At 43.0% G+C, this 71,530-nt stretch overlaps 6 protein-coding genes across 18 annotated transcripts in view; 2 read left to right on the top strand and 4 right to left on the bottom strand.

Annotated features, from left to right (window-relative positions):
• Positions 1 to 19,759: 19,759 nt before the first annotated feature.
• LOC133912067 (ubiquitin-fold modifier-conjugating enzyme 1) lies at positions 19,760 to 20,678 on the top strand. Its single transcript, XM_062354616.1, has 2 exons — positions 19,760 to 20,189; positions 20,283 to 20,678. Exons 1-2 carry the CDS (start codon positions 19,857 to 19,859, stop codon positions 20,499 to 20,501), a joined length of 552 nt encoding a protein of 183 aa, XP_062210600.1. The 5' UTR covers positions 19,760 to 19,856; the 3' UTR covers positions 20,502 to 20,678.
• A 3,735-nt stretch (positions 20,679 to 24,413) lies between these two features.
• On the bottom strand, positions 24,414 to 28,731 carry LOC133912068 (protein MOS2-like). 7 transcript variants are annotated; one of them, XM_062354623.1, is made up of 3 exons: positions 27,309 to 28,731; positions 25,700 to 25,871; positions 24,414 to 24,844 (listed from the first exon to the last, which is right to left on the bottom strand). In XM_062354623.1, the coding sequence occupies exon 1, from the start codon at positions 28,638 to 28,640 to the stop codon at positions 27,366 to 27,368; it is 1,275 nt and encodes a 424-aa protein (XP_062210607.1). In that variant the 5' UTR covers positions 28,641 to 28,731; the 3' UTR covers positions 24,414 to 24,844; positions 25,700 to 25,871; positions 27,309 to 27,365. The 7 variants fall into 7 exon arrangements, with proteins under 7 accessions (XP_062210607.1, XP_062210606.1, XP_062210605.1 ...); XM_062354622.1 differs by having other exon boundaries at positions 24,414 to 25,156; XM_062354621.1 differs by having other exon boundaries at positions 24,933 to 25,871.
• A 6,124-nt stretch (positions 28,732 to 34,855) lies between these two features.
• Positions 34,856 to 36,330, bottom strand: LOC133912069 (uncharacterized). Its single transcript, XM_062354625.1, has one exon. The coding sequence runs from the start codon at positions 35,989 to 35,991 to the stop codon at positions 34,993 to 34,995; it is 999 nt and encodes a 332-aa protein (XP_062210609.1). The 5' UTR covers positions 35,992 to 36,330; the 3' UTR covers positions 34,856 to 34,992.
• A 4,476-nt stretch (positions 36,331 to 40,806) lies between these two features.
• Positions 40,807 to 47,302, bottom strand: LOC133912070 (probable mitochondrial import inner membrane translocase subunit TIM21). 5 transcript variants are annotated; one of them, XM_062354630.1, is made up of 8 exons: positions 47,049 to 47,302; positions 46,537 to 46,555; positions 44,875 to 45,026; positions 43,815 to 43,990; positions 42,865 to 42,913; positions 42,659 to 42,778; positions 41,990 to 42,188; positions 40,807 to 41,332 (listed from the first exon to the last, which is right to left on the bottom strand). In XM_062354630.1, exons 1-7 carry the CDS (start codon positions 47,160 to 47,162, stop codon positions 42,030 to 42,032), a joined length of 789 nt encoding a protein of 262 aa, XP_062210614.1. In that variant the 5' UTR covers positions 47,163 to 47,302; the 3' UTR covers positions 40,807 to 41,332; positions 41,990 to 42,029. The 5 variants fall into 5 exon arrangements, with proteins under 5 accessions (XP_062210614.1, XP_062210613.1, XP_062210611.1 ...); XM_062354629.1 differs by having other exon boundaries at positions 40,807 to 41,355; positions 41,985 to 42,188; XM_062354627.1 differs by having other exon boundaries at positions 40,807 to 41,337; positions 47,049 to 47,301.
• A 1,490-nt stretch (positions 47,303 to 48,792) lies between these two features.
• LOC133912072 (disease resistance protein RPS2-like) lies at positions 48,793 to 53,435 on the bottom strand. Its single transcript, XM_062354631.1, has 2 exons — positions 52,338 to 53,435; positions 48,793 to 50,907 (listed from the first exon to the last, which is right to left on the bottom strand). The coding sequence occupies exons 1-2, from the start codon at positions 53,358 to 53,360 to the stop codon at positions 49,186 to 49,188; spliced, it is 2,745 nt and encodes a 914-aa protein (XP_062210615.1). The 5' UTR covers positions 53,361 to 53,435; the 3' UTR covers positions 48,793 to 49,185.
• A 15,951-nt stretch (positions 53,436 to 69,386) lies between these two features.
• LOC133912073 (uncharacterized) overlaps positions 69,387 to 71,530 on the top strand; it is a 15,126-nt gene continuing 12,982 nt past the window's right edge. The window contains exon 1 of one of the 3 annotated variants that reach the window (XM_062354634.1): positions 69,387 to 69,889. In XM_062354634.1, coding sequence (XP_062210618.1) covers positions 69,542 to 69,889 — 348 coding nt within the window. In that variant the 5' untranslated portion in view covers positions 69,387 to 69,541. The remainder of the gene's footprint in view (positions 69,890 to 71,530) is intronic. The other 2 variants (XM_062354635.1, XM_062354633.1) reach the window with 2 other exon arrangements.

Here is a 71,530-nt window from a genome sequence, read left to right on the forward strand (position 1 = left end):
TTGTGCAAGTGAACCCGAGATTTTTTTTCCCCAAATAGCAAGCAAGCTTCTAGGAGCCTCTTGAGCTCAAATAAGTCGAAATCCCCAAGTTCAATCCTATATTTAGTATTTTAACTCAAAATGTTACCTTAAAAAACAAGATTGATCATATCCCTTTGATTTTTAATGAATTAGAAAATTTTGCTATGATATTTAGGTATGTAGCAAGATCCAATTGTATTTTTGATATTTTATTTAATTAGCAAGCTCCAATATATGAACTTTATGAATGAGTGTGTTTATTTTTTGTGTTTTCTTAATTAGTCATATATAAGAGGTTGAATAATAAAGAAAAATTTTAGGGATGACACCAACAAATACTCATCAAAAGCGGACGCGAAAACATGCAAAAGGTGACTCCTCCAACACGAGCTAATTGCCGGTAGGAGATGAAGAGATAATTTATTTGTTGGTGATCGTAAAATATTCTAGATGTTATGAATTTGGATTTATAATAATGATATAATTGTAGATGGACAGAAGATGGATGTACGATGCGAGCTGTGTAAGTGAGTACAAAAACGACATAGATTATTTCCTGATACAAGCTGGTATAAGCCGCGATGCACAAGTCAAATACACAATCTCAATACATGTGATGTCCATATGTCGATTGCGAGAACAAAATACAGTTTTCCACCACCCAGTAGATACATCCCCACTTGAAATCAAGGAGCTTTATGTCTGACTATACTCGTTTGATCGAGCACGGTGAAACTGAGATCATACAAGAAGGGCAATACATTGATAGAGAAGATGAAGACTTATGCACGGATATGTCGGCTGACGAATACACCGATATGACGTCTGACGGAGATACGTTGGTCGATGATGATATAGAGGTGATGTTTGTCGACGCCGACGCCGATGATCTGGAGCATATGTTGCACAATGGGGGGGGGAGGGGGACTTCACTGATGAAATAGAGTTTTAAAAGTTTCAACGTATGGTAGAGGACTCTAAAACACCGTTGTTCCTGAGCTACGAGATCAGGAGCACACAAAGTTGCGTACCCTAGTTTCACTGTAACAATTGAAGGCAAGCAACGGGTGATCTGATACAAACTGCACAGGGTTGTTACTATTACAAGGATATGACATAAACGGCTATACATTTGATACGAGATCTCAGGATAATAAGAGCGTCAACCAAAATAGCAGTGTCCGTATAAATGCCTACGACTGCAATGGAAATAGGGAGACCTACTACATATTTATAGAGGAGATCAGAAAGCTCAACTATGGAGTGTTAAAGGTTCCTCTTTTTTAGTGTTAATGGGTCAGAATTCTAAGGGGTGTGACGATCGACAAGTACGATATGATTACAGTGGACCAAAAACTCGTTGGATACAGAGAAGAACTATTCGTACTTGAGAATGATGTTATGCAAGTCTTCTATATAAAAGACCCAGACCCAGCTAACAATGAGGAGTGCCACGTGTTTCTTCAAGAAATTTTTTTTATCAGAGTGGAAAATGTTGTTGACGAGAAAGACTATAATCAATTCGACGTGCTACTTCCTTTCGAAGAGGACGTAGACCTAGGTCATATGGAAGATACCGATGAATCTCCTTATATACGCCGTGATCATAATGAAAGATGAATCGTTTAGACAAAGTCGCTAAATTATATTAATTACTATGTATGAATTTATTTAGATGCAATTATACTCACTTTTGTTATGTAAGCTTCAATTTGTAGTTTATGGTGGAATATTTCTTTATTATTGAGCATATTTATTTTTGTTTTTTTAATAACGAATTAGCAATAGCACAAGTTAGCACTATTGCTATGTGTTACTATTTTTTATTTTTAATGAATTACCTATAGTTATGAGCATATTTATTTTCAATTTCTAATGATTTAAAATATTTATCAATAAAATTGAGATGTATAGGAAGCTCCAATTATATTTTTAATTAATTAACAAGCCCTAATATAGAAACTTAGGTATGAACATATTTATTTTATTTTTTAATTAGAAAATTGAACCAGGAAATTTAGGTATATACAAAACTAAATTTTGGTATATAGCAAGTTCAAATTTAAATAAATATGTATTAGGATTTTAGGTCGACAGAATGTTAACAAATATAGATAGTACAAACTCAATCGAAATCACTTGAGTAACGCAGCGGTTTGTTCGGTCTAACTTGGTGCGGGTCGTGGGTTCGAGTCTCTGCGCGCGCGTGAAGTTAAATCAAATTTGTTGCACCCTGTGACAACAGCAGTGAAAGGGGTTTCACTGCCAGTAGACATATTAGATCGGCAGTGAAACTACTTTTACTGTTGGTGGACTTATTAGGTCGACAATGAAAGTAGTTTCACTACCAATAGTCCTCTTGAGCCTGTAGTGAAGGTTTCATTTCGCTGCTAGTGGTCATATTGAGCCGGCAGTGAAAGTCCTCCTCTTTAAAATAGCTCAACGGCTTGCGCCCTTTGACATATAGAAATTTTTTACCCTTCCCTATGCCCTTCGCTGAAACGTTTGTCGATGCCGAAGAGCCCACACCGCCGGAGGACCACAAGTTTGTGCCCACTGTCCCTGTCCTCCTCGACGCCATCATCCTCCTCCCCGGCGCCGTCATCATCCTGCTCCATGGCACCATTCTCCTCCTCCTCGACGCCTAGCCCGCGCACCCTGCCGCCTAGACCCTTGCCGTCTTGCAGGTACCGACCGTTCTGAACTTTAATTGTGTGCTACATTTGACTGATTTGAGCTCCAAGGGGATTCCAGTGGTGATTGTTGGGGTAACTGAATCATTTTTCTTATTTTTAATTTTGTTGATATGCTATGAAATAGTACAGCATCGGTACATCATTGACATATTCGAAAAAAGAAATAATGTGTGGATATTGCCAGTTGGACAGAAAGATTAGTTTATTTAGTAAAGAAAATTCATGTGTTTAATAGAATCAATCATATAGCAATGTAAATCGATATTACAATATAATTATACATGCATATCACCAATGCAATATGTTGGTTGATTTAGTCCAAAAGAGACTTCAGCATGTATGAATATAACCAACTTAAAAGAATGTGTTTTTAATATAGACTACTTGTTGTTTGTATTGTTTCAAGGTTGTTTTAGAATTAGAATTCCTGGCCCATGAATTTTGTATGCATGATTTTTGTTTCATAGTGGTAATACTGTATGCTGCCACAATACATATATTTTGATGATTTATTTTCTAGTAGATTGATCTTTTCTGTAGTTTTTTTTTAATATAATAGCACTTTGATGCCAATTCAAGCTGAGATTTATTATGATTATTGTCTAGTCATTTTAAAACCATTAGGCCGCTCTAAGATTGACATCAATATCGATCGTCACATGAGATGCCTAGGTAAACATCAAAGTTTTGGACTAAAGTTTTTCTCTGACGTTGATTGGTTTTGCTAATTCCCGAAAATTTTGATGCTGATGCGCATCTGTCGAGCATAAACATTCCATATGAACTTTGTATAGCAAAGTTACAACGGATTAAATGTTTCATTTCTCTTCCCTCCCATAATTCCATGGACCTTACGAGTTCTACCACAAGCCTCCTTTCTATGTGTTAAGATATGGATATTCATGTATAGATAACAACAGTCGATTGCATTCTATGTTTATAGCATCGTTTGATTTCCTTGTACTTTAAGATATAATCTTCTGTTATATATGAAGAGAAGGCCGGCCCATGTATAAGGGCGATTATGATCCTACTGTTGTTTGTTGTTAGATGAGCAAATGATGAAAGGAGATAATTATCTTCATAATTTGATGCAAATGCTGCTAGTTTTTTAGATTTTACATTAATATTGAGTTGTTATACATCTTTTTTAGGTAAAAGCTCTCTACGAGAAACAAACATTTCTTTTAAAATACAATAAAATAGTGGCGATGATGTTATGACTCGAGGCAGTATTTTTTTATTACGTCTAGGACTTTAGTACTGATTACCTGTTTAGAAAGGAAGCATTCTTCTCAAGTTAGCATTTATATGTCAGTCCTACTAGTTCAGAGAGCAGTTTCTCTCAAGACAAGCTAGACGCCCTATCTAAGGTTGACCTTAACAACTTTTTTAGGTTGGAACTAACTGCACCACAGAGAGTTCTGGGGTCATACAAGTCAGTCTATGGGATTGCTGTTAACGATCACGTGACCATCATCTACAGATTGTGGACTGGCAAACGAGGTGATCTGCACGTGGATCCTGATTAGATCAAGAACGACATCTTGTGGCCCAAGATATTAGAGAAGTTCGACTTCGCTGAAGAGATAGATATGGAAGTAGTTAAGCATAAGACGCTAATGATCATGGACCTTTCATTTAAGAACTGGAAGGGGATATTGAACAGAACGTATGTGCAGAAAGGTACAACGCCAGATTTCCACAAATGACCGCAACTGAAAGATAATTGGTAAGTCTTTATGAAGTACAAGTTATCGAAAGAAGCACAGAGGTTGAGTGAGATGAACAAAACAAAATTCGAAGAAGATCTTGTACCCCCACAAAGTCGGCAGTCGTGGGTACATGAGGAAAGAAAGGCAGTGGCAACAATAGCTAGATGAACTGCGAGAGAGAGGTGTCATGCCTGAGATAGAGGGTTGGAGCGAATGATCGACACACTTCTTTCTTGTGAGGGGTGCTTTTTACTCGTTTGATAGAAGTTTATCCATTACGACCTCCAAATACCTGGAAGTGACACAAGATATTGCCAAAAAAAGCTTGCAGAAACCCACAAGCAGTCTGCACAAGGCTCTTCCAAGCCAGACAGGGATAGTGACGATCTCACCCTGGCCTTGGGAAACAAGGAGCACAATGGTCACACATGAGGCGTTGGGGTGATGGGTTAGAAATATGGATTCCCAAGCGACGTCGATAGTTACAAAAGTTGAAAGAGATCCCAAACAAAGCGAGATGCAGAATGAGAGACAGAACAAGCTAGGATGATAGAAGTGTTTGAACAATCGCTAAAAAAGGAGAGGGAACATACAGAACAAAAAATAGCACAAGTAGTATGACAAGCCCTCATGCGTGAATAGGGTGTCATTATAAGTGAACAGGAACGACCGACAACATCTCCTAATGTTGCGCACTCCAGCCTCGGTGGTCATTGGAGTAGCTGTGTGTCCACAAGAGTTTCAAGAGCTGACTCCATCACTTATGCTATCGACCTCATCACAACATGAACACCATGTGAACTACACATTGGAGCTAGGAACATTACCATCAAGATGACTTCCGTCGTGGCTTATCCCCGCGGCTCCTATGAATATTAGCACGGATGTTTGATACCAGAGGGCTACGGTGTGGTCGAAGTAGACGAAACAGTTGACCAGTACCGCCATGTTGAGGTGGACTACCTCGCAGAGGAGGGGCCCAATGCTATAGGAGAGGACGAGCACACATTTGACGCGTGGAAGAAGGTCTACATAGTGTTTTCACCAGGGACAACTCTCGAAAATCTCAACTCTCCACTATACCCCGGGTCGTCGTCGCCACGTAGAAGTCCATCTCCTCAGCCATCTCCCAAAAGAAGAAGTCCACCTCCTCAACCATCTCCCAAAAGAAGTCCACCTCCTCAGCCATCATCTCGAAGAAGTCTATTGCTCAAGAACAGCACCATCAAGAAGCTAGCCATCAGCTCGGAAAATAAGATCAGGTTCTGCAACATCCAAGCAAACGACATAATCTAAGAAGTTGGCAGAACCCAATGATGTCTATTCACTCATTGCTGAGAAAACCAAAAAGATTGTGGACGCCAATGTCACATATCATTTCCATCCTCCACCACCTCCATCGAAGCCTATTGTGCCTGAAGATGCCTTGATTTTTTTTTATGAAAATGGCTAAAGCTAAACAGATGGAGGCGGCTTCAAGTAAGCCGCTGACTGACTATGAACGCATCAGTAAGAAGCAGGCCAAGAGCAAACCAGTCTAATCATTAAAGATGCTCCATGTATTACAGACTTCCTGATTGATTCAAGAATAATAGCAGAGGAACTAGCATGGCTTACTGTGGGAGTGGATATATTAAAGTTAGATGTTACATGGTCGTTTAAGTTGAGCAAACTTTTGGTCAAACCAGATATAGAAAAAAAACCTTATAACTCAAATACACCGATTACATTAGTAGTACTTGGAGCAATCCAAGTAGTGTTTTCAAGCGTTCCCCGTAAGATATAGAGATGGATATTTTCTCAACAGGGACGGCTTCTTCTGATTGAAATTCTTGCACTTGTATGAACTGTACAATAAACATGCCTTTGATGTGGCTATAGTCAGAGTGTGAACTTTGTAAGTGACTTATACATATAATTCACGTTATATGATCTTATACCTTGAAATTGTATAGCTAACTTCTCTCTTTTGTAGAATGGAGATCTAAGCATACGAACAAGACTTAGATAAGAAACTAGGATTCATCGATCCGGGGCTTGGGAACCGGAAACTTGTAATGAGTAATCCAGACTTCATCGAGGACTAATTATTGAAGTGTCTGCTTCATCACCAATACAAGAAATTCATACTCTTACAATACAACTATGAGTACATGTTTACGCATCAGGGCGTCCTCATTTTATGGGCTACTTGATTCTAGTACCAATTTTCATTACAACCTCTTTGTCATCCACCTAGACTTTAACAAGATCATTGTATTGGACTCACAAAAGAGAGATAAGATGACTTACCGATACCTCATCGATATGCTAAACAGGTTAACTCGATCATTTAATCTTCTCGATGGTTGTATCTAATTTTAATTTGTATTCATATTCACGTACAAGGTATACACAAGATACCGCAAAAAGAGTATTATCCATTTTCCATTCAGAAAGCAGTATGATGTAAAAACCGATTTTCCGGTACACAATCCATATTCATGTCTTGCATTTCCTACTGAATAAAAAGGTTCAATTCATTCCACCGATGAATCCTTTTCTCTTGAAGTGTATGAGGCAGCCACCCAACAACAATCTCTGTGCTTTTTATGTTCTTACTTTCATGCACGCATTCAGCCCGGACGGAGAGGCTGTTAGGTTCAATCATCTTGAGGCATGAAATATATCGATGTCTTCTTTTCAATTTCTACACATGTTTAAGGACTAATTCTTTCTATTCTTCAAACGTAACGCTCCAAACTACGCACAAGTGTGTTACAACCTGCAGAAATACATGCCCTTCAAAAACAAGTGGTCAGGTTCTTCTTGTAGCATGTTATCAACCCAAACGGTGAGTTTCATGAACCGATCATACCATCCACGCGTGAGAAACTTTCAGATGACACCGTACCTTCTAGCAGATAGTATGTGACAAGGAGGAAGGTTACCAAAAGGCTTGACAACGTATTATATTTCACCAATTAACACAATATTAATTAATTCTAATTCATTACTATTTATTAATAAATGATATGAATTACTATGTATGATACGAAGTTAGTATCGTCAGACAACTCTTCGACAAAATGGACTTCCAACAATGATACGAAGGAGGAGAAAGAAGTAGCGGTCAGTAAGCATGCCCATGAGGAGGATAAGAGGCTGGCCCGTCAGCTATGCACTGTGGAGGAGCAAGAAGCAACGCCCCATAAGCGTACCCAGGAGGAGGAAGATGAGAGGCACAGGAGGAGGAGGACGAGAGGGTGGCCCATCAGTGTGATGTGGAGGAGTCTAAAGGCTCAAACCATAGAGGCGTTCAGGCGTCAGACTTCGATGTCTTTAACACGCCGACGAGTCTGGAGCATAGGCGATGCTGCGGTCGATGAGACGTGGTCGAGTCCTCCGCTCCACCATCATTAGCCCCCCAGACGTACACATGCCATCAATCGTCAGCGCGGAGACATGGTCCTCATCGCGGGAGAGGTAGAGGGATACTGGACTGGCTCAACTCAACCGACTTTTCGGGGTGGCCTGTGAGAACTATTATGTATATATGTGTTTTTGTCGATGTCTAGTTTGTAATATGTGTTTATTACTATATAATAATGAAGGTGTTTTTGTTATTGATTTACAATAAATGATATGTATGTATTGAGAGAGAGATGAAGAGATCGAGGAGAGAGTGGGAGTATAGAGAGGATAGAGAGAGGGAGGACTAAGAGGGAAAACACTGTCGGCTGAAATCTTCAGCCGGCAGTGATGTCTTAGGTATTATAGCCGGCTAAATCCTTCAGCTAGCGATGATAACTCCTTAACTACCAGTCCACCAAACCAGCAACAATAGTTTTCGATTATCACTGCTTGTTGTCTATTATCGACTCTAAAACCGACAGTGAGATAAGTTTTGGAGGACAGGAGTGAAGGTTCTTTTTTTTTACAAATTCACAATCTTTTGCGAATGGTGCGTGCATCCTACACTAGCATGCAGGACTAGCTTGCTACTCAAGGATATTGGACAACTGTTGGATGTCTCCGAGTTGACAGTTAACACATGTCAGATGACAGCTGAACAAGTTCAAAGAACATTGGTTTCTGCGGAATGTAAACGAGCGGAGGTTGGAGTGTGAACGCACTTGAAAAACCTATCGGCTTTGCTAGCACGTACCTGCAGTAACAAATCGATCACAAGTACAGTTTGAAAGTATATGTTCATCGATTTCTTAAAATACTAGTACTGCCGCATGGATTTTCTCGCAAGACTGCCGCAGATTAAGTCTGTCGAAATGCTGGTGCATGCACACTGCACGGCACGAACTGTGAACGACTGTGCACGCAATAATCGAGTGGGGCAGAATCAACCGCTCGCTGGCTAGCTGCTTCGAACAGTGGATCGATCGGCATGAGACACGGCCGGCGACGCGTCACATGCACGCGCGAGCCCTCCCTTCCCCGCGCGCGAGCCCAGCCACTTTTATTTCTAAAGCCATCCCCACGGCGTACGGATCATATATCTCTGGCGGCGCACTGAAACCGTTTGATGTCGATCCAACGACTATGAGTTTATCTTCTACCTTTAACCATTTTTTTCCTCTATTTGTTTCGCCTCGCCACGCTCTCCCACCCTACTAACCTCCTCTGCTTCCAGCGGCTTCTCTATCGTCGAATCCAGCGACAACGCTCTTCTCTTGCTAACCAATCTATTTTTAAACTCCTCGTCATCGGCACATCTCATCTACAACCTGCGACGGTGACACTACCACCGTTACCTCGCCGCACCGCCAATCTACCGCTCCGAACATCCTTGTAAGCCTGAGGAACACAACATAGCCCTAAAAACCCTCTCCCCGAGTCCGAAGAGAACCCTCGCCAGCAACATGTTGATTTTATGTTTCCAGGTGTTTGGAGTTTAGGAGGACTGGAAAAAAAAAATCACTTCTTCCCTCACGCCAATTAATGTAGAATCATTTTCTGATCAATTCGTTTCTCTTTGGCAGCAGTCACCAGTAGAATGATGCTTCTCGACTTCTCGCCTCCGCTTGGACTGCGAAGTTGCAGGTGCGCTCGATGAGTGAGTAGTGAACGTGTTAGCTGCGGCGAGGTGATGTGATGCCTCGACGTGACGATGCTGGCGATCCGGGGAATCGTCCGGGCCGGCCAAGCTAGCAGATTCCAGTACATAGGGCACGCGCTGCATGTGTTGTTCCATGATCAATACAGAGGAAAGGGAAACAAAAGGGAAGGGAAGGGGTGGGGGGTGGGGGGGGGGGCAACGGCACCGCGCTTTATTCGGGGTCGAAGCTAGGAAAAGAGCGCGCGTGACGTGCACTTCGTTTAACAACAAGAACAGCACAAAATGGACATTCTCCCTTTCCACCTCTTGCAGCTAGTTTCGTTCTCCTTTTCTGAACCCCAGAGTGTCTTTACCAGCAGCACATTCGTTCGCCTTTTGGCCCGATGCATGCAGTGCGTGCTTTATGTATATACCTTCATCTCGTACGTGATGCTGGGTAACGTTGGCAGATGATCTTGACCGATGAGCGACCACATTTTAATTTTACACGGCGGGGTATTTATTATTTACCGGAGACCCTTAACTGAGAGGACACTATAGGTGTGTGTATATATGGAACAGAGACCATGGCTTCTCTGGCATGGTTTGCCACATGAGCTTACATGCATACTCAAGCTGTATATAATCCATTTGGAAATACTAGAATAATGTTGGTTCAGAACTGATCACAAGAATTTTATAGAGCCGTCCACACTAGCAGCTCATAAAAGAAAGAATCGGTTTAACCAATTCTGTACCGTTAGGCACGAGGGAGCACCATCTAATAATTCAGAGCGCATTATATATGTTACACAGACGACTATTGTTATCCTTTTTCCCTCTGGGATGTGCTGACTCCAAGAAAATACTACTGTGATTAAGCATGGAAGCATGCATGAGGGCTGAGGGCGCACAGTGATCTGTCAAGAGATTCCCCTAATCGACATCAATCTAATCGTTTTTCATGGGATTGTGGCGACTTGATGTATAGAAATGAGGCCTTGTCTTTGCATAGAGCAACACCAGGACGTGCTAGCTGCGTGGGTGACGAATGGTTGGATGTTCTAGTTCGTTCGACTAGTTTACTCGATTCGTTAGACTTCAGTTGGGGCAGGAGCATGCATGCAAGCTTAGCTTGTCCTTGAGTATCTCCGTTGGTGAACGATTATGCATGTTGCGACTCTGCCTGATCATTTATGTCTATGGTCCTGGTTGTCAAAACTAAAATTTATGAATTTTTGCTGAAAACTTTTATGGGTTTTGGCTGTTGATTTTTATGAGATTTTTTTAGGTTCTCAGAACACCAAAAACCAGACAAGTCACTCTCAGCCAGCTTATCAACTTTTAATTTATTTCATCAAAAATCAGCTTTCCAATCTTTTAAAACCCAGCAATAAACTAATCTGTTTTTTCAGCTCTCTCAGAAGCCAACAATAAGCTAAAACAAACAATGCCTATATATGAGACGTAAAATTCAGTCACTACTCAATAGGAGGCTGTACTACTTTAAATCAAAAGAGAAATTTCCACTAGCCTATGTACATGCATGCTTTATTGTAGCGAAAATGACTCTATTAGGATCTGATTATAATTTTGATGATTAATAACAGTATAGTCAATGAGACTAACATGTTTGTCAAGAATATATGTTAGTAGGTCTTACAGATGCAATACATGAAGAAGCCACCGTAGCCGGGATAAAATTGGACTGCATTGCAGAAGTCTCAGTAAGATTTGCCTCACCGGATGGTCCAATACTCTAGGTGTTTAACTCATCGAAGCATATTTGACAAATGGAGAGAGATTTGAAGACATCACCAGAACATTTTGTCCAGAAAAGGTTGTAGTCATTAAAGTTGAAGATCAAAGTACCGGATAGTTCGGTGATCAATGTGTTGCACACACAGAACAATGAATAGTGCAAAGAGGTAGAACGAAGTTCAACGCATTAGATGGTCCAGTGATAAAGGATGTGCACATCGAAGCATTATTTTTAGAGAGGGTTGCATTGGCTCAGTGGTTCAAGTTAACTCATCGAATAGTCCGGTGATGAAGTGATGTGCACTAGATGTATACATCGGAATAATTTACACAGAGAAGAAGAAAATGCTCAGATGACTCAGGATAACTCACCGGATAGTCTGATGATGGAGATAAAGTATACACCAGAGTGTCCGATGTTCACAGAGGCTTGAGTGGGGTTCTAATGGCTAGTTTATGATAGTGTACTCACTGGATGATCCAGTATTAATACTATTATTCTCACCAGAACATCCGGTGTTCACAAGTTTTCTGAGCCATTGGGTTAACGGCTAGTGCGCGGGTTTGAGGCTATAAATAACCCTCCGCTCAGTCATTTGAAGTAAGTGGTGTGTTGCTGAAGTTCAGAGAAGTTCATATACACATGAGAAGACATTCAAGCCAACAAAGTGCTTAGAGTGATTATTTAAGGCAATTAATCACAAGATTAGTGAGCGACTAGTGCTTATAGGCCTAGAGAGAGTGTTGCTAGGTGATTGCGGCCTAGAGAGTGGATCAAGGAGTGATCCAATATTGTACCAAGCGGTACGCCGACACCTTGGAGTCTTGGTGACTCACCGGTAAGCTTGTTGACCCTCTGATTTGGTATGGAACAGCGGCAAAGGGATTGTGCAGGGACATTGAGACCATTGCCTTGGTGGCTCAAGCTCTGAAGTGATCACGGTGGCAAGGAACTGAAAGAGAAGCTAGTGGTGAGACCTTACCTTAGTGGTTTGGTGGCTCATCCGGGTGGAGGCTTTGCCTTTGTGACTTAGTGGCTCAAGAGCCGTGACCGGATGCTGACCGAGTGCATATCCTTTGTGGAGCTCTAACATGGACTAATAGTAGTATTCATGCCATCGATACCACGAAAAAAATACTTGTGCTGAGTTTGCCCTCTGTACCTTATTTATGTTTTTGCATTTACATTATTGCAATTTACCTTCTTAGATAGGTTGTAAGTGATTTAATCGGTAGAGTAGATACATTAGATAAATCTAGAGCACATTTAGATAGAAATTGGTATAATTTATATTGTGTTATTTTTGGAGCCGAAATAGTTCTAAGTGTCCTAATTCACCCCCTCTTAAGACGTCACCGGTTCCTTCACTTATCAAGATTATTCATTTTTTTTAAGATCTATGTTGAAATGATAGATAAAATAATCATAGGTAGATAAAATAATTAATGGATGTATAAATATCAGACGGTGGAATAGATGAACAAGGTATATCATATGTCCACGTACGCATGTTGAGGTGCATTTTCCCTTCTAAATCATATACTGTATTTGCACAAAAGCTGCTTAAATGTTTTGTAGTAGTGTTCTGAAGAAGGTTAGGTGCACCTCCTTTTCTATTGCTTGTTAGCTCCGTTCTCTCATTAACGACCAGAGATTGGACCTCTCGCAAAAAGAAAACAATTTTAAAGATTGGGGTTAATTGGCAGCTACTAACCGACCGCCAACATTATTGGCTTGCCCTCAACTGTAGTACAAGAAGTGCGTTGAGCGAGAGCGAGGCAGGGAAACATGAATGCATGATTAGCTCGCAACCATAAGAATTATGCGGGGGGCGCGCCAGATATAATTGAAGTTGACATCCATCCGTCGCTCTCAACGCCGATCCATGCATGCCTAACCAGGCGGCGGCGACGGTTCTCTGACAAATGATTCTCTATTCGGAGGCTAGGATTGTTAAACCTTTGATGAGCAATGGAGCAGTTGCCGCATAAAAAAAACTGGTAGCCGAAAGTCGCAGGCTGCCACTGGCCACCGCATCCGCTGCACCGGCGGTTGGATGGAGCCGCTTCCTTCCGTGCCGTGCTGTGCGCCGGCGCGCGGAGCCCGACTCGGCTGCCCCGGGCGGCCGCGGGCCAACCCTTGGTGCAGTGCCGCATCGATTGATCGCACCTGCCCGATCGACCCCGACGCGTAAAGCTCTTGTCTTGTGGGGTGGGGAGCGGCGGCAAGGGCAAAGCTAGCGCGCGGCAATCGCGCGGGGGTGGGGGGCGCTTGAACGTGTGGCGTAGCGTGTTGGGGCCAGCGAGCACGGGGGGCGGCTGGCCGGGCAGGAAGTGAAATGAAGCGAGGCGCCAGGTTGCCCGGATCGGTCGCGGGCCCAGGCGGAGATGCGGGCTTCCACCCGTCTGATCGTGACGACCGGGCGTGCCGGCGTGGGGCGACAAATCTGAAGTTTCTAGTCATCCGGTGGCTCGGTAACTAAGAGCACTTCGTACTGTGCCTGCCTTCCCCGTTACTATTTCTTGTGTGTATCTCTTGTATATGCACATATGTTAATGGAAGATCCAGGATGTGCTCATGTGCCCCAATAATTTGGGGGTATTACCACACCATAGCATCTACAAATTACAAGAGGAGAACGAGCTAGGGTCCAACAGGGTTTTAGAGTTTACATCGAACAACAAGTCAACAACCAAATCGCATGATGTATCCTGTCTTACTGTTGCGATTGATCTTGTCTCTGACTGCTCATGGTGGTTGACACGCCCGTTCCCGAATAGAGACACATTCATCCTGTATATATCTAAACAATATCCATGAGAATGAACACACGAATCCTATCTATTCGATTGTCTCGATTTCTCTCATATTGATAAAGACACCTTCGCTCAATTCATCGCTAATCGGCCACACCACGAAGGAAACAAGGCCACGAGAAGGAGAAAATCAGAGGACTAACCAAGAACAGACGTATCTTTGCTCTCCATTCCGTGATGAAAGGCAAGAACACAGAGGCAAGAAAAGGTATGTGGATGGATTCGGACGTACCTTCCATCCCCATGCTGATTGCCACCGTGATTCTTCTAGTCCTCTCTCTCGCTTGCCTTGCCGGTATTGTCTTCGGTCCTCTCTCCATCATCCATGACGTTTTCTACGTTCCGTTCCTCCTCGTCACGATCGATGCCTCTGCGTGCCCTAGATAGCGACGGCGCTCTTTCGAGCCACCACTGTGGCATGACGATAGTGAGCCCGCCGCATCCAAACCGGATGCTACTACCATGGCGGCATCGTCCCGAGGCGGCGGCCAACAGCACGCCCCACCTCCGGTGGTGAGGTGCCCTCCTCTAGCGACACGTCCACTCAGACGGCACACCACCTGACCAGCTGGCGGCGGCCACGGATTGCCCGACAGCTGTCTGGCCTGCTCAGGCGGCGGTGGTCTTGGCCCGGCGGCGATTGCATCTGCCCGGTATGACGGCGGCACAACGCGACGATAGCCTGCCCAGCCATGGCGTCCATCCAGGCGAGCAGCGGCGGTGTCACTTCTCGACGGTGGATCCTCCTGCTTGATGTCGCTCGGAGCCTCAAGGCGGTCGGTGACAGACCACCTCCAGGCGGCGCGCCTTCCCTCTGTTGGATCCCGCCCATGGCGACGGTTGGTCGCACTGCCCATGCCGGTAGATCTCGGCCGGTGGCAACCCCACGAGAACGCACATCTCCAGTGGCAGCTCTCCCTTGGTACGAGGCCCTCCTCTGGCGGAGGCTCCATATCCGGCCAAATCCTAAACCCTAAACCCTTGCCAGCAACAAAGGGTTAAGGTTATAACCCTAACCCCAACCTTCATGGGCTGGACAGGTCGAATTGGACCCAAATGGGCCATTTGTGCCGAAAACATCGATGGGTTCAAGCATATTATGTCAATTTACACCAGGGCGGGCATGTTTGCATAAAAATCCTTGGCTTCGCATCAAATTACGATCCAGTTCCCTAGAACACATATAAGCATGCGCCATTTGTTTTGCAGAAAATCCCTCGGGTTTCACAATAATTATGCGCAAGTTTTTATAATTTTACTTTAATAATGTTTCTTGCATTTAAGTTCTCAGACTTTAAAGTAATTGTGTTGTGTTTATTTACCTTTTGTAAATTTTCATTTCAGACCCTTGGGTCACCAAAAACTGCATAGTAATGTGTAATACTACATAACAACTCCTCGGATTTTCAATATATTACAAGACAATTCAATATAATCTCAGTTATATTGCACTTTGTGGCAATGAAGTCTCTCAGGACATTTATAAAAAAATTGCAACCCAGGACAAAAGAAAATATTAAACTTGTAATTATTCTATTTAAGCCATTAGCTTTTACATAAATTATGTTATATTTTATTTACCTCTTGTAAATAGGCATTCTGGACCTTCAAGTTTTCAAGAATCGCAGAAATAAAGTGTATTACTGCATTTTAACTGTATTAACTCAGTAATACCTTAATATTTAATATATTGTAGTTTATTACACATTTTTATTTATTCCTTGCAATCATTTTCATTTCAACTTATTAAATGGAATAAAAATTATGTGTGTTTATTATTTATTTGAGCCTCTGCTTAAATAATTCACATAAGATTACTAATAATGCTTATTAAATTGATGATTAATAATGCTTAATTGCTTACTAAACAATGTTGGCATAGCACAATATATCAGAGACTTTGATATTGGTTGCGACTGTAGTGTCATCCGCCTTAATTAGGCATAGTACATGTCAATAGCAGCAAGTTATCTCACCCAATATTGCGAGTTCTACATTATTTTAGTGACTACTTTCACCGTGTCTATTCTATATTTTTATACATAGTTCATATGTTGGCAGTGACTACTATTACCTATTCTATCAGGAATATCGTCTAACATTATAGCAGTGATTCATTGACTATACTATACCGATATCTACATCACTTGTCATTCCCGACATTTTATGATTAGCATTTTTATACAAACAATTACAATATTTACTATTAATTTACTCTCTTAGTAAATTAATACATTGTCATTTTATGTGGAACATAGCTGACATTTCCTAAATGGATTTTTCAACAATGCATGACAAAAATTATTTAACCTGGGACAAGGACGTCACAATAACTTTGACTGCTCGGAAGTATATTGTCACCATATCTTCACCACTAGAGAATACCAAACCTATTCTTGAGCATTCTAAATATGCAAATTTGCATTTTATGGCATCACCTCCATCCATATCTCAGATCTGAGTATTTAATGGAAAAAGATCCATTTATTCTTTAGACCTCTCTCTAGGAGTGCTTTAATGTAACACCCTAAATTTTCAATTTTTATAATAGTTTAAAATTTTGCTAGAATTAAATATGAGTTGCAAATTTTGTTCAATAGAAAGAAATTAATTTCTAAATTTAAATTTGCCATAGGTTATATTTGAGTTCGTTGCATTCATGCTGTGGTAGTTGCAGTAGATTTTTATGCTTGAAAAATATTTGTAAAAGTTTGGTAGAAGTCGTTCGTTTAAACCCCTTTTGAAAATAGCTCAAAATCTTAAAAGAAAAGGATTTTCAAAATATTAAAGGATCTCAGGCCGATTCTTTCCCCTCCGGCCCAATTTCCTCCCTCCCCCTCTCTCCTTTCCTCTCTCCCCGCGTGGGATGCCTCCCCCTCCCGGCCTGCCCCTCCCTGAGTAGGCTCCCTCCCTGCTTCATCCCTTGTTTATCAGTAAAAAAGTTACCTTCTTTATCTTATTCGTGTCTACGTGGGACTGATTAACTCGTTACATGTTATATGTTCATCGAGTAATATGTATTTTAAAGTTACTACTAGCATGCTGCATCAAGTTTCTCTGGCGTCTTATATCCTGAACACCTGAACCCTGTGTAATGATGCAGATGTTTTTGAAGGGATCGACGTAATGTTACGAAACAAACGCCCTCGCAAAAAAAAAAAAAGAATCTCCACTTTCCTCGTGAACATTTGGTCTGTCTCGGTGGCTCCACACGCATACCCACTACTGTAAAAAATTAACACAGATTTGTGCAGTAGTTTCAGGGTTCTGAGCATTATGTAGTAGATCGCTAGCTAGCTTATCATCCAGTCTGCCAATGGCCGTCCTTAAACGAGGCATCACTTCGCGCCCGCCTCGACGAACCGGTATGGAACGACGACCCACCGGCACCAGAAAGCTACAAATGCAAAGCACGCTCTTTAATTTCTCGATCCAAGCCGTTGGCATCTCCCTGCTACACGATATCCATCGATCTGGCTTCTATCCAATGATTGGAGAAGGCAACGTACGGCTTTGTGCATGAACGTAGTGGCGCCGGGACAGTACGTCCATAGTATCTGAAGGTGCGTGCCTTATGAATCCTTCATCGATAATACACGTACGTACGATCGAGAGAGAAGCCACGGCGCCATTGCCACAGTTCACGCTACTGCAATCTATGGCGACACGGAGCTGTGGGTCCTGCGACGCGTACGCGGCCCGCGCTGAAGGCGCACAAGTCGCTGCGTCGCCAACGCGCCACGCCGGCGGGCGCCGGGCGCGAGGTCCCAGGCTTGGCACCACGTCGTGCGCGTCGGTCCAAATGTATTGTGCAGAATTAAAAAACCACTATATAACTTAAATCAGTCAAATAAAATATGATATAACCAATAAAATAAATTTCTTCTATAGAAGAATTACTTAAATAATAATAATTGTCTATATGTGTTCGTTAAAAAATTCCTCACTACTGCATTTTACATTGCTCATTATATATTAGAACTACATAACATGTTGAAGTGACAAACAATCATTTTAAGATGGAATTTGAGATAAAAGACTTAAGTAAAACTAGGTTTTTGCTTAAGTCTATAATTAAGCACCTATAGTCGTCGATCCCTCAGTATGGATAAACATATATTCAGATCTAAAGGTACTGATGAGGTGATATTAGAACCTAAAATTCCATATCTTAGATTATGTTTGGCAAAGTTCCGTCTACCATCTCCACGTCAGATCTTACGTTTATAGGCTAAAATAGAGTGATTTAAGTCTCTATTTTTTTTTTACTAAAATGAAAATAAATAGCTCACATAAACACACTCAGTGTACCTACAATTTTAGTACTATGATTTTTTTAGAGCTAGAAATACTCAGTTTTAAGAATTTTTAGAACTAGAGCTCTACCAAATATGTCTTTGATATGATTGGAGTACTTGGAGATCTTGCAAATTACATTAGACCCAACTTTACATCTGTAGCCGAGTTATTGGCTAGATAAAGTATAGCTCAAACAAAAAGATATATGATTGTCTTATGAAATATCCTCAGATATCTCTAATGTATAAAAGACTTTGATTTATTCTATCAGAAAATCGAGACACAATTATGGTAGGATATACCAACAATAGCTTATTGTCTGATCCTTATAATACCAGATCATAAATTGTTTCTATTTTCTTACCTAGTAGTACATCATTATCATGAAGTTATGAAAAACAAACTCTAGTTGCTACTTCGATTATCATTATGAAATAACTACATTATATGAAGCATCACATAAGTGTATTATTTCCTAGAATGATTAATCATGTGATATACATTCATCAAAATATCTCACAATTATCTATCAAGATAATATTACTTGTATTTCTCAAATTGCATACATGTTATATAAAGTGTAATATCACAAAGCATATTGCTATAAGATATCTTGCAAACGAAGTCATGTGAAAATCCAACAGATTTATTCACTATGTCATTGCCTGCTTCAATATTCCAAAAATATGTTCGTGGAATTGACATGCGAAGATTTCAAGAATTACATAGTTCAAGGGGAGTTAGTCTCTAAAAAAATATAACATGTTTATGAGTATTAGATCATATTTATTACACTATTATTCTCTTTATGAGTTTTACTCTCAAGTTTTCTTATATAAGCTTTTTAACGAGGCAATTTCAATATAAGCATATATGCAATATCATTTTCTTATAAGATTTTTTCCCACTGGGTATTCAAGAGTTTTTTAATGACATATTACAATCAATTTTTTTCTCATTTTTTTCTTATAATTTTTTAAGAAATTCTTTGTTGATCAATATACAAATGATTGAATGGATTAGCAATTGATCTCTTCTCTCCAACTGCTCATGACGTTGTTATGCCTGTTCCCGAATGGATGTCTCCCAGCAGAGAGAAACTCATATCTATATATAAAAGATCAATGGGAATGAATACACGAACTCTATCTATTCATTGTCTCGATTACTTTCGTCTCTCAACACTTACAAGTGGGTCCCAATGTCACAAGTCGGTCAACGCACAGCTTCCAGCGGCGACGTTGGCCCGCTAGCCCCAGAAGGCACGGACAGGCCGGCGGATCGGAACCGACCGGATCACCACTTGAACTCGCCTACCCAAAATGGGCTGTTGGAGTGGTAAGGAACAAGACTCAACATGTCGGCCCGGGGTCGGCCCAAAATCAGGCACGGATCTGCGCTAGACCTCCAAACCCAAGCGTCGATCACACGCACGGCATCTTCTTGTCTTCTCTGTCTGTTGTCCTGCCGCTCCGTCGCCGCCGAACCCGCCGCCAGCCTCCCCAGATTCCGCCGATGGAGGGCTGGGACAAGGGGACGAAGAGCGTGGTGGGCGAGATCCCGCTGCTGTCCACGCGCGCGGGGCCCCGGGACGGCGAGGCGTGGCGGCAGCGGCTCAAGGAGGAGTACCGCGCGCTGATCGCCTACACGTCGGTGAACAAGTCCAAGGACAACGACTGGTTCCGCATCTCCGCCGCCAACTCGGAGGGCACCCGCTGGGAGGGCACCTGCTGGTACGTCCACAACCTCCGCCGCTACGAGTTCCCCCTCCAGTTCGACATCCCCGTCGCCTACCCCCAGGTCGCCCCCGAGATCGAGCTCCCCACCCTCGACGGCAAGACCCACAAGGTAACCGATTACTGATTTACCGACTGTATGCATGCTTAGTTGGTTGGATTTGGGGAAGGATTCATGCTGGTGCGAATGGATGGGTGCACGCAGATGTATCGGGGAGGGAAGATCTGCCTCACCGTGCACTTCAAGCCGCTGTGGGCCAAGAACTGCCCAAGGTTCGGGATCGCGCACGCGCTGTGCCTCGGCCTCGCGCCGTGGCTCGCGGCGGAGGTGCCGATCCTGGTCGACTCGGGCATGGTGAAGCACAAGGACGATGAGGCGGCTCCTGCCGAGGCGTCTGGGTCTGGCTCTGCTGCTGCTTCTTAGTTGCGAACTTGCAATGCAAGAGAGTATGGCCGATGTCCTCCGGTGGTGGAGCTAAAGGGATTGGAATCCACTCTCTGGCGAACGAATAAGAGCAATACTTACATATCTAAACATCATGTAAAACATGTTCCATACCTGCTGATTGCTGACTATGATTCGGTGCGCGTCGTTGTGCTAGGGTTGCATCCAACTTTCTGAATTCTGTCACAAGTTTTTGTGTCTGATTAAAACCATCTAAGGAAACAATAAATTGCTTGACAAAACTAACTAGGCCAGGCCGTATAGTTCGATTTGTTGATTTGTCTATTCTGAGTCCTGAATTTTACAAGTTTCATGGTGCAATTTCATTTTAGTAATTCGGTTTTTTTTTTTTTTGTTCCATGTGTGGTTGCCTGTATCATGCTGAATATTTTTCACCAGAATTATTTTCAACACCTAGTTTATGGGATGGATTATGTATCTACTTCCCATATGACCACTCAAGGATATAAGTTCTAAATTGCTTTGATTTTTCATTCTTAGAATATTACAACTCACCTGATGAGTGGATATGTTAGTGATCGAATGTTGGGATCACTTGTATGCTAGGTATAGATGTGAGTCAGTGGAACTTAGCCTTGAGATGTCATCAGAAGGAATTATTGCGCTCGTGGAGCTTAATGCAGTGAATAATTACTCCCAGGTTCTTTTTTATCTGATGTTAACTTTACATTGTCAAGTCATATATGAAAGTTTTGTTCATAGAAAATCTGGTGATATAGTTTTGACGTGCTGGATAGTCTGACCATGCGTACTCTAATTCTCTAAATCATCAGGGAAGATAGTTGTTTGCTTTACCAACATATCTATATGGTTGATGTTAGTCTGGTAATCGTACCTAAATTGCTCGTTTGTTAGACAAACCTTTCTGTGACTTCTTTGATATGCCATGGTCCGTATCTGGACCCTTCAATGGCTACAGCGCGCATCAGTAATTTTGCTCTGTAGTGTTCGTTCGTTCTTTTACAAGGCCCTGTCTCTGTCCTGCTTTCAAATGAGCAGCCAGTCCCTCGGGGCTCAGAGGCTCGCTGCACTTCGTCATTGACATCGCTGCGGCCCGTACCTACTTCGCGCTTCAGCTTAACGTTTGCGGCGTCATGGCCCTTCTTGTTGGCCTGGTGAGATCAAACTGCGGCCCGTGAGGCTCAATCAGGGTGCGTGACTTACATATCCCTCCCATCTTTTTTTTGCGAAAGACATATCCATCCCATTAACGGTCCGGATAACACAACCTCCAGCGAACACCAAGCAAATGTGGGAACGAGTAGAATGTCCGTGCGTTATAACAGAAGTCAAAAATTTATATATATGATAATATTGTTGATTTTTTTTAAAATTAGCTATCATCGTTAAAGTATCTTTCAAGTTATAACATTATTAATATTATTAAAGCACTGTAAAACTAAATACACTATTCTGAACACCAGACAATATACCACCGTACAAAGTTTACATCTTTATTTGAGTATATATTAAACACATAAAAAAACATGAGGAAAGGAAATTCAAGCTAAGTGTCGGCCCCAAACATAACAAAGTATAACAATAAATGTAAACTTATACTGTGAAAATGAAATTAAGTTACTAAGTTTAACAATAAATGTGTGTAAACCAAAAGTAAGTGTAAAACTACGAAGAACTCACAAGGTCAACTGTAACAGGATCTTTTAGGTACTTTTGTGTGAGCTTTCGTATCGAAGTCGACATTGTTCCAGAGAACATCAATGTTTGACATTGTGAAGGCACTCTCTCAAAAAATTGTCTCAACGTCTTGATCAAAACCAACCGACAACATCTGGTCTGCTTCATTAAGAACAACAAATTTGATATCTGACAAAGTCAGGACACCTCTGTTTAGCAGATCAATCACCCGTCCAGGTGTCCCGATGACAACATCAACACCATAATTAAGTTTCCCCATTTGCATGTTAAAAGGAGTGCCTCCATATACACAGATTGTTTCCAAGGAGGAAGAATCGAGGAATTCCCTCTAAACTTGTTTCACAAGTTCTCTTGTTGGCGCCAAAACAATAGCCAAGAGAAACCTTGTTACTATCTAATCATACCACAAATTTGCAAAAAAAGGAATCAACTTTCCCAGTGATCAGGTGATTCGATGGACATGTGGTTACTCTTCGATCGAAAGAACAGCAGCGATCCATAGTTCTTCATTACCCGGATAGGGAACAACTTTGGTGATGCCCTTTGCAGCAAGCCTCTGCATGATCGTGGATGAGACCCCTAGCTTGGCCACCTCCAGCCCCTCCTCCCTAGCGCCGCTGGCTTCACCGCTCACCCTCTTCTCCTCTCCTCGAAGAACCCCTCCTCATCCGCAAACTCCAGGCTCGCTGTCGCCCCAGCATCGCTCGTCTCCCATAACCCCAACCACGTCGGAGACGAGTGGAATGCGCAGCTGCCAGGGCCGGCGAGCGCGGGACTGCCCCTAACTTCGTTGGCTGTTGCTGGAGGAGCGCAACCACGAGGGAGGACACGGCGCCATGCAGCGGAGGATGGCATACATGGCTGCTGTTGTAACTGTGATGGCTAGGGTTTAGGGGAGAGGCTGTTTTGGCGAAAGCCAAGTGATGCGGGCCCGACAAACCTGAGTGATACGAAAGGGAGAGGGCGGTTGCGCCGCGAGCGCAAGAGAGATGACAGGGGGTAGATGGAAGGTGCAGGTCTAAAGTGGTTCAGGAGAGGAGAGAGAAATGTGGACGGGGATGTACGGGGAGAGGTGGACCCTAACAGCGAGCGAGACTAAGAGCACGCCGGAGAAGAATAGCACCTTGTTCCGGCTAAGGTGCCAACCGGCCGGCCCCATGGGGATGAACAGCACCACGCACGCCACGATCCCTCCCACTTGCACCGTAGCTGTAACCATCGACCGACCGGACCTCCATTCCCTTGTGAGCGCTCGTCTCGGCAAGGCGCCACAAGATCTGGGCCGTGGCATGGGATCGCGGGCGGGCGGCTAGAAGGACGACAAGGAGGAGGTCGAGAAGGAAAATGGCATGATGGTGAGGGTGTCGACATGGTTGTGTGGGTGTCACAACATATCTTCACTCCAAGGAACCGGTGGATGCTCTACGCTCCAGGCGGCAACAACGGCTCTTCACGTGTGCACGCTAGCCATCATCCTGGGTCGTCCGGGCTGGCAGCTTTGCTTCCGTGTAGATCCACATGGAGACAAAGTGATTGGCGGTGGGAGGAGCGAGATAGGAGGCGGCTAGGCGGGGGCAACGGTGGACTAGGGTGGCGCAGTACGGTGGTCACTACAGTTGCTCGAGACAGAGGTGGTGGCATGCAATGGTGGCGGATTGGTACAACAGGCTAGCTCGAGGACGATGGGTGATTTTGGGAGCTCAAGCGTCTAATTTTGAGGGCGCAGAGAGGAAGGGAAGGGCACAGATGTGCTAGAGATTGGGACAAGGATGTTGCGGGAGAATCGTGGCGAGAGAAGGAAGCGGCTGTGGATGGAAGGACGCAGAGAGAATACGGCCTACACATTGGACGCGAGGGATTCAAAGGTGGGCATGAGATTCAAGTGAATATAATATTCATTACCTACTTTTTAAGTAGGAGATTTACTATGGCAAAATGTAATGCGAAGATCAATACTTACGATGTCTCTCATAAATTGTTTCCTTTCTTCTGACCCGATGCATATATATGCTAACTATCGCATAAATTACGAATTGTGAAGGACAAAACATGTACAGTATACTGAGTTTCTGTATGCTTCACTTTCTTTCTCACTGTTTCATCTACACTGAAATGTAATGATGGCTCATGGAAAGAACCGGCTTTGGAGAACTCCAGTCTCCAGCGACTAAAATTAAATTTCTTTCTATTTGACTGTCAGATTTATGGAGCTGGACAAAAGCGCAACTAATATTCCTTGCATAAAACACACAACCAATGCACAAATTAAATATTTCTGCCTTAGGTTCTAATGTGTCTTTCATCTACATATCGTCCAGTATCTTGATTAGCAGGACTTAAGATGCTAACTTATACCTGAATATTGCACAACTTGCCAGAAATGCAACAGCCATCTGCATATAAACATGCACAACCTAGTATAAAAGTCAGGCAAAGCAAGGCTGCTAATCTGAATAAGAGAAGAAGAGAAAAATTCCATATGTCGTACCCCTTGCACAAAGCAGACTAACCATGTACAGAATTTCAATCTCAGATTCAAATGTGCCTATCATCTATGTATCATCTGATATCTTGATTAGCAGGACGTAGGATGTTAACTTGATATCTGAGTACCGCACAAGAGCCAGAACTACAATAGCCATCTGCATATAACACGCACAAGCTAGTATGAAACTGGAAGAAAGCAAATAAACTAGTCTAAAACGAGAGATAGTGAAGGAACCACATAACTGGTTAGGATGTAAAATCCGGAGGAACCATAGACGGATTGAAATTTCCAGTCCAACATGGAAACTGGAAGCAGAGCATCATATTTCATATAGATATACAATCCAGTTGATTAGGTCAATAAACGCATGCGCCAAATGTCATTTAGATGCTTATCTTTGGAATCACATAGGATGTGGTTTAAATTCAGTTACAGAGACGAATCTTATTTCCATGTTTACCTTCAGCTGCAGGTATTATAGGAAAATGGTCTCAACCTGTATATCAGAAATAGAACCTATGTTCCGAGAAAGAAACCCCCAAAAAGATGAGGGGGAAAGAAAGAAGCACTTTCAGAAAGAAACTAAATGTAAAACAGAAACTAATTAGCAGAAAAAGTGGTCAATTTGTGACCGCATTCTACTACTCAAATTCGCGTGGAAACAACTCCAAGCTTATGGGTTTGCAATTATCAATACACTAACTAGTTTAGGGTTCCAGGTATGTTTTTACCAATACAATAACCAAAGGAACAAAAGCTGTATCCTGAGATTCTCAGATGCTGGTTGACATCTACTTATCGAAATTCCAATTTGAACAGTGAAATTGAATACATGACAATTTAACGAAGTGTAACAAACTTTGATTATGTTCACAAAGCAGTTTCTCATATCCATATATCTTATACTATGGAGATAATGTCAAAAGCGGCAAGTAAACAAAAAAGAATTTTATGTAATGCATACAGAATGCTTCTGTTGTTTGTTTGAAGTTTTGGTCAATATTCTTACTTTGCAGGGATTGAAAGACAGTTTGTGACACGGCAACAAGACAAAGGAGCGGGAGCCAGAGAAGGGGCAAGGTGAGGAATCAGTTGAAACTTGCAGAAAATGCACACGATCAGCAGTAGAGCACAGGTCAGGCATGTCAAGACGGAATGAATGTGTCACTGAGTAGTAATAGCTGCCAATATTAAGTCCAGTGGTCAGTAAGTGAAGATAAAACATATACTAAGAGGTCAAAGAAATTGTCTTATACCCAATAGAATTTTGTTTTAAAGACTTACAGTCCAACAACTGCAAGGAGATGAGCATAGACATGACTCCAATTCAAAAAAGAAAAGAAGGAAAACAAAAACATTCACAAGCATTATTATGGTTTCCACAATCCAATGAACAAGGAAATAGCTATAACATCACAATATATAACATAGAACTGAATATAAATCTACCATAAATAGCAATAGTTGGAGCTAAACATAAGAAGGTTCATAGTCACAGAGAACTGAAATAGTAGCTAATGCCTAACGCATCTAGGTGGGTTCTGCCCAGCAGTACAAGAAATACAAATATATAGGCTAATAGGTTCTCTCAGACCGGTCCGCATAGATTGATAGATGTGGCAGATGATTGCTATTTTTTGCAATAACTGACACCCATCACTTGGCAAAATAGTTATAGAGGCTACATTAGAGGCACAAATCCTACAAGCATCATGAGGATAGAATTTATACCAAAAGCCCCTAATTGCAATTTATAGCTAGTAAAAGCAAGAGGCAAGGGCCACCTTCACTACAAAATAGAAATTATGGGTAGTGCCATATGCGAATGAATGCCAAGATGGCATCATAATGCAACACTTGGTTGTCCCTTGAATTAACCGTGGCACGTGCTTTCTAGCTCTAGGTCTTGATGTCGTCCAGTCAAATCTTGTCATACCCATGTGGATTGTATATGATGAGGAGAAAATACATAGTATTCCAAACTTATCAACATATCTGCCTCTCTATGCGTGGGTTATTTGCAATGTGCAACCCCTAAATATGTCACTCCCCTGAATATAAACTCTACTTCCATATATCGAGTACACTGGGAACACCCCTTAGTTCTGATCTTTATTTTATAGACATATTCCAACGATGTTTTTGTCATCAACCCTCCCACAGATACTGATAACCCATGCCAAAAGCCCACCACATGTTCAAATATCTCACAACCTTCTCCCTCTACCAAGGTGGCAAGGTTAACTGCACAGTACCTTATAATTGACAAAGAGAAGACCTCTTTAATATGTGAGACCACCTTCAAAAAATTATCAACAAAAGTAAGGAATAATGAATGAAATAACAGAATTCCACACGTAAATTAATATAACACAAAACTGACAGATTCTTTCACAAAGAAAAGTTGAAGAAAAGACAATTATGAATAGTCCACTGTTTACTCATCCCCTGTTTAATATGAGGGATCACCTTGTAAAAATCATCAGTTCACCTGAGGGAGTGAGGGGTTGACAATCAAGTAGCAGGCTTACACAAACAAGTAGATGTATACAATTCGTGCAGCATTTTACATCCAAGCAATAACTGACAGTTCATCATTAAAAAGAAACTGACATTACCTAACACAGCAGAATAGTTCCTGGTAAGCAAATATCCGCTCCTCGAAAAGAAAACAATCAGTACCCCAGCAACTCTGGGTCTCCAACATACTCAGCGATTTGGTCGTATCTTACTCGTACCATATCCTTCGTATCTGCATCCTTCACCACTCCAGTCTCCTCCTCAGAATTCTTCTCTATCAGGTGCCCATACACCCCCTTGTGCTTCCCATAGAGCACAAGCACCCGCCCATTCGTCCGTGGAAGTACTGTTTCCAGCATATCCTGCTCCACCCCCTGCACCAGCTCTGATCCATCATCCATCATTATATCGCATGTTGTCGGCCCCACCACATCGACAACCCTCCCTTTCATCAAGTACAGCCTTCTGCTCAACTTCTCACTAACAACACGAACCCTAATATGGCTCTGTAACCACCGGACCTTGTTGCCATTACTATTGCCACTACTCTTGTCTTCTCGGCTATCTCGCCCATTTCTCTCCTTTTCACGAGCCTCCCTCTCAGACCTTTGCTCAACAGACCTCTTCTTCCGGGCATTAGAATCCATCTCCTCTGTTTTGCCTTTACTGTCTCTGTCTCTCTTCTTTGCAGTCCCATTCTCCGACCCCTTCCGCCCACCAACAATCCAGTCACCAGATCGAGTCTTCTTAGGGTCGGCCTCAGAGGGGTTGTAGCCTAACCCTAGCGTACCAGCACGGCGATAATACTCCACAACCTTTGTATCCCCCGTCTTATTGTTCCTACCAATGCCTTTACCCTCGGACCAGCCGTAGCCAGCAAGGAGCGCAGCACCAAACCCCTCCACAGGCACCTCGTGAAACTCGTCCATGCCACGGTGGTCGGGGAGCGAGGCCATGTCCTCCTTGTACCGCCGCAGCATGAGGTCGCCGCCGGAGGCATCGGCGGCGGCTGGAGGAGGTGGTGGTGGTGCCTTCTCCATTTCCGTCGCGGCGTTGCGGAGGGTGAGGCCGTAGGGGATGCTGGAGGAGGGGTCGTCGGGGGCGGTGGAGGTGTCGAGGACGAATGATGGGCCGCCGCCGCCGGATTCGGCGGCGAGGGCGGCCTCCTCCTCGGGGGTGGGGAGCGAGGAGGGCTTGCGGGGGCGGTGGTTGAGGAAGTTGCCGGAGTTGGGGAGCGGCGCGATGACGGCGCGCGCCGCGGAGGGGGCTAGGGTTTGCGACGGGTCGAACTCGGTGACGAACTGCGGTGCTGAGGCGGGCGCGGATTGGGTGGGTGCCGCGTCGTCGCCTCCGGCGGCGGGACGGGCGGGGGGCTTGGGCGGGCGGAGCTTGGAGGGGATGGAGAAGGACAGCTTCTTCTCCTTCTCCATGGCGGCCGCGGCCTGGGTAATCGCGAGTGGGGAACGCGGAATAGCAAATCTGGGAGGAGCGCGTCCGTGCGTGCGATGGATGGTGCGACTGCGAGATGGCCGAGATATGTTCTCGCCGAGATACACATACAGTCGGGTGTCCGTGCGCGCCACGGCCTGGACCTCCACTTGGCCCGGCCCATCTCATATGAGCTATTTTGGGCCTTGTGTTCCTGGAGCTAGCCCGTGAAAAGGAAAGGAAACGAAACGAAGGACGGGCCCGTGGTAGGTGCCGTGCTACGCTAGTAGCCGAAGGACCCTCTTAAAAAAAAGAGTAGTCTCAAGGTGAACGCTGCACGCGATCTGCCGATCTGCAGGGAGCAGAAAGCTCTGTGCAGCGAACTATGGTAAGTGGTTAGGGTGTTTGCTGTGGAACGGATGTTCGCATTTTTCTAAATAAATTTTGAGAGTGATAATATATGTATATATATAGTTATATTTAATGGTCAAAACGTGTGTCCGTGTTACGTGATGTTATGTCTCTAATTTTATTGAGATATATGTTAAGATTAATTATGTGGGTGTATAATGTGAGTACGTGAGTAAATCTGCTTTGTACTTTAAAAAATAAAGCTATGTGCACGCAATCAGGAACAAGATTACAGTGGTTAGCGGCTACATAATAAACTGTGGCGTGCACTCAGCTCACAGTTGTGTCGGCAGATTCTGTAGCTCCTCTAGCTTTAGTACTTAACTGGGACCGAAGCTTACCACCACTTGTGCAGGCTAGGAAGGTTGAGCATTGCATTAGCAGTACTTTTTTTGCACTAGAAGTAGATTTGATTACTGGGATTTATTTAAACCCTGATTAACTTTACTATTAGTCGGTGAAATTGCTTCTAGTCATGAGAGGCTAAATCGGCATTCTCAATGTTTCCATTTCGCTCTGACACCTCATAAATTACCAAACTTCAGGGACAAGAGCAAGTCTGAAGAATCGAACACCCTTGTCGCATCTTACTCTAGCATCTAGTATGACAACATCATCAACGAGACGACGACACCTTTTTGCCTGATTAAAACCCAATCACCAAAATCCCTGAGGACACATGCAGAACTAGGGAATCCTTTCTTTTTTTTCTTTTGATCTGCACTATGCAGCTTTAGTTACGCTAAAACACACAACAAAATTAGCCATTTATATGTATGCACATGGTGATAACCGACGAATCTAATAAACGTTGGGAGATAAGGATATGACACACACAAGATATGGATCGGGATCCTTTAACATACTGTACCATCATATACACCTAAGGTCAAACACGTATATCAACGTAAAAAAAACCGTACAGTACATCAGAGTATCCATATCCGATAAGATAAAGCCGTCCTACACGCTTGGACTGGTTTCTGAAAGTGACAGGGTATCATCGATCCTCAAGCTTGCTTCTGGTGCCCGAAGGGCTCGATGATTTGTGCAACAACCTGACTATGACCCATTCCAGTTGCTCGCTGGCCTCGTCAACCTACCTAACCAAACTAATCATTCTCAACAGGAAGGAGTTGGACTGAAGGAGGGAGGGTTGTACTGTATGTGCCTGACTTTTTCTTTCAGTCATTGCAAAATTGCACGAGGAATAAGAACTCTGTTCAAGAAAGAATGCTAGCTTAGTCAGACACTTTTGCATCTAAAAAACATACCAAACACCTTTGCTTCTCGGAAATCCTATGAATTGTCACACATATTCTGCCCAGTTACCATATGCTCAGAAGAAGCAGATTCTTTGCAGGCCGCGGTGACTGCAGAGAGAATGCAAATGCGCAGTCCATGTTCCACAAGTTCCAAATTGGCTGAGACACCAGGTGAATGCTCCAACCACTTCTCAAATCGAGGGACGATTAACTGACGAGGACAAGGAGGGTTGGAGGAACAAAGAGGAACCGTCCAAGAACTGGCTTCAAGAAGCCGCCAATGGTTAGGTCATTGCTTCTGTTTTCCAAACAAAAAAGAAAAATGTTTGATCACAAGACAAGCCCCGAACCACAACATTCTTGTTGATGGTTTGTCCCATTCACTTTTCTGAGACCAATCTCATGTACCGCTGACACTGTAACCTTCATATAAAGGTCCTTGAACTTTCATCGTCAACAAGGAATCAAGGAAGAGGCCGGGCTGTGGATCGAGGCAGGTGCCAAGAACTTGGGTGCACTGCTGGAGCAACGCGGGAGCGCGCCATGAAATGTGCAAGTTATCACATGGGTTGTTATAGTTTTCCAGTATAGCCCAATCGTGCGAACGTCTTGCACATCTCGCACTGTAAAGGTCCTTGATCTTTCAACAAAGATATGGATTGCGTTTTCTAGAAAAAAAAAAGGTAACCTTCATATAATCATGAGAATTAAAAAAACACAAACTATCTATAGTATACTTGTCGAATTCATAGCCAAGCGTTAGAATGTGCATTGTGGTCAGCAGGCTTAGGAAGTTGTCATCAAAACCACAGTATTATTTTGAAATAAAAATAAGACTGAAGTTTCATCAACAAAAATCTGAATGGCTTCAGAAAATCGAGCTAACTGAACATGAAAAAAAGAATTGCACCTTTTAACCATTGTGTAGATTGTACAGCAAGCAAAAGATGAACTAAGAAATAATTTCTTTCTTTCTTTTTACAGATTTTTCGCAAGGAGTAATTCTGACGAGTATTGATCAAACAACACTGTGAATAATTTCCACTGTGACTGCCTCGTCTCCACCCATGGCAAGAACAGCTCGTTCAACATTTTACATCCCAGCCATAACTGATAGTTCTTCATTAAGAAGAAACAGAGGCATTCCCTAGCAGACAGAAGAGCTCCGCGTAAGCAAATATCCACTCCTCAAAAAGAAAATAACCAGTACCCGAGCAACTCTGGGTCTCCAACGTACTCAGCAAATTGATCAGATCTCACGAGTGTCAGATCCTTCGTCCGGGGCGTTGGGAGACAGGATGTAACATACATGACATGAAGCCGTCCTACACGCTTGGACTGGCTGGTTCTGAAAGTGACAAGATGCTACCTAACATCCGGGGGCCACCGCAAGCCTGAAATGTCACTCAAACCAAACTATAAGATTATCGAAAGAAAAATTCAACAGTATATCCTCTAAAACTGGATGTATAATTGGCAATAAAACATAAAAGATATAATAATTTATAGAACATCACACTAACAATATAAAGATCATAGCAAACAAGAAACAAGCATCGATCGTACATCCAAACCACCACGGGCTCAAAATATACATCACAGGATAAAATATCACCAACTAGCAGCATAACAAGCTTAACCAAAAGAGAAAAATGAATATACAAACGTCGTGCAACTACCCATCTCACATGCGCGTCATCACTCAAAAGGGTATTGGAAAGAAACTAAGGGTGAGAATCAAAAATCTCTACAAACGAATTGGCTTAAACAAGCTATTTAGCCATAGATGATTAAACAACCATTTTCAACAGGAACATGAAGATAGAACAGACTGACATCTAAAAAATATGGCTAAGCCAGATCAATAACAACACCACAAATTATAATATCCTTAAGCTTAATCCTTTACAACCGCATCACATATAAGCAAAAATTAAAGACTTCCTTTCGGCATAATACAATGATGCGATTAAAGATATGAAACATCATATGCAATGCATATGCAATGCTCATCCTCACCTTTACCCCTCCACGAGCAATGTAAGGGCGTGCGTCATATCCCTACATGGGCAACATACAACGTTGCACTGGTACGATCGCGACTATAAGACGGTGACATAACTTTCAATGCATAAGATGCATATGCATAATATGCTTCATACATAGCCAACAATATAACTTCGAAGATATGGTTCATACTTCAAAATTTCACAATATAGTAAAGAATAACTGCAAACGACATATCACACTTACTGCACTTCATAATTCAAGATACGAGTAAACTTCTGAAAGGTAAACAACGTCGTAGAAAGATCATAAACAATATATCAGATTAGATGTATGTATTGCAATTAAAAGAATGGAGGCGACCAAATAACAGGTTAAAGTATAGACATCCACTACATTCGTTTGGCTTCACTGACGATGAAGGTAGGCACTAGGCGCTAGCTGCGACCTAGAGCAACACCATCTAAACAAACACACAATTAGCACTAAGATGCCGCAACGACAAGGTAAAAGAAGGCACACGCTTCTACGCAGACAACCTTGCAATCCTGACAACTGAAGGCTACAGAAAGACATCTAACAACTAGCTCGCTAGATGCCGAGTAAGAACCTCCTCTAGCTCGGTTAAAAACCAAAGAACAAGGGGCAACACACAAGCTAAACCTCGCCAAACACCAACACCAAATAGCCAAAAACGTCTAAACTGCTTACCCAAAAAAAAACAATGCCAACACTATCGAAAAACCTATGACGTGAATTACAACTTCCATTATAATCATACACTCGCATCTGACACCGGTTAGGTCTCAAATAAATTAACCCGCTACTCGCTAACCGGACCAACAAAAACCCTCAATCGACGACAAGGATGACCAACATTGACTACCTATAAGCATCTAAGGATTAAAAAGGAGTCACCTTTGGAGCGCAATTACGAATCGATGAAGGAAACCAGTGAACTTGTGGAAGACCTCCTTCTCATCCCTTCTCTTTCATCTTTCCTCCCTTCCTCCTTTTCCTTCTTTTTTCTTTCTTTTCCCCTTTCTTCTTCTTTCTTCCTTTTTCTCCTCTTGCACAGCCGACCAACCCCTGCTCCTCCCCCCCCCACACCCCCTCTTACATGGCCTCCCCCCGGCCAGTAGCACACTGACATCAATTGGCGGCAATCAGGCGAGTGTAGCACAGGGGCGACTGAGGCTAGGCGGCGATGGCCGCCGGAAGGCGAGGCTAGAGGATGCGACGGATCAAGCCGAGATGGGCTAATGGGGGGCGGCGTGCAAGTGGGATCAGGTGGGAGCTGATCCCCCTTATCCTTATTGTTATTTTATCTAACGGTCTAAATTTATTAGGCTCGCCACGAACTCACCGAGTGCTCAAACACGATGTTAGATATCAAAACAAAATGTCTCGATGAGATTTACACATCTGCAATCTTCGATCGTCCAACCGAGCAACGGTTCCCTTTCCCTAGGATCAATGAAGAAGAGGTCAGTTGATTCTTCCGAAGAACCAGAAGCAAAGTGCTATGCCGGGGCGAGGGAACGGGAAAAGACAAAAGGAGTAAAAAGAAACTGGCTAAGATTCAATTGACCCGGAAGCATTCCATCCAGCAGCAACACCTCCTTCAACCATGCGAGAACAAAACTAATGTTAGCCAGGCGTTCGAGTGACACAGGAGGTGCTTAGGGTAAGGTGGATTTTTCATGAGATCCGAAAAGCCGAACTTACCTTGTGAGTCACTACTCCGGCACTGGTTAACAAAAGAATTTCACATTATTATTTATTTTTTGGGTACTACACTATCCTTACCCTAAGCTTGTTTTTGGTGCACGAAGGGCTTGATGATTTGGGCACCAGCTTGACGATGACCCATTCCAGTTCGCTCGCTGGCCTCGTCAATCAACCTAATCATTCTCAACAGGAAGGAGTTGGACTGAAGGAGGGAAGGCTGTATGTACCTGACCTTTTCTTTTAGTCATTGCAAAATTGCACGAGGATAAGAACTCTGTCCAAGAAAGAAGGCTGGTCAGGGTTTACGGCCAGCCAAGTCAAACACTTTTGCTTAAAAAAAATTCTCAAGCACTTTTGCTTCATGGAAATCAATTGTTGGCCCAAATACTATGTGACAAATACATACATTTGTTCATAAGCAGAATCTTTGCAGGCCTGCAGTGAGAATGCAAGTATGCAATCCACGTTCCATCGGTTCCAAAACGGCTGAGATATCAGGCGAATGCTCCGGCCAGCCACTTCTCCCCAAACTGAGGGACGATTAGCTGATGAGGACAAGGAAGAACACAACAGAACAGAGCAACTCTCAGAGAGGAAGCCTCCAAGAACTGGAACTGGCTTCAAGAAGCCGCCAGGGCAAACTAACTATAGTACAGTTGTCCGATTCAAAGGCTAACATCAGAATGTGCATCAGGATTAGGAAGGACTTTCATCAAAACCATATTAAAAACTAAAAAAAAAGGTCTGAAACTTTCATTAACAAAAGTCTAAATGGCTCTAGAAAATTGAGCTAATTAAGCATGAAAAAAAAAACGAATTGCACCTTTTTACCATTGTGTAGATTGTACAGCAAGCAAAAGATGAACTAAGCAATAGTTTCTTTCTTTCTTTTTACAGATTTTTTGCTAGGCGAGGATGAATTCTGACGAGTATCAATCAATCAAACAACGCTGTGGCAGAGGCTGGATTTCCACTGCGACTGCCTCGTCTCCACCCACGCCAAGAACCGGTACACCTTGCCGAAGACGCTCAAGAACACCAGCCCGGCGACCAGGCTGTACGCGGCCACCCCAACGGCGCCGCCCTCCGCGGCGACCCACCCGACGAGGTAGACCGCGTCGGCCGCCACGAACACCCAGCCCACGCCCTCCAGAGCCGACCGCGTCCACGCGCTCAGCCGCTCCTCGCCGTAGATGCGGCACACCATCCGCGAGCACAGCGCGAAGATGATCGCCAGCGCCGTCTTGGACATGCCGCGGTACTGCACCGCCGTGCCGCCGACCACCAGGGGCTCCATCCGGCACAGGCACGACGCGCACTCACCAGAGAACCGCGACCACCGGAGAGCTTCCAACCCCGTGTAGTACGGCAGCACGACGGCGTCCAGGTACAGGCTCGCGTGCAGCACGCCGGACACCGTGGACGCCTCCAGCACCGCGTACCGGATGTCGCCATCGGCCTCGTTGCGGAACGCCAGCGCCGAGGCCTGCAGCAGCAGCAGCAATGCCGGGCCGAGCTGCGCGAGCGGGAACACGGCGTTGACCCGCTGCCCCTTGGCGAGCGCGAGGAGCAGCAGGGGAAGCAAGAATGGGCCCGAGGGGAGCAGGTACTTCCTCCTGATGCCCCTGACGCCGGCCGGTGTCGCGTTGCCGTTTCCCCGCACGAGATCAAGCACCGTGAACGCGAGCGTGGAGAGGAAGCAGTAGGCGGCGAAGGAGGCGACGAGGACGCCGACGGCGGCGGGGTAGTCTCCCGGGTAGGAGCTGTCGCAGTAGTAGTGGTAGGGGCAGGTGACGAAGTCGGTGGTCTCCTCGAGCTGCCACCTCGTGCACTTGAGTATCTGCCTCGTCACGGCGTCGCCGCCACCGCCGTGCTGAGTAGCTCTCCACGCCGATCGCCCGGCCCCCAGAAGCGGCGATAGCATCTGGTCGTAGGACATGGTCGCAGCAACCAGCTGGTTCTAGGTGTCCTGCAGCTCCTGCTTCTTCTTCTTCCTCGTCCTCTTCTTGTCCTGTTAGCTATATGCATGGCTGCATTTGGTTACGATGGCTATCTTTCAGAGGCAACTCCTCACCCTCCTCCTCGTTCCTCTTCTTGGAAGTTGGTGTGCTGCTGCTGTTGCTTGTGGAAGGAGGGAGGGGGTTGGGAGTTTGGAACTTGATAGGGAAGGTTTAACTGGCTACTTTGAACAAACTTGCTATGCTTGCCCCTCAACTTGAACTTTTCAAACTATGTGTACTAATCAAAGGATTACAATTGAAGATAGCTTAGATGGGTCAAGGATTAATTGGAGGTGTAGGGGTATTTTGGGCACATGGTGTTCATGGTTTGCTGTCATGGTGGTTAGGGTGACTGGTGAGGAGGGGAGGGAAGGCTGAGAGGTATTTGTTTGACTTTGTTTCTTTGTTATGGTAGGCCAGCAAGAGAGAGAATTAGAGAGGAGAAGAATATTTGTTCACATGCACCCCTACCTAGATGGTAGTTAAAGTTTGTTGGAGAATTGTATTTCTCCAGAGTGGTTTCTTGGGGTATTTGGTGAGAAAGAGATTAGAGACTGATTCAGCCCTTTGTTTGTGTCAATGATTGGACTTTCATGATAACATCTAGTTAACCTAGTCTTGCATATAGAACCTCTGGTTCTTCAGTTTCCAGAGTTTAGGCTGGCAGAGGCATGATGGTGCCATCGTTTGGATTACTAGTATGCAAGTGGGTATCTAATAGGTAGTTTTAGGTCAATATTTAATTTATTTTTTTTCTTAACTTAATTGGGTGCGGGTGAATATTTAGTTCATTTTAAAAAAAAATTAGATTGACCAAATAACATAAGAAAATACAAAACTTGCATCCCTAATTCCAAGGCATCAGGATGCTCAATCTTTTATTCACCATGAATAATTGAGGATGACGATTCCTCTGTTTGGGAATTATTTTGTAAGGTGGCACAAAGCCAGATAGGCCATGATCCTAGAGGATGGAAGAAGAGTTGTAGACTCGAGGTATCCCACTCTCATGCTTGTGCACTGCATGTCTGTCTCTGAGATGGTGGCCGGATGTTTCTGCAGCACAACACGGTCTCGATCTTTTTATAATCGAACCAGCTTTGAATCTTCTTGGGGGAGTGCTTAAGATATTACCATAGTTTGCATCAGGGAAAAAATCGGTCCGAAAATTCCAGTAAATCTGGTTTATCGGCGTATAAAATGAACCAATCAAAGAAGAAGAAACAACCTTGTGGTGCAATAGCACACAACACCTTTTCCCATATGCTAAGGTTTGGTGTTAGAGTCCTGCTAGACATGTATTTTTTTAGGATTAGCATCTTAACGTGTGGGTCCCACAGTTAAACAGTAGAAAATACTAGGAAAGAAATTCGAACTTGAGACCGTGCATTTTGATTATAACTAGGCTAACTGACATCTTATGTCCTTATGACGTTTGTTTGTTTTATATCAAAGTTTAAATTTGATTATTTTCTGGTTTTTTTAATTTTCTGAATTTGTTTGAATTAGATTTCGATACATATTCTGATAAATCTGCTGTTCTGTTCTGTTTCTGCTCATCTTCTTGTCAAACATGTGCTGACACACGAGGAGATGGATAAATATTCTGGAGCTTGGAGGCTGCAACGTGCAAGGCAGCTGCAGCAGATATTGAGCGAGATTTATCCAGACGTTTTGCAGGGCATGCAAGAAAATTGATCTACTTCTTTGCATGCACAAGATGACTTGAGCAAACTTCAAGCAAATTGTAAATTCAGATGGAACGGACGGTGAACTTAAAACTTGTGGCTTCTGCCAAGCCACAGAATAGGACCATATCTTTGAAAATTACTGCATGTATATATATTGTGAAACATGTTGAGTATATACATCGGACCACTAAACCGAGAATATTTCGACATCAAGCATCGGCCAGAGCACATAATATCAGCTGCTTCTAGTTCATCGCTCGTTGTTCCAAGTCTCTGCCTGCATCATGATGCTGACAGGCAATTATTCCAAGTTAAGCACAGGCCAATACGTCTAATTGCAAGATGCAACTTTCACAGGTCAAAAAATGGTACTGGAAAGCGCCCGTCCCAATCAGTGCTGAAGAAACTAACCCATTTGAGAAATGAAATCGCCGCTTTGCTGTTATGCCGAGCTTCTTTTGTACTCCCAGTCACAAATACTCGATGTTTGGACAAGGTTTCAATCAAACTTTTAAAATTCTCATTATCAGTAACTTCTAAAAAATTTAGTTTGGAAACATCAAAATCATATGTAAATTTGTCTTATAAAATACTTTGATACTATCACAAACTAATTGAATTTTAAAAGTATATTCTAATAAAAAGTAGTGGTTAGAACTCGTATTGAAGTAACAAGTATTTGTTACCGGAGGGACTTAAGTCATGGGAACCGATTATTCAGGGTTCAGTGAAATAGAAGTAGAACATGGGATTCAAAGTTATTCACTTAGGCCATCTCCAATAGCTACCTCAAATTTTTTTCCTCAAAAACATTATTACAGCATCCCCTATCACTATTACAGTACTTATTTTCAAACCATCTCCAACAGATACTATATATTTTCACTCTACTTCCTCTCTCTCCTATATTTTAATATTTTCTTTCAACTACCTTCCTCTCTCTTCTCTCTTATTTTTCCCCAACGACCTGTCTCTTTTCTTCGGTGCTTCCCATTCCCGAGCCTCCCTCTGCCCTCTCCGGCGATTCCGGTGCCGGTGACTCCCCTCCCCCTCCGGCGCCCTTCCTTCTCCGACGCCCTCCCCTCCCCGGCGCCTCCCCCTCCCAATCCTCCACTCCTCCGGCGCCCTCCACCTACTCCGCCGGCGCCTCCCCTCCCCCCTCCGGCGCCGTCCCCTCCCCGGCGGCCTCCTCCGGCGTCCTCCACCTACTACGCCGACGCCCTCCACCTACTCCGCCGGCGCCCTCCCCTCCCCGGCTCCTCCCTTCTCCGGCGGCCTCCACCTACTCCTCCGGCGCCGGCACCTCCCCCTCAGCGGCCTCCACTCCCCGGCGCCTCCCCTCCCCCTCCGGCGGATCAGAAGGGGAAGAAGGTGCTCCTCCGCGCCGATCTGAACATGCCGCTGGACGACCACCCGAAGATCACTGACGACACCCGCATCCGCGCGTCCGTGCCCACCATCAAGTTTCCTGCTCTGTGCCTACTAGGTCCGTGCACCCCCTCTCTCCCTCCGGCATCGAGCTCCGCCACACCGAGCTCTGCCACACCGGGCTCCGTCCTTTCGCGGGAAAGGCGTGGCGGTTGGGGAACAAGAACCGATTACAGTGATGCGGCCGACTCCATCGACCTTCAAAATTGCCGTCGGCTGGACTTTTTTGCGGGGCGCCTTATCACTGTAGCGGTTGTTAGCGATTCTGCTGGAGACGGTTGCGGGGCGCCACCACACGGCATCTGACGTGGATACCGATTCGGAGGTGGAATGCCGACTCTCCTGGAGTTGGCCTTAGGTCATCTTCAGCAGATACTTTAAAAATGTATCTCGTATAATACTATTACAATATCTCCTAACATTATTTTAGTATTCTCTATTTTTCTATCTCAAATAGCTATTTTATTTTCTATTTTTTATTATTCTCTTACTTCATTTGAGCCTATAATCATACTCTATAAACAGTGTTGAAGGATGAGAGAGTATAAATTTGGAGTACGTAGCCCTCTACTGCATCACTGTAGCAATATAAAAGTACTCTGCTGGAGGATGCGGTAGACTCAAATCCGGGCTCTACACTGCTGATGGGTTTTGAGAGATCTGCTAGAGTTGGTCTCAAAGGGTATATATAAGGATCACACTCTCTTCAATGTATAGAAGTGGAGCGCATATATCTGATTGTAAATTGTTCAATTTGATGAATGGGTTCTTCTCGTTTTGGTTCGAACATCGAAATAAGTTGATCATTTATCATGCTATTCCAGGTGGTGGCCACGGCGACTAGAAAAAATGAGAAGTAGAATCCTACGATGGACGAACCTGCATGTATCAGGATCCAGGACTAAAAACAAACAGACATTCCCAGGACATGCAAGCATTTTTCCCGTTCTGGACACGAGCTCTTGGAGCGTTGCGAAATAGGAAATTGACAACACATTGCATCCGCTGGCAAGAATTGAACCCTGAAAGGTACATCACTCAGCTTGTCTGTTACGGGGTTAGGTAAATCTAAAGGCTTTCTAGTTGTAGCTTTGCTGTAATCAGGTATGCTGATATAGCAGACTAAAGGCAATGGTCGAAGCAGTTAGAGGCTTGACAGCGAAAGGGTTGATTAGTAGGAGCCATGCTACACACTTCGGTTCTGGCCGATGGAGACAAGGGAACAGTGATGACAGATGGGAGAAAAGAAATGGAAACTGCGCTGATATCAAGGTCCAGAAGTGGACTGAACGTTGGGGCGGAGTAATAGGCTTGATCATACAAAGGTTGACACGTATCCAGAAAGTCACCCCAAAGTTGATGCTCTTGTAGTCGTAGGGACACAAATGTTGAAATATTGATTTTAGTTAACACTGTAATGCATAGACGTGTACTAGAAATTGAGCTTTCCATTAGACTGCTTATTTGGATAAAAAGCATTCGGCTCAGTAAAGCTACCAACAACAAATAGTTCTCGTCAACAATATGAACGGAACAATTGTAGGATAATTAACAATCTGAATTCTTCAAGGATGTAGGATGATATTTGCTTGATAGCAGTAATGGCTTAACGCATATATCAAAACAGCATGGCAATAGTTATTCCGTGTTGCAAATTAGTTACATTTTTCCTCAAGAAAAGAAAACTGTTCCCCAGAATAGGAATGCTTTTAAATAGTCACGATTAGATTCTTGCCCTGAAACGAGTAGCTGAAAGTAAACTAACTCCACAAATAGCCTAGTGATAATTAGAGTCCCGACATCATATGCTACGATTTTACATAGATGACTTACCGGTAGGGGCACATGTCTGGAGAATATAAAATACTTTTGAGATTAACATATCAAAATTATCCTAAAAAATATCCAGGTATGCAGGGGTTTTACCCGATTAATTTGGGACACTGAAAACTTTAAAGAAGCATTGAAACATAGCAAGACATCATCAGTCTGAAACCACACTGCCTTCAAATGATGCAAGAACCGGTTATTCTTCCACAATACAGGTTAGATGCCTGCACATTCTGAAAGCTCGTCCCAAAATTTCCCAATTATGGCAAAAACCTGTTCCTAACCTTCTCAGTTTCACCAGACTTGTTTCTCTTCTCAACTTTGCCAAACTCTAAACTGGATGGGAAAAAAAATCTAGTAAAGATTGATAGTTAACTGAATGGTCGTATCTCCTTCAAAACAAAAAACTGAACAGATGTATCTAAATGATGCTAAAAACAAGAATCATGGGTTAGAGCCCACAATCAACTAAAAGTTGGATACCGATATCACTTTAGGACTTCACGTGTATCCATATATGTCTTGGAACTTCTGGCTTGAAATAAATGTAAGACTTTTCAAAGGTAATCAGATACAAACTACTGATATTTAGAAGAAAAGCCTTTATACCTCCTATAATCAGACTACTGGACGAAGATCCATCGAAATGGAGGAACATCAAACCTCAAGAAATGGACTGACAACATATAAAGAAGGACCTGTGACCCGTCCTCCATGCTTGAGGATTTGAGCTGCTATGAAAAGTGCTGAGTGCATGTATTGATATGGCTTCCAGCTAAACAAAATACAGTAACATCTATGGTACTAGAAATCATTAGCGGAGCTCTCATATTTCATCCTTCTATTCAATATGTATTCTTTTGGGGAAGATCAAATTCAAAACTTTTATGGCCAAAGGATGATGCGAAACTTCAAATAATGTAAACATCGAGGGCGGGTATAAATATCATCTGGGCATAGATATAAAGATGTGAGGAATGCACCTTACAACATTGTGCCACTGCTAACTGCTTCCATTTCTTGCATCCTTACGCTGGTATATAAGATTCTAACATCAGTTGTGTACGATGTGGTGACACAATCTCAACAACAAGGTATGTGAACTTCCATGTCCTGTCAGAATTATCTTTGAACATCTCCGAATACACCTTTCCAGCTCCATGTGGCCCACGGATGAGAAAGTTTACCTGAAAAGATGTACGTGAAAAATGTGCAAAAGAACTATCAAACTATATGGCTTCATATCACAAGCGACCCTAGTGCCCTCTTTTCTAATTAGCAAAGCAATATCTGCAAGCATATAAACTTGTGAAGGGCAATTAGATGATGCTCTGTATTACTATCAGCACTGCCTCAAGATTAATATTAGCAATAAAGCCAATTTATTCTCATCTTATTACCTCCACCTATGTTATGATTCAGAGTTAAGCTCCTCCTATGCTGCTTGCCGTTGGTCAACAGAAGTCATTGGCCCATTGTCATATGCTGCTAAGGCACTAATGAATTCACAGAGAGCAATTGCCCACCAATTGTTGCACACAGACAACACGATGGTAAAGTTGTCCCTTTGTTATTGACTTCGCTACACTAGATCCAAGGTGCAAGTAAAACGGGACAATTGAAGCAGATACACAGCAGAGACAAGAATATATGCTACCTCCACATGTTCAACACCATCCTCATCTGTCCAAACCTTATTTGGAATTCGCTGCCGAGCTGCACGGTTTCTAGTTTCATTACCATATCCAGTAATAGGGTGGCCAATTCTAGCCGTGACCTGATGAAAAATATGAAACTACTAAGAGAGGAAAGCTACAATTATCTACAGGAAACGGAAACATAAATAACATATAACACAAAAACCTGGCTGTCACTCTGAACTCTTGCTAGAGCTTTCCCAAATATCTTGTACCTGTAGGATGGTAAAGACACACAGGCATTAACGAAATCTCTCTTGGAGATTGCATATTTATAACAGACATTGTTCCAGATAAAAATAATACGATAAACCATACAGGGAACTTTAATCAAGAAGCAACAAGAGCAGCATGTGATGTCGAAAAGAGATTCAGGCGTTCTAACAGATAAAACTTCACATTTGGTGTACAAAAAGAATTAATGAATCAGACAGGATAATCAAGACACCTGCAAAGGCTGTTGATATGCTGGACAAAAACTCAACAACCAAGTTATAACATACATATTATTTTGCTCATTCAACTTCAAGGGAAACAAAAGCGCCATGCATAGTAGCAAATAAGGTTAGTAAGCATGGCACTGGTTGCAAACAGCAAAGCTGCCCATGACATTGTAGGGTATAATAGGAAAGGTTTGTAGCCTACTGATGGAAGAGTGTGTAATTTTCTGCAACTAAGGTACATTATGGCTTAGCCAAGTGATGGGGAGTGGCATGAGGCCAAGGAAATGAGAAGCATAGATGTGTGGGTCGTATATAGTCCATGACACGTGCGGATTTAGAAAATGGAAAATGTGTATGTAAACTAGTAAAAAAAAGACAAAAGGAAGTTCCATATTGCACATAATATTAACTCTAGTAAATTTGTACAGTTCACACAAAGATGTTATTATTTTAATATGAAAAATAATTGCTACATGGTAATATGGTATGGTAAAAAATATCACATTAGTTAGTATTAAGAAGGGTATTTTGTAGGACTTATCAGATTATGGTAATAAATTAAAATTTATTAATACATTTCGTAATATCAGAATTCACTTAGCCACAAATTTGTGTCATCTAGCATCCTAAAAAGTTCAAGCAGAAGATTTAATGACAAATGCAGGCAACTTACTCTTTTGGTTCAAATATAAGCTCCTTGAAAACAGCATATCCAGCCACAGCTGCAATTCCAAGCCCAGCAAGTATTACAAGACTGTAAGAAGCACCTTCGGTAAATGTCACTGGTTTCTCAGGTATATTATCGGTAATGGCATCAAAGGGGTCTTCTGCAGTTGACAAGTCTTTCCTCTGCTAAGAACAAAAAGGGCAGTCCTTTATAAGTAATAGAACATCAGAAAGCGTGATACAGCATAGCTACTACGCTTGCAATATAATTAACAAATATTCATGTATGAGGAAACAGAAAAAAAACTTAATAAAACCAGTTAGATAAGTTTTCTAAGAACATACAGTTTGGTCAATATTCACAAGATCAAGGGATCTAAGACCGAAAGCAGCGATGTTAGACTCTTAAATTTGTTGAAAGGCACTACAATCAAACAAAGACTTGAACTCTTCCAGCAAAACGCTGTGAATGGACAACCGGAAGACAGCAAACAAGACTCTTAACTCTCCTAAACTCAAAGTAGGTGGCTTAATTTACGCTCTCGAACATATGATGGAGATGCCTTATCATAGAAGATAGCACCATAGCACTACAACACTACTTCTGGCTTCGGTTAAATAAATAGCATAATTGGGTTATCTCAAATGAAAACACCAACACCGAGAATATGCCCCCCTAGCACTTACCTCTACAGATCAGTGAAACAGAATCTTCTCAACATATGCAGGGTTGCACCATTTGGAAAAGTTCTTAAGAATCACATTACAAGGGTTCATGCATCTAATTCGTCAAGATGTGATCCAGCAGTTGCCTGGTGCAAGCTTTCTGACAAAAGTTGATCTTATGAATCAAATTCATTTATGTATGATATGTCTTCAAGTGTTCACTAATTCAGATGATCAGTGGTCACAAGGTAACACTATAACTAATTTTCTATATCGCATTTCAACCACCCATTGTAGCATGTTCAAGAAGTGGACAACATTTATGAAAACTTATACCATCATAGGGTCACAAAACAAACAAGCAGGAAAATATACAGCAGAGAGAACTAAATGGCACAGACCTCTTTTGGATTCTGGTCTGAAGCTTGTGTAGAGTAAGATGCACATGGACTTATTACAGAAGGAAATACTCTGCGGCACTCGTGATGTGTAGTCAGTGGACCTGAAGGGTTTGACCTGATCATGTACCGCCTTGAATTTTTTAAAAATGAAGCTGTAAGGTTAGCCAAAAGAAAATTCCATCAGCTTTAAACAAATCTTAACGTGGGCAAATAGTGCAAAGAATTGTTGGTCCAAATCCAACATAAAAAACACAAAAAAAAAGACAGTGTTCAAGTGTCTGAAAATCAGTGGGATTACAATGAGACCAGTTCGCTGAGAATCCATTCTTTGTACACATAGCCATATAAGCTAGTAACACGGAGTGCAAATAGAAACTTCATTTAACACACATAGGATTATTTTTGCTAATTAAAAGGTTAGCAATTTTCATTGACTGATCCATATCGGAGGAAAGTACACACAGAATAGTCACAAGCATGTATTCACAATACTTTTAGTTCTTTCGACTTTACAGTTCTGAATAATGCTACATTGAGCTTTCCTTTTAACTCTAGTAATTTCATTATATCACGATCAATGTATGGAGAAGTATCTCATACAATCATAATCGATGTAGTGTTGCTGCAGCAGTACAGTCTCAAGGAATGTTCACTAAACCAGTAAGTGGGCGCTATTATAAATTATTCTTTGTGATAGGATTGAGAAATATTGCACAAATATTATGACAAATAACAGATACCACAGCAGAAAATGCAATTCTTGAGAAATATTGCACAAATATTATGACAAATAACAGATACCACAGCAGAAAATGCAATTCTATGTTAAATACTCCCTCCGTTCAAAAATAGTAGGCACATTTCTTTTAAGCTCAGTCTTTGAAGTTGGATTTTGACTAAAATTTTCTCACAAAATATATCATTTATAGCTACAAAACCTATGTAGTGTGAAATCATTTTGAATTGTGAACCTAGTTGTATAATTTTTATACACTAGATATTCTTATAATTTGATTAAATGTTAGTCAAAATACACATAGTTTGACTTTTCCAAAAAAGAAATACGCATTCTATTTCTGAACGTATGGAGTACTAGCTAAAAGATGTTAGATGTTAAGTTGAACTGCAGACTAGTAAGGAAGCCACTGGGTAGGTATGCTTTGTTACATATGTTTACTTTTGGAGAGTAACTTCACCATCAAGTAGGGTAATAATCATGCCAACTACTCACTCAACTGAAGGATGTACATAACATTTACAGATATAACTTTTTTCTAATCTTATATGTTTCCATAGTGATAGTTTTACTAGAACCAATACTAGGTATCGTTGAGATGAGCAAGATGAATTACGGTCTTATGGAAAATACTGCTTGGGTCATTGACTTTCCTGATTAACTTCACTGAACTATTGATCCTTGGTGTGTTCCCTACGAACATTTTATTCTGATTCACATTGTCAAATTATGTCAAAAGGAACTCAAGTTAAAGCTAAATAGGCCTCCTACTATTTAAAGTGTAGGAGTGTAGTATCATCCAGCACCAGAAACAGGTGTGGTTTCGCAAACGCAAGAATAACCAAAGAAAAACAAAATCGATGCTTTCATAAATGTGCAGCTTGATCAACAAAATCCAGAGCTTTTGATCAGAGATGGGAGTTGACCTTCAGCCTTTGCAACATCCTGCAGTAAAGCAAAGCAAAGTGATAAGAAATATCAGGCTTACAAGTATATACCGCCAGAGCAGAAACAAAAAAGTCGTACACCATGAGCAATTCACAGTGTCAGGAATTTCAATAAGGCCCAGAAGAATCTACGCACTCGTATCAGAAACACTTCAAGGCACAGTTTCTCCTAGTTTCCAGAGAGGGTACCAAGACATGCATTGCTTAAAGATCTACGAAGATGGCTGTAACAGGACTAGACGAATATACTGGCATTGCAAAACAGTAGAACACGAACTGTTTAATTCGTCGTAGCAAGCATGGCATCCCGCAACAACAGTTGATTCAGTAGGATCTGACACGGAAAACCCCTTAGGCCCCGTCCAGGAACCTAACCAGCCATCACACTACAGCGGCAGGCAGCAACGAGGGCATTCCGTCGAACACCTTGAGGGCTCATAGGGTTTAGAGGAGGGGTTACGGGCTATTCCTCCATCGTTGGGTTGGGCTACCTTGGAGAGAGCGCTGGGACCGCGCGGCGCGTGGCCAGCGGAGGCCTCCGCGGCGGTGGCGAGGAGGCGGCGGTGCTGGTGGTGGTGGAGCAGCCTCGCGATCCGGGAGGCCATGGGCGCCTTTTGTTTACTTGGGGGAGGGGTGGAGGAGAGAAGAGGAGGAATTTGGGTCGGGTTTGGGCTTTATTTTGGAGCAACTGCGGTACTCCAATAGACGACACTGTTTTGGAGTTTTTGCTTCTCCAAAACTCTTAGGCGTGTTTCGTTGTTTATATGTGTACCGGTTGGTTTTATGTGTGTAGCTGATGACCGTTTGTGTGTTGTTTGGTTGTTTGAATCGGTGCTTTTGTTTGCATTTGTTTGTGTAAATGCGCTAAGCGAGCTAGCTCCGTAAGTACGTCGGAATCGGACGTTTCCACTTGCTGCTACAAATTCACTATATATATATATATGAATTTTTTATTTAATTTTTAATTTTATTTAGGTACAAGCGTAGTCAAAAAATTCTAAATATATTCATAAGTAATATAGAGCTCATTAACAACTTATTTTAATTAGTTTGATAAAAAATCTAAATTAATATTTAATTAAAATTCTTCAAAAGTCATAAAATTCATTAATATTCTTATCACGTGATGTACTAATTTATAAAAATATTTTTAATCATAGGTTATTTGATAAAAAAATAAGTTCTTTTATAATATAACATATATTTATACGAGTAATCAAACACAATCTTTTCTTAATCAGATGTATATATAATCAACCAAATAGACCCTACTGTATCTCTACAATCTGACTAAACTTAGTATTAGATGAGACATACGAGCCAGACTGAAAACATTCAAGCAATCAGACAGATACTGCTGATTAGTTTGGCCATATTTGAGCGATAAGCACAGATCCAAGTACCCAAATCGTTATCAACGACGAATTGCCCATTATGACTTTTGGCTAAAACCTGTGACTGGTGGGTAAAAACAAAAACTTGACACTGAGTAATTTTTTGTGAAAACGCCATTTATTTGTGCACGCTTAGGGTTACGTTTCTGGGAGGGATATTTTCGAAGTTATCGATGTACTTTTCAGATTTAAACGGATGTCCGGGGAAGTAGGCAAGTCTGATGGAGGAGTCACCGGAGATGGCCAAAGGTGAACTGGTGAGCGAGTGCTGTGGGAGCGATGAAGTGAGCTGGAGAAAAAAGATAGACAAGGGATGTCTGACTGCAAATCGATGGTCACCTGAGGAATATCCTATTTTCAAACGCTTATTTGTGAGGTCAAAGTAATTAGAGCCACCAATACTCCACGATACAGCCACCAAGCTTATCCAAGGTCCACAGATTATCTAGAAAAACTGAAAAATAGTTCAAAATAATCTGATAACCTTGTGACCTTTGCGAGCCCAAAAAAGGTTGATAAAATCAAATGCAGTCTGTACAGTATGCACGACTGCGAGTAGTAGGGTGAACATGATTTTTTCCTCCGGGCTTTGATACCAAACGCGGCCCAAATTTTTGCGTCGTGCATCAGTTTCCCAGCCTGCAGCGGCCCTAATAACCAATGGCGGGAGTTTATACGTGCAATTTTTTAAAACATACATATATATTTATAATTTTTTAATTTTAAAAATAAAAAAGTTCCGCCGGCAGCACGCCAGCACCGCCGTCGTCGGGCAGCTGCGCTTGACCACACGGCGGCGAGTTATCGTTGGGGGCCGGCGGACGGCCAGGTGCTCAGGTTATAAGTTAAGGCCCGTTTAGAACGTCGGCTCCGTACTTCACATGAATTTTGCACGTATTTGATGGAAACTAATTTCTTCGTGTAAACCTGGAAAATTTCGCGTCACAAATGGGACATTAGCATAAACTTTGAGCAAACATACAGTGTATCATGGTTGAGTAATGCATCAAACGTGAACCAACTGCTAGCATGCAGCAAATTTGACACAAAAAAATGGAATCGTCTCAAATAAAAGGAAAATTCCAGAAGATAAAAACAGACCTCTTATTACTGTCTCAATGATACTCCCCAAGTCTCCACTCATCATCTGTTCCTTACCTTGCTGCAAATTGCAACCCAATCTGGGTGTAATCGTCAAACAAATCAACCGGCTCCAAAATTGCAACTCCGCGTACTACAGCACGGGGACGAAGCAGGACTTGACGTCGTCGCCCGCCCACTGCAGCGCGTTCCACCAGTGCTTGTCGCACTCGATCCGCACGTTGCCCTGCTGCCCGCACGCCGGCCGCAACGGTATCCTCCGCAGCCGCGGGCATCCCCTGGTCTGCAGCCGCCGGAGCTCCGGGAACTCGCACTCCCCCTCGACGCGGACGGCCTCCAGCTTGGGCAGCCCCAGCAGCGCCAGCATCCTCAGCCGCGGGAACGCGACCACCTCCTCCGCGGCGCTGCCGCCGTCCTCGGCGCCGCCCAGCAGCCTCGTCAGCCCGTTGCACCCGCTGAGGATGAGCGACTCCAGGCAGGGGAGGTGCTGCACCCACGTCAGGTGCGTCAGGGAGTGGCACGCGCCGAGGGCCACGTCCCGGAGGTTGGACGACGCGCCGTGGGACCACGCCATGACGCGCAGCTTCGTCAGGAACCCAAACTTGACGATCTCCAGCCTAGGCGCGTGCGCGTCGGCGACGAGCTCCTCGACGTCCGACGAGTAGACCACCAGCTCTCTCAGGCTCTCCTGCACACCGCCGAGCTCCGGCGCGTGCTGCGAGGACAGCAGCGGCAGGGCGCGCGCGCCGTCCAGCTTGCGCAGGTGGAGAGACCGGACGAGCACGCCCGGAGCCAGCCGCGCGAGCCTCTCCACGTCGCGGGTGTTGTCCAGCCAGATGCTGAGCGACGCCATGCGCGCTCCGCTGCTCTCGAGGTCGTCGATGACCGGCGAGACGTAGTCGTCCGCCACGGAGACGATGCTCGCGGTGAACACCTCAAAGACCTGCAGCTTCCCGAGCTGCGAGATCAGCCCTGGAGCTATGGTGATCTGGATGTAGTAGTTGTCGCGCATGTAGAAGTACTTGAGCTGGCTCAAGTTGCTCAGCTCCATTGGCAGCGACAGGATCCGGTTCTTGGATAGGTTGAGGTACTCCAGGTTGACCAAGCAGCAGATCTCAATGGGGAAGGCGTCCTGGATGCCGGTGTCCTCGAGGTCCAGGTACGTGAGCCTGGTGAAATGCTGGATCACCTGGAGCATCATCTTCGGCAGGGCGCGGTTGCACTGGAGCATCAGCGACGCCGGCTGCGCGTCCGAGAGGGCGCCTCCCGCCTTCGCCGGCGCGTCCTCGATGCTGTTGTGCATCAGGGACACGCGCCGCGCGTCGCGCCACAGTGCCTCCTCGCGCGGGGGCTCCCTGAGCCCGGCGCCCGCGCGGACCAGCCACTTGCCGGGCGCGAACCGGAGCGCCGCGTCGCGAACGACGTCGTGGAGCCTGACGTGCGTGTCGGACGGGTACATGTTGTACCGGTGGTTGTCCCCCGGCTCCAGCAGGCGCGCGGCCTCCAGGATGGCGATCACCGAGTGCCCGAACCGGTGCGCCTCGTCGATGTCGGTGAGCTCGGGGAGCAGGCCGAGTCCGATCCAGCACTGCACGAGCTCGTCCTTCGAGATGCTGTGGTCCTCGGGCCAGAGCGCGCAGGTCAGGAAGCATTCCCCCACCATGTCGCTATCCAGATTGTCGTAGCAAAACCTCACTAGAGCGTGCGTGCTCTTGTCGGAACCGGGCGTAGTCGAGAGCTGCGACGCCTTAAGGGTGTCGAGTGCATCAGCCCATTCCTCCGGTGTGCGCTTATTTGACATGGCGCGGCCTATGGTGACGACGGCCAAAGGCAATCCTTTGCATTCTGCAGCCACCTGTTTGATGGCAGAGTAAGTTAGTGCAGAGAGACTAAAGAAATCAAACATTTGAAACTCCGTAATTGTTTAGATATAGCAATCATGAAATCAATAATACGGGGGCAATAAAACATTACAGGAAAAATAATTAAAAACATTTCATAATCTGGAAGGAAATAATTGTGTATTAATAATTTAATTGTGTATTAATAATTTTAATGCTGATAGCGTATATTAATTGCATGTTTTAAAATTAATTAAAAGTTTAATTGCATATATTAATTACGTATTAATAATTTTAATGTTGATAGGGGAGTAGACAGAGGACCATTTTTAATTGTAGACTTTGGATTCATCATAACTTATATATTTTATAGGAGTATAGATATAGATATATAACAACTAATGAACGAAATGTAGATAAATAATGAATTTTGGAGCATTTCCATACAAAGGGGAAAATATCCTACTTTTGGATTTTCAAACTAGCTTGCTATTAAAATCCATCTGAATTGCTGGGAGATTTAGCTCCATGCGCGTAGAACAAGGAGGGTTTATACATAATATCTCACTAATGCCACTACCGATCAGTCCATGTATTTGCTGAAACTAGCATATCAACCCGGGCGACTGCACAGGCTAGAAATTTAGCTTACGGTTGAATTGTAGATATTTGTGTTAATAATAGTTGTATGCTAAGATACACCAACTATTTATATTTAAATATTAGAATGTAAAATAGAAATATAATTTTTGTTCATAATATTGGAATCATGTTCATTATTTGTGAATAGATCTAATTTATAATTTTCATTTTATGTGTTATGCAAATTGATTTTTATTTGTTTCTTGATTTTTTGAAATGATTATTATTTTTAATGTCGTCAACGTATCTCATATTATTTTTTAAAATATATTATAAATTCTTTGATATTATTTTTGTGTGATAATCCGTAATATGTTTGCGTTCTGTTGTTTTAATTTTGTAATGTTTGATTATAATTGATTTGGAAAATTGTGTTGATTGCTAACGTAATTAAGTTGAAGTTTGCTAAAGCAACCTTGTTGGACAAATAGTATCTACAACAAAAAAAAAAAAGAAAAAGTAAGGAATGAAGTAGTCTTAGGGCTGGACTCTATGTTGTTTTATTTGGTTGTTGATCCATGGTTACAGTTAGTCAATTAATTAAATCGATGGTCGAATGTTTTGTTTTTTTTGAGAATTTCTAAGATTTTCTTAGGATTAACATGAATGAAAAAAAACCTCTAATTAGTAAATATAAGATATGTTCGTCCCAAGATCCAAAATGTATATCCATTTATAAACCAAAATCAACTTCCTAAAAACTCACCGATGGAGCAACGAGTAGCAAAACCCTGAAAGTGAAACGGTATGATTTGAACAGATCCGAGGTTTTGAAGGTAGATTAGACAGATCAGGTGATTACCTGTCTCGCAAGTGTGGGAATTTGAGTGTGGCGATGGATGATGTCACCGCCAACATTGGCTTCAAACAGACTCCACGCATCCTCCTCGTTCAAACGCTCGATCTTGATCTTCTTGCGGCAGCCCATGTCGGCGCACACCGCCTCGCGCCTTGACGCCACTATGACCTTCCTCACCTTGCCGTTCACCACGCCGAGGGGCTGCGGGATGCCGACCCTCTCCAGGTCCAGGCGTTCCCACACGCTGTCCAGCAGCAGGAGGAAGCTCTTGTCCCTCAGGAAGCTCAGAATCCCGGCGGCCTGCGCCTGCTCTGTCGGCGCGTCCCGCAGCCCGAGCACGGCCACCACTTCCCTCTGTAACTTGGCCACGGTGCAGTCCCTGGAGGCCGCCAGGAGCAGGACGTGGTCGAACCGCGCGACGCGGCCGCACACGTCGCGCACCAGCTTCAGCACCGTGGTTTTGCCCACGCCGCCGGCACCCCAGACGCCGAGCGCGGCGTCTGGGTCGCCGAGGAACCGGAGCGCCTCGTTGAGGTGGGCCCTCGCGGCCCCCGCCGATTCCGCGGGGAGGTCTTCGAGGTCCTCGGGCTGGCAGAGCAGGGGAGGCGGTGCCTGCGGCGTTGCCAGCACGGCCTCGAGGAGCGCCGCGCCCTGGTCCCGGAGCGCGCGCACCGGCTTAAGCTGCTGCGCGGCCAGCCCCGCGACGGGGCCCGTGGGGAGGAAGAGGTACTGCAGGAGGCGGATCACGTACAGCTGCCCGCCGTCGTGACGCGCCTTGATGGACGCGACCTCATCCTGCGCCTCCTGCACGCGCCGCAGCCACGCCCGCACGGGATCCGACGTCGGCGCCGGGTCGTGGCCCAGAAACTCCGCCCGCAGCCGCAGCAGGGCCTCCACCGCGTCAGACAGCTCCTCGACGCGCTTGTCCGCGTCGGCTAGCGGCTGCCACCACTTGCCGAAGAAGAGCACTAGCAGCGCGCCGCCGAGGGCGAGCGAGGCGAGCACGGCCACGAGCTGCAGCTCCATCGTTCGGCGGCGCAGCGAGGCAAGGGGGGAGGCATGCGCGTGTGCGGTGAGGCACCGCGACGCGGGTGGGTTTAAGAGGAGGGAGGAGTGAGGGAGTGAGTAGGTAGGGCAGCGAGCGGGGAGTTAATGACTTAATGGTGCAATGAATGCGTGAGAGGAATCGGTTGGACGACTGCCGCATCCGGAGCGAGCGTGACCTGTTGGCGTGGAAGTCACGATCGGAGATCCATCCACGCTGGCTGGCCGTGGGTGGCCATGCATGCAGTTCAGCAGCTGCACCTGCCGCATTCATTCACGCCATGGATTCGCCGCTCAGACGGAATGAGATCCTCTGCATTGGAGAAGCCAATGCAGAGAGGCTATAGACGCATACTGTCCGATAAAAAACGAAGAGTTCAGATCAAACGTTGTAGTTAATCCTAATGCATTTTACCACTGCAAATCACTATTAATTCTACAGGTCGATCACAGCTATTTGGTGAACAGTGATTTTGCAGTGGTATTATAGCTGTTGGCAATTCTACAGTCCGATCACAGTGATTAATTAACGCATGCACTGTAGTTGTTGACTTATTACACTGTTCACACAGCAATCCGGGTCCTACTCAAACGCTCCACTCCAGGAATGGCAACGGGAGATTTAGGTTCGGTACCGCTGCATGTTCTATATCCGACGGATCTAAGTTTAGATCTAATTTTTTATTCATAGATCTATGAGATTGGATATTTAAAATGAATTAAGTGGGTTTGAAGTTTTGGATGTGATGCCTATAGGTCATCCGAGACTTGTATGTAGCCTAGGCCCACAACGCACACTCTGCAGAGGCTCATCGGCTGGCGGCCGGGTCTAGCATCACTTCTCATAGAGTTTTCTCCGGTTCTCTTCCCGTTTCTCTCAACCATTTTTTTTCCATTAAGGATCTATTTATTTTAACTAAAAATTTTGAAAAATATTTTATAGATTATAAATTGTAAAAAGATAGGTTATAAAAAGCTTTTATATTATAGATTTAAAAATTGATGAGCAGTCACTAAAATAATTTTTTATAATTTATGAAAAGTTGAGGGAAACCGGCTTCTTGATTATCACAATCTAACAAATAGATTGTAAAAAATAATGATAAAAAATTATCTATTTATTTCAACTTTAAATTGTAAAAATTAAAAACCACTATATAAAACCGAAACAAAAAAGACCTATAAGATGAGCTGTTCTACTAAGATCTGGACCACTCTTGCTTTAATGTTTACTTGAGCGAGTCTTCAAACACCTAATGCGGTGATGTTGCGAAGCTACGGGATGCTCGGTCGACGAGTCTGCCAGGCCCTGAAGCTTACATCGGATGGGTCATCAGGTAGTACTTCCTTCACTGAGTTGCATTCGCGGCCACGCGCCCGGCGCCCACGCAAGATGTGCCGCCGCCCCCTCCGGCCTCGCCATCCACGCCGCGCCACCGTCCTGGCAGTCCGGCCTCGCCGTTCGCGCGGCAGTCCGGCCTCCCCGTCCATGCCGCGCCGCCACCCGGTAGTCCGGCCTCCCCAACCGCGGTCGGCGCCGCGCCGGCCCCTCCTCTCGCATTCGCACTAGTGAGAGCAAGCTCTTTCGGTTTCAAACCCAATCCTAGGCCTGAGCATTGGTGATTGTCACAGATTTGATATTGAAAATGGCACTGATAAGCTGTTGTTACCACTGAAATGAGCAAACCCGACGGGTGTATATTCCAGTGACAATTTTCGCCCATTCCACATTTCGGATTCGGATCGGGTGAGGCTGTTGGATTTCGGTTAGGTACTAGCGTATCAACCCGTGCAACTGCATAGGCTATAAATTTAGTTTACAACTAAATTATAGATATTTGTATTAATAATGATTGTATGCTAAAATACATCAGCTATTTATATTTAAATATTAGAATGTAAAATATAAATGTAAATTTTGTTCATAATATTAGAATCATGTTTATTATTTATGAATAGATCTAATTTATATTTTGGGATAAATGTAAAACCCCCCCAAAAGTCACTTGGATTTTGACTTTCCCCCCTAAAAGTTGTTTTGTTGCAAAAACCCCCCATAAAGGTTTGATTTTGTTGCAAAAACACCCCAAAAATTCAAAAAAATTTAAAAAAATAACAAAAAATTCTAAAAAAAACTAGAGACAATTATAAGACCTTTTATGAAATTTGTTTTCAAAAATAATATCCTTTGCATCATATTACATGGAGAGTAAGTTTGAAAAAAAAGAAAAACGTGCAACTCATTTATTAATTCGAGTTAAATGCATAGTTAATTATTTACTAATCCAAAAATCATGAAACAAAATTTTTTAGTCTTCTTACATGATCCTCTATCTTGTAAAAATACATGAAATCTTGAAATAGTTATTGTAACGTGCAGGATTGAGTAAATATGTTGCAGATAGATTAATTCATAACTAATCCATAACACCCCCAAAATTAGTGAAACCACTTTTATTAGTTTACTTAAACAATTATTTGTGTAGAAAAAATAATGGTAGACATGAAAAAGTTAAAATAACATGAGTTAATAAATGAGTTGCACATTTTTCTTTTTTTCTTCCAAACTTCCTCTCCATGAAATATGATGCAAAGGATATTATTTTTGAAAACAAATTTCACAGAAGGTCTTAGAATTGTCTCTAGTTTTTTTTAGAATTTGTTAATGATTTTTTTTTATTTTTTTGAATTTTTAGGGGTTTTTTTGCAACAAAGTCAAACTTTTGGGGGGTTTTTTGCAACAAAACAACTTTTAGGGGGGAAAGTCAAAATCCAAGTGACTTTTGGGGGGGGGGGGGGTTGCATTTTTCCCTTATATTTTTCATTTTATGTGTTATGCAAATTGATTTTTATTTGTTTATTGATGTTTTGAAATTATTATTATTTTTAATGTCGTCACCGTATCTCATATTATTTTTTAAAATACATTATAAATTCTTTAATATTATTTTTATGTGATAATCTGTAATATGTTTGCATTCTGTTGTTTTAATTTTGTAATATTTGATTACACGTATATTTAATTGGCATATTTTAATTGATTTAGAAAAGTGTGTTGATTGCTAACGTAACTAAGTTGGAGTTTGCTAACGTAACCTTGTTGGACAAAGAGTATCTATAACAAAAAAAAAGTAAAGGCAAAACAAGAAGTAGTCTTGGGGTTGAACTCTACGATTTGTTTTTAATCTTATATGTTGTTTCGTTTGGCTATTGATCCATAGTTATAATTAGTCAATCAATCAATTTGATGGTCGGATATTTTGCTTTTTTATGAGAATTTCTAGGATTTTTTAAAGATTAACGTGAAGCACCAAAAGGAGCCTCCAATTAGTAAATATAAGATGCTTCTTTTGCTTCTGCTTTTAGTTTATCTGAAAAGTTGCGTTTTTGGTTTTTCTAAACAGCTGTTTTTGAATTTTAGCTTGGATTTTACAATATTCTTTTCCTTCTCAACACAATATTTTTAAGAAAAATTACTCTTAACTAGTTTCTTAGCTTCTAATTTATTTCCTCAGAAACATTTTTATGATTTCTCTAGTAACCACTTTTCAGCAAACCCGTTTATTTAGGCTACTGATTTTTGGACTTCTGATAGAAGCAGAAGTTAGAAGCAGCTTGAAACAGACAGACCTAGGTATGTTTTTGCTTCATTCGGATCCAACTCGATCCTTTATCATCCCTACTCTGCTTTACAAGACAAAAGAAGGGAGGCACGCCTGTTAGACCTTATTTGGTAGAGTTTTATCTCTGAGATTTATATCAAATATAGTGTTTGTAGGTGAATATAAAATGGTTTAAATATATATTTAGTCTCGAATGTAAATAAGATGACTTATTCAAACATCATTATTTTACATCTAACTTCAGTTTTTCAAATTTCTAAAGCTACAAATACTTTACTCTAACAATTTTTAGAGCTAAAACTCTACCATTATTGATTGTTTCAAAGGTAAGCCTACGGCACCAAAACTCCGTGCAACAACCACGGTTTCTCACATCGGCACAGTTTTTTTAGGGAAGCAAAATGAGAAGTTAGAACACATGAACATCGTACAATAGAATGGAAATTACGTATCATTAGCTAAAAATAGACGAACACAATACGAATTTGTTTGTCTCAGAAATTTCACAATATGAAGATGGCAATGGATTTTCCCCGTTTCTGGGTGGACGGTGCCAACAAATCCAAAGTAGGAGGCAGTATATATAGAAGGCACTATAGTTCATTTTCCCTTCTAACAATACGGTAAATTACGCTCTGACACAAGTAGTATGGGTACACGAAACTATAACTGGATCTGCATCATGTTTAGCCTAGATGGGTTCTCTAATACTCCCTCCAAGGAAAAAAAATACTTGATACTTTAGACATCGTATGATCTTTGATGCGTAACTTTAAGCAATATTATCCACTAGAATATATTTATAAAATCTAATAAGTCTACAATATTATAGAAGTATTTTTCAAGACAGTATACAAGTATAATTTTTATTGTTATGAAACTAAATGTTTCAAAAGTCATGAATTGTCAAAATTTTAAAAGTTTAATGGTCTTACCCAAAACGTATTTATGTTTGGATGGAGTAAATTCCTGTGAAAAAGATGAAAGCCCACTCTATATAGGAGTAGCTTCTAGCAGTAATTTAATGACTTCCTCTGACAAAATAGTTTCAACTTTCAAGCCCAGAGGTAGGCAGGTTCCCTTTTTTAAAATAAGTTGAAGTTAAGCCAAAGAAAAGAAGAGTAACGTATGTGGGATGATGTGCCAGAAATCATAAACCCTTTCAAGTTGTTCTCTTTACAAAAACCTCCCTTAATTTTTGCAAGCGGTCTGGAGGTTTTGGTTGACTTTGATAGCACCATCCTCGACGGATCATTTATAGGTTTTTTAGATTTTGAAAGATAGCTGCAGAAATACAAGTATTAGAAGAAAAAAAAACTTCAGCCGATAAACTCTCAACTACTGCAGAACTTGTCATATATGCCGATCCATTCATTGTCGGTACCTAATTGACTGGTAGTGATAGAACATCACTGTCAGTTTATAAGCTGTGCGGGAAGAATCAGCCAATATGACTTATAAACCGGGAGTGAAAAGAGGCATTGTCGATCGTTGGCTCAAACCGATAGTAATGTCCTGCTGTAGTTTCATTGTCGGCTAAGGGCATCGGTCAGCAGTGATAGCTGAACTATCACTACCTGGTCGATGAGTAGTGACAGGTTGGTAAGCACAGTGCCTGTCGGGTGAGCACAGTGCCTGATCGGTGATACTCCTCACCTCAGATATGACAAGAACACATAGCATAGTGCTGAAAATGCTCATTGTTCAGGTGAGCAGTATGTGGTCACTAACATTGAGGCGCAAACCCTACCTCAAGTATATAATGAACTGGCTCTGCAATAAGCAACTTCACCAAATTCCAAATTACACTAAATTCTATGAAAAGATTGGCCGGTCGTACAAAATTCATAAAGTTTTTTATCCATTAACACGAAGTCGAATGTGGACAAACTTTATATGAAATTGTAGCTCTCGACGAGATATATAACTTTGTAGTTTACAACTTTTTCATTTAAAATTATTTAGATGTCTAAATAAATGTTCAACCGTTCGATGAGAAGAAATAAAAAGACTGATTTTGCTATTATACTTAAAAATAAATGAGAGGTGAAATGGTTAGAGCAGTGAGCTTTTGAGGTGTAAGTTTGAGTCTTAGAACCGCACGTGCACAAATTATCCCCGTCAACATCTTCTCAAGGGATAAATGCAACCCCCCCAAAGTCACTTGGATTTTGATTTTCCCCCCTAAAAGTTGTTTTGTTGCAAAAAAAAACCCCCAAAGGTTTGATTTTGTTGCAAAATCACCCCCAAAAATTCAAAAATTTTTTAAAAAAATCACAAAAAATTCTAAAAAAAAACTAGAGACAATTATAAGACCTTTTGTGAAATTTGTTTTCAAAAATAATATCCTTTGTATCATATTTCATGGAGAGTAAGTTTGAAAAAAAAGAAAAATGTGCAACTCATTTATTAATTTGAGTTAAATGCATAGTTAATTATTTACTAATCCAAAAATCATGAAACAAAATTTTTTAGTCTTCTTACATGATCCTCTATCTTGTAAAAATACATGAAATCTTGAAATAGTTATTGTAACGTGCAGGATTGAGTAAATGTGTTGCAGATAGATTAATTCATAACTAATCCATAACACCCCCAAAATTAGTGAAACTACTTTTATTAGTTTACTTAAACAATTATTTGTATAGGAAAAATAATGGTAGACATGACAAAGTTAAAATAACATGAGTTAATAAATAAGTTGCACATTTTTTTTCCAAACTTCATCTCCATGAAATATGATGCAAAGGATATTATTTTTGAAAACAAATTTCACAGAAGGTCTTAGAATTGTCTCTAGTTTTTTTTAGAATTTGTTAATGATTTTTTTTATTTTTTTGAATTTTTAGGTGGTTTTTTTGCAACAAAGTCAATTTTTTGATGGGGTTTTTGCAACAAAACAACTTTTGGGGGGGTGGGGAGTCAAAATCCAAGTGACTTTTGGGGAGGTTTTTGCAGTTTTCCCTCTTCTCAATGGCACACAACCACAAACCAGCAACCAGACACGTCCTTTTGTACATAGTTTTCGTGCTAGTTAGTAGGCAAAAATACGAATTTGTATAATATATTTGAGCGTATTTACTGAAATAGACAATAATTTTCTGTATTTACGAATCTATCAATTGTATTCGGTACACGGTGTGCCAAAAAATCATTTTCGGTACACGGTGTACCAGAAAAGGCATTTTCAGCACACGGTGTGTGCCGTATTCAGCACACGATGTGCCGAAAATCATCTGTATTCGGCACACAGTGTGCCGAATACGGCCAACAGTGTTGTATTTGGCACGCGGTGTGCCGAAAATTCCTTTTTCATACACGGTGTGCCGTCACGTCACGTCGTGTCACACTTTATTCCTTTCGCTTTACACTTTCTCGCTTTACCGTGGCCGCCGACCAGCCCTCATGGGAGTTTTTTGGCAGCGTTCGTTCAGCGCAGCTATAAAATGGCTCTTGCTGCGCATTGCGAAGCTGCATTCGAGCGCGAGCAGAGCAGCACGAGAGCGCGAGTAGAGCAATAGTTGAGCGCGAGCAACACTTGAAGGAGCAGTCGAGCGCGAGCAGGTGTAGTGCAGCAGCAGTCGAGCACGAGCAAGAGTAGTGCAGCAGCAGCCAGTCCGAGCAACAACATGAGGAGAGGTCTGCCTTCCGTGATAGTAAGTGCGTAGATTATGTATGTAGTTAATATTTAGATTAGAAAATATAACTAGAGTAAGTAGAGTGTTTATTCCGTTCGAATACATTGGTTAAACAGTACCCGGGGTGCTCGGGTGAACAGTCCGGTAGTCCCGGCACGTGTTTTGTGCCCAGGATCGGAACACATGCCTTCCAACTCAAATATCACAACACAGTTTAATAGAGAGCAAATAATTAAACTGGATTACCATTGTTAAACAAGCAACTGCTTCCACCATTTACAACAAAAGAGGAACAACAACACTACTATGCAGCGGAAGAAAAGCCTATACAACAAAAGAGTATGGAGCCGTATGCCCTTAGGCTCCATACCAAAAGCGCCGGAGTTCGGAGTAGAAGGTGCTACTCCTGCCCGCCACCCTGATCGGCAGGCACAAAGTAGCCGAACACTGCCACATCTTCGCCGACCTGCGAACCTGAAAGCAACTTAAGGGCAGCACCCTTAGTACGAAGGTACTAGCAAGTCTTACACAGTATGAGTATATATATTCTCGACTCCAAGGATCATGCATTTAAAGCTGTAGCAAGGATTAAGACATGTTTAAGTTCATTAAGCGGTAAGCAACCTAGACTCTAAGTGTAAGCAACTGACTTAACCAACCACCGACTCAAACCCTGCCAACCAACTGATTAAAACAGATATATAACAACAAGTGTATAAAAGCAAACCATTCCCACCAAACCACCAACCACATACCGACCAAGCCACCCCAATCCAACCATGCCACAACCCACATCGAAACTCTACGACCAAAACATGGTCGCTCGGTGGAGATAAGCGATAGCGATGCTCATGACCGAGAGCGCGGCAGTTCGAACTGGTTATACACCCTGCAGGGGATACTCCTGGACCCACACGACACAGGGACCATACGGCTTGTGCCACCCGCTAAGATGCGCACAAGTGGGTACCCGTGACAACCTTTCCCAACCAGGCCCAACCATGTGGATCAACCATAGCTCGGCGAGGCGGTATTAGAACTACTCCCCGAGCAAACTAATACCGCTAAAAGCCCGGACTCAAACCGGACTCACACCGTCTATGACGAGGCCCACATGACCACGTCTGCGAAGGTAATCAGCTCGCCTACCATTATATCAGCATGTGGTGAGTAAGGTATGTGCTAAAGCCGACTACACCGATGATCGGTGCTTAACCGGTGCAAGCGGTCTACGGTGTCCGGGTTCCCTCCCCGAACTGCCTGAGGACTCCTCGTGAGCAGATGACACCCCTAACACCGCCCACACCTCGTCTCAACTCACCACTCACCAAACCGACTCATCATCAACACAACCATAAGTGCGAACAAGTAATAAGTCCTAGGCTCGCGACAACGGTGGACGCCGTCGTCGACTTCTACCGGAAAGCCTAAGTACCACTAAGCATAGCGAACTAAAATTAGACCTCGATGACACCACTAGGCTCCTAGGAACAACACATGACACGTGACCGAAATGGGATAATGCATCAGCATAGGTTCTACCCAACTCAGTACCCGACACATGCAATGTATACATAAGCGTAGATAACATATTAAAATTTCAAGTAGACACGGTGCAATATGAACGATGCTTGCCTTGCTGCCCTGAATCAGGAAGGTGGGACGCCTCACGATCGCCCACGGCCTCCGGGATCGACGGATCGGCGTTCACTACAGAGAGCAACGCGTGCAATGTAATGAGCATGTATGAAATGCGATCATGTAAGAAAAATATGCTCCACAATACATGACAACATTATTCCAAGATCGTACTGTCCAAACCAGAATTTTCCAAGTAGTCTCAAAAAGTTTGGAGTTCCTACGAATTAACTACGAATTTTACAAGCTATCAGCTATCAGGAAAGCCTGATAAACCGTGCTCGGGGTGCCCGGGATGAACAGTACTCACGGGTACCGGGGGTGCTCGGGTGAACAGTACCGGGGGTCCTCGGGTGAACAGTACCCGAGGGTCCTCGGGGTCGACCGTGCTCGGGTGCTCGGGGTGAACAGTACAGGGTGCTCGGGTGAACAGTACACGGGGGTCGTCGGGTGAACAGTACCCGGGGGTGCTCGGGAGTGCTCGGGGTGACTGCGCTCGTGCTCGGGTGAACAGTACCCGGGGGTCGTCGGGTGAACAGTACCCGGGGTGCTCGGGAGTGTCGGGGTGAACAGTACCCGGTGAACAGTACTCGGCGCTACAGTAAAATCAGCCTCGCGCAGCTCCAGAACAGCAGCCATTAGGAAGGGGAAAAACTGGGCTAAACTAACCTGGGTGTCTCTCTAAATCAAAAGTAAAAATGACTAGAAGGGTGTACAGGGTCTAGACTTTGCTCAACCGCCTAGCAAAATGATTCCTAACTCAAATCCACATAAATCCTCATTTGTTCCCAGACTGCAGAACTTTAAGAACTTTGCAACCCTAGTTCCAGATTCAAGATCTATCCAACCAAAAATGAGCATACTTGCCATGGGAGCCTAGCAGACTCACCCAAGGTCCTTTGCTGAGGTTGGTGACCGCCAGTTGAAGGAGGAAACGACGGAAAATGGCTTGGAGAAGAGAGGAAAAACTGCTGCTTCCTTGCTTCTCCCAAAGAACACCAAACAAGTTCAGAACCAGCTCGAATTCCTTCGGGGAAACTGAAAATGAATTGGATGGACGAGTAGTCCTTGAGCTGGTGGTCTCGTGAGTACCACATACGTACCTTGATCTTGCTCCCAGAGGTAGGGATCCAAAGGGGAAAAAGGGAGCCTAAGAGAGAGAGTGAGAGAGACAACCAACTCCAACTTGCTTCCTCAAAAAGCCTTATATGGTGGAGTGGGTGAGGAGTACGTATGGGCAAGTTTGAGGGGAGAGAGAGCTGTTGCCCACTTATAGAGAGATATTTTCCACCCAAGTGGGCCCCATTTACCTAGAGGAAAGCCCAGACTTGCTTCCAGCTCCTTTATTTCTCTTAGTTTTTCCTTCTCCCACCTCATTGACTCAAAGTGAAGTGCTCCAGTGACCCAAACTGGAACATGAAGCTGAAATTGCATGTTTTAGGATTAAAACACACAATTATGGATTTCGGGACGTGACACCAAGGCTCCAAAACGGCCAGCCCCCGCTGAGCGGCGCCGGTGAACAAATTCGGTGGACGACTGGAGCAGACGAGCAGTCCTGTACAGCTGCACTGGAGTCTCAAGCGTGGTGCCTGGAGGAGCCGAGGAGGAAAAAAGTGCTGTCATGGGTGGATGGGCCAATAGCCAACGTGTGGCCCAAGTGCTAGTGTGGTACCCAAAGCGGCAAAGCCCAACCCAGAACCACTGGTCCACTGCCCACGTTCCCTAACTTCCAATCGCACAAGGCACAGGCGCACAGCACAATCGGGCAATCGGCAAATCTCTAAATCCCTAAATCGTCGAGCAGGACAGCGGCTCGGCGAGCAGCGGAGCAGGGCGAGCCGGGCGCGCGGTGAGCGAGCAGCCGAGCAGGGTCGCGGCGAGCAACGGTGAAGGGGCGCGTTGCGTGCGCAGGGCCGGCGCGGGCGCGGTCACGGGTGCGCAGCAAGCCAGCTAGCAGGGTCACGACGCGCGCGCGACCGCGACGAGCTAGCGACTCAACGAGCAGCGGAGCAGGGCGGGCCGGGCGCGCGGTGAGCGGCAGAGCAGGGCGGGCGGCCTGGCGCGGTGAGCAGCGGAGCAGGGCGGGGCGACGGGCGTGGGTGCGCGGTGAGCACTGAGTAGCGTCTGCAGCGACTCGCCTGTATTAAGTGAGCTGCTCAAACTGAGAAGGTATAAAAATGAGAAATGTATGTTTATATGAATTGAATAGCCAAGAAAATGAGAAATTTATGTTTATGTGAATTGAATAGCCAAGAAAATGAGAAATGTATGCTTCTTTGAATTGAGTAGCTAAGAAATTTCATCTTCTCTGAATTAATCTGCAAAGAACAGAATTACAAATGTATTCATGCATAGTTCACAATCTTTAGACTCTGTAACTATAACACATATTTTAGTGTGTGATTTATGGTATATTTGTGATAAAATTGTAGATTTGCAACATGTCCAAAAGAACATTGCTCACATATTATTCAAGTTCAAGCAGTGCCAACACTAGTAATACTGATGAGGGCACAAGTCAACCAAAGAAGTCTAAAGTGGAGTTTCGTTTCTCGGATATAGTTGGTGATCTAGGAAATCGCAAACCAATTGATCACTATGCATTTGAAATTAGAGATCAAGTAAAGAGGACATATGCTTTGAGTGGTCCAACTCAACCGGTTAATCATACATTTTCTCGTAGATGGCAAAGTGGTGAATGGAGATCCTTTCAAAAAATCTGGTTTGAGAAGTATGATTGGCTAGAGTATAGTGTTTCAAAGGATGCAATCTTTTGCTTATATTGTTATCTTTTCTTTAAGCCAGGAAAGTCTGAAAAATTTGTGAGTGATGTATTTGCAAAGTCTGGTTATGTCAACTGGAAGAAGGCTTTGCGTACTTTTGAGAGACACGGTAATTGCAAAACTCATAACAATGCAAGGCTGAAGTGTGACGACTTTATGAACCAAAGAACAAGTGTTACTCACAAATTTATTAATACCAGCAAGGAAGATAAAATTCGTTACAAGATTCGCTTGACTTCTTCTTTAGATGTTGCAAGATATCTCACTGAGCAAGGTGATGCTTTCCGTGGACATGATGAGTCTAATACTTCTATCAATAAGGGTAAATTTAGAGAGATGGTTGACTGGTTAAAAAACAAGAAGAAGAAGGTTAAGGATGAATATGAGAAATGTTCTACACGGTGCAAAGCTTGTGCACGACTAGTCACGGCAGTGATTATGGATGAGATTGGAGATATGAACTTCTATGTGCTTATTGATGAGTCTCGAGATGTATCAATAAAGGAGCAAATGACTGTGATTTTGAGGTTAGTAGTCCGTACTTTACTTTGCATTTTTATTGCTTTTGTATAATTTCAGATTTTATGTACTACTAAGTATACTAACATAGAATAAATTGGGTTGTGTAAGTTTGTGAATGATCAAGGAAAGGTTATGGAGAGGTTTCTTGGACTTCAACATATCAACAGATGTATAGCTGCTGCATTGAAAGAATCTTTGGTTAGTATGCTTTCCAGTCATAAGTTAACCGTCTCTAGGTTGCGAGGGCAGGGTTATGACGGAGCTTCAAATATGAGAGGTGAATTTAATAGTGTGCAAAAATTTATTCGGGATGAAAATCCTTATGCTTTCTATGTGCATTGTTGTGCCCATCAGTTGCAGTTAGTGATTGTTACCGTTGCAACTTCTAGTCCAGTCATTGCAGATTTCTTGAACTATCTTTCTTTAATAGTGAACATTGTGGGTGCATCGTGTATGAGAAAGGATGTCTTACTTGCAAAGCATCATGATGTGTTGCTAGAAAAGGTGAAGAATGGTGAGATTAGCACTGGAAGAGGACTGAACCAGAAAAGTAGCTTAGCTAGACCTGGAGATATTAGATGGGGTTCACATCTTAAAACATTGCTTTGTATTTTGCAAATGTGGGAAGCTATCTTGGAGGTGCTTGAGATTGTAAAGCAAGATTCTGTTAAACCGATGTGTAATGGTGGAGCATTTGGTTTAATTGGTAAAATGCAAAACTTTGATTTTGTATTCATCATGCTTTTGATGATAGACTTGTTAAGCATTACATATGACTTGTTGTGTGCTTTGCAAAGGAAGGATCAAGACATCGTTGAAGCAATGAGTTTAATTTGCAGGATATGAGGGACAATGGATGAGAGTCATTATTCAAAAGAGTGAAGTCCTTTTGTGACAAAAATGAGATTAAAGTGCCAAAAATGGACAAGGAAGTAAATGCTAGAGGGACGTATTCACGTAGAAGGCAAAAAGTAACAAATATGCATTTCTACCATATTGAGATTTTCATTGCTGCCATTGATGCCATTTTGTCAGAGATGAATCATCGTTTTAATGAAGTTAGTTCGGAGTTATTAGTATGCTTGGCTTCTCTTAATCCAAGGAACTTCTTCTCTAGTTTTGATGTGGATAAGCTTGTGAGACTTGCTGAGATTTATGCTGAAGATTTTACAGTAGCTGATTGTTTGTTGTTAAGGAATCAACTTCAAAGCTTCATTCTCAATATTAGGAGAAGTAAAGAATTTCTTGGATGTAGAGATCTTCCAAAGGTTGCTGAAAAAATGATTGAGACCGGAAAGAACATATCTTTTCCATTGGTTTATCGGCTCATTGAGCTAATATTGATACTTCCAGTGGCAACGGCATCAATTGAGAGAGTCTTTTCAGCTATGACTCTTATAAAAACAGATTTACGCAACAAAATGGGGGATGAATGACTTAATGACTTGATGATATGCTACACCGAGAAGGAGATATTTAGAAGCATTAGCAATGAAAAAATCATACAGGAGTTCGAAGACATGAATTGCCAAAAAATAATTTAGTGGTATGCTTCATTCTCTATCTCTCTTCTAATTTGAAAGAATGCCATATTTGAAAGTCGTTATTTGTAACTAATTTATCTTTTTTTAACATATTGCTTCTCATGAAGATTAATAGGCTATCGTCACGTACGCACGTGCTATCCATTGATTTGGTACGAACATATTGCCTATTCGTCTTTTATTCCTTCTTCTTTAATGTATTTTACACTTCATCTTTTATCTTTGCGTATGAAATTGCCTTGAAGAATGAAACTTGCTAAGGCTAAGAATGCTATATTTGAGGGAATTAGTGAAGAAATTTTCTCTAGAGTTAGAAACAAAGAATTCGCTCATGACATTTGGGTCGCTCTTTGTGAAATTCATGAAGGGTCTAGGAGAATTCGTGAGGAAAGATATCATGTGCTTATGAATGCTCTAAATCAATTCAAGATGTTTCCAAATGAATTATGCAATAACATGTATACTCGTATGAACATGCTTGTGGAAGAAATCAATTCTCTTGAACTCACCCAATTGTCCGATGGAGACATTATTCGTAGGATCTTGATGGTGCTTCCCAAGCTACAATACAATATTGTCATCTCTCTTTTTCATGAAAGGGACATCAATGACATGACCATCACCGATGCCGTGGAAAAGATATATGCTCATGAGATATTCTTGTTTGGAGATCATGAGTCTTCATCCAAGAAAAACCTTGCTCTCAAAGTAAAGATGGTTGACAACAACAAGAAGAAGAAGATGAAGCTTCCATCATCAAGTGAAAAGCGATGAAGATGATGATAATGATGGAGATGATGATGATGACTCCGACACTGAGCTTGCTCTTCTCATGAGAAGAACCGCAAGAATGATCTCTAAGTTTCAAAAGAAAGGCTACAACTATGATCCCAAGAAGAACAAATTTCGCTCAAAGAAATTTGACAAGTTCGGTGGCGGAGACAAGAAGAAGTGCTACAATTGTGATAACCTTGGTCACATATCATATGATTGCCCTCATCCCGACAAGAGAAACAAGAACAAGTCCAAGAAGCTTGATGCAAGTGAGGATGAGAACAAGTACAATAAGAAGGATCAAGACAAGAAGAAGAAGAAGATCTTCAACAAGAAAGGTGAAGGACGTAAGGCCTACAATTTTGGTGAATAGGTCTCCGTTGAAAGCTCAAGTGATGATTCAAGTGATTATGATGACAACAACTTCGCGGGTCTCGCCATCGTCAATGATGATCCACCTCTACCTCCACCACCTATGTGCCTCATGGCAAAAGGTAACAACAAGGTGAGTAGTGAGGAAGATGATAGTAGTGATGATGATGGTCTTTCTCCTAATGATCTATCTAAGCTAATGAATGACTATGCTACTATTATCAAAAGGCAAAAGGCTAAAATTAAGTCGCTTGAAAATGCTAATTCCATGCTTAGTTCCAGTCATGATGAGTTGCTTGACTAGCATAACTGGCGTTCTTTCGCTAATGTACGTCGTCAGTTTCCGCCGTTATCTTGAGATGATCAATAATACAAGAGTTAATATTGTGCATGTTCAAACATACCTAAGTGTTAAGACTGTCCGTCGCCTTAGAGACTATATGTTTTCTTTCTCATGCATTTTGTAATATACAGTTAAATTAGCAAATAATTTTTAATTTTGATGAAACTTACTAATTACATGAAATAACAACACATCGGTACACAAAATAAAGTGCCAACTCACCGAGATAAAATGACAGTTAAATTAACATCTCATTTCAAATTTAGTTGAAAGTTGTCAATTATATGAAATAACAAAATACGGGAATCAGATGACAGAAGCGAAACGATGCCGGTCACGACCATATTTGCCACACGCAAAAAAAAAATCAAGTATTTCGACACACCGTGTGCCGAATACATATGATGCATCTATCGTCATTGATGCATAAATAAATATACCAATTAGTAGTGATTGAATTCCTTCTATTATTCGGCACACGGTGTGCCGAATACACACTTCCCTATATTCGGCATACGGTGTGCCGAATACATATGATTTTCGGCACACCGTGTGCTAAATACACTGTATTCGACACTGTGTGTACTGAATACAGATACTAAATTCGTAAATAAAAAAATATTATCTATTTCAATAAATACGCTTAAATATATTGTACAAATTCATATTTTTTTCTAGTCAGTACACATATCTCGAGCCGGAACCCTGCCTGGTCCAGAATCTCCGAACAGCCGTGCCCGTCAGCTCGAGCGCTGCACGCCACGAAACTGCAAAGATTCCGGGCTCTCCGCAGCCACTGGAGCCCCAAGATTCGATTCCCTACGTGCAGCCACGGCCACTCGTGCAACGATGAATATACCAGGTGAATCCCCTCACGATTTCACCAGCCACTGCGAACTGTGAGCGCTCCAGAATCCTCGCGGATGCAAGGGGCCATCATCCGCGCGGCGGTGGCGCGCTGCCAAAAGAACCACCGCGCAACCACGTACGGCCGCCCTGCGGTACCACGCGTGCGCGTGCCGAGAAGCCTCTGCGTCGGCGGCGTGGGTAAATGGCTCATCGCGGCCGCCACGGGCGACCGAGTGCGGGCCGCGGACGTGCGCCCGGGTGGCGAAGGGAGGCAGCACGCGCCGCGCCCGGACGCCGTTGCGGAGACGCCGCCGCCGTCCCGCGGCACGAAGAGAGGGAGCGTGGCCGGCGCCGTCGCGCTCATCGTCGGGACCAGCATCGGGTCCGGAATCCTCGCCGTGCCGCAGCGCACTGCGCCCGCGGTGAGTTCCATCCCCTAGCTTGCCCTCGCGAGATCAACTTCAGCCGTGGCATGATCAGCAAAAGGTCCAAAATATAAGTTGGGTGGGTGCGGCACGCGTTGTCAAAGCAGAAAACCGCTGGAATTAATCGCTATCCGCTCCCGTACCTCCACCTACAACGGAACGAATTCACTGAAAGATGCGGTCATCTGGGCTTCCTCCAATAATCGACGATGCTATCGGTATCAGAAACTAATAGTAATTCACGACGGCCAAGCCACCCCTTCTCTCTGTCCCAACAATGAATATATTATCTTAGTATAGCAAAAAGGCCACCTTCTCCGTTCTTAAATTCTAGAAATTATCGTGTTAATCGGTGAAAAAATAGTAGCATCTGGACAGTTAGTTATGATAGTATAGATTATAACGGTTGAGATTGATTTGATATAGATGGCAATTGTATTTAGATGCAACTCTAATTTAAGATGTCCATATCAAATACGGTAAGGTTCAATATAGCTATTAATAAGAGAAAACCATCCAATTCAAACTATCTTCAATATGCGGCCAGGCAAACAGCACGCGCACACAAGCAGAGAAGCACAACCTTACTCCCGACGGTAGTAGGGATCAGGATTCCAGCATCGGTGACTAAACCAAGTAAATCGAGGTGAGAAAAGAATGCCTAGACTATAGCGAATATAGTCCTCGTAAAGTATATATATAATTTTGGTGATTAATAATACTATAGTCAACGTGTTTATTAAATATATGTCTTAGTATATCTTATGAATGTAATACATGAAGAATCCAACGAATTTGAACTCAAGAATGATTGAATTGGACGAGTTTAGAAGAAAATACACTTACCGGATGCTCCGGTGCTTAAAAATAAGAGCTCACTTGATGGTCCGGTACTTACTGAGGTGTTTGAGATACCAAATTGAAATATGTCTTGATTTACGTAAGATGAGTTATTGATAATGTTGGATTTGAGATGATTTTGGTTGGCATGAGCTTGTTTGTGTGTGTTCTTATTTATGGCTAACCAAAGTTTGAATTAGAGTAGACTGTTTTAGAGTCCAGAAAAAATAACTCATCGGAACATCCGGTGTGTGAGTTCTTGACCACACCGGATAGTCCGATAGTATGATGAAGTGAGCATTTGAACATTTTCAGTGCTGAAGAAGAAATATGAGCAAACACCGGATAGTCCGGCGTTTCAGTGTGAGCACTGGATAATATTGTCAGATCTTTTGTTACAGAGAAGTTGCAAAAGGGTGGTTCGGTGGATTTGCACACACCGGATTATCCGGTGATGGACATGAGATCACCGGAAGCTTTCACCAGATATTTTCCTGAAGAGAGCAAAAATTTTCTAGAACAAATAGTGCTACACTCACCGGATGGTCTGGTGTTCAAAAGCAAAACATGTTGGATCATCCGATGTTCACATTTTTAGTACAATGTATTTTTAATTGAGGATTTATGATTTTGGTTTTCAACTAGATTGGTTTGTAGTTGGAAAAATATGTTTGTTTGTCTCATGGTGTGCATATGATAGATGCAACTTGGTGGTCGACTACAGGATGATCGGGGTCAAGCGAGAGGATTGGTGCCGGATGATCAAGGAGGTCGGGCAGAATCAAGGGTGATCCTAGC

This window comes from Phragmites australis, chromosome 3, assembly GCF_958298935.1.
Source record: "Phragmites australis chromosome 3, lpPhrAust1.1, whole genome shotgun sequence".
In the NCBI taxonomy this organism is placed as follows: domain Eukaryota; kingdom Viridiplantae; phylum Streptophyta; class Magnoliopsida; order Poales; family Poaceae; genus Phragmites; species Phragmites australis.

Coding starts and splice junctions, on each gene's coding strand:
- LOC133912069 (XM_062354625.1), bottom strand. CDS start 35,991: ATGTCCTACGACCAGATGCTATCGCCGCTTCTGGGGGCCGGGCGATCG.
- LOC133912070 (XM_062354630.1), bottom strand. CDS start 47,162: ATGGCCTCCCGGATCGCGAGGCTGCTCCACCACCACCAGCACCGCCGC. Junction 42,779..42,864: donor GAGTTCAGAGTGACAGCCAG/GTTTTTGTGTTA, acceptor ATTTTTCATCAG/GTCACGGCTAGAATTGGCCA. Junction 42,189..42,658: donor ATGGTGTTGAACATGTGGAG/GTAGCATATATT, acceptor ACATCTTTTCAG/GTAAACTTTCTCATCCGTGG.
- LOC133912068 (XM_062354623.1), bottom strand. CDS start 28,640: ATGGAGAAGGAGAAGAAGCTGTCCTTCTCCATCCCCTCCAAGCTCCGC.
- LOC133912072 (XM_062354631.1), bottom strand. CDS start 53,360: ATGGAGCTGCAGCTCGTGGCCGTGCTCGCCTCGCTCGCCCTCGGCGGC. Junction 50,908..52,337: donor TTCCCACACTTGCGAGACAG/GTAATCACCTGA, acceptor GCCATCAAACAG/GTGGCTGCAGAATGCAAAGG.
- LOC133912067 (XM_062354616.1), top strand. CDS start 19,857: ATGGAGGGCTGGGACAAGGGGACGAAGAGCGTGGTGGGCGAGATCCCG. Junction 20,190..20,282: donor TCGACGGCAAGACCCACAAG/GTAACCGATTAC, acceptor GGGTGCACGCAG/ATGTATCGGGGAGGGAAGAT.